The sequence below is a fragment of the Arachis ipaensis genome, chromosome B9 (genome assembly GCF_059453495.1).
Source record: "Arachis ipaensis isolate K30076 ecotype BB chromosome B9, ASM5945349v1, whole genome shotgun sequence".
Taxonomy (NCBI): Eukaryota; Viridiplantae; Streptophyta; class Magnoliopsida; order Fabales; family Fabaceae; genus Arachis; species Arachis ipaensis.
This window is the reverse complement of record NC_142444.1, coordinates 58,559,004-58,631,092: the sequence shown is the minus strand read 5'-3', so window position 1 is coordinate 58,631,092 and position 72,089 is coordinate 58,559,004. Positions and strand designations below refer to the sequence as shown.

General features: G+C 39.4%; 2 protein-coding genes and 2 non-coding genes across 4 annotated transcripts; 1 reads left to right on the top strand and 3 right to left on the bottom strand.

The window, feature by feature from the left end:
* Positions 1–18,348: 18,348 nt before the first annotated feature.
* On the bottom strand, positions 18,349–18,456 carry LOC148544781 (small nucleolar RNA R71). Its single transcript, XR_015901762.1, has one exon. It is a non-coding gene; the product is annotated as a small nucleolar RNA R71 (small nucleolar RNA).
* Positions 18,457–27,963: 9,507 nt separating this feature from the next.
* On the bottom strand, positions 27,964–28,755 carry LOC107615430 (uncharacterized). The gene is made up of 5 exons (XM_016317493.1): positions 28,735–28,755; positions 28,555–28,628; positions 28,359–28,468; positions 28,161–28,260; positions 27,964–28,063 (listed from the first exon to the last, which is right to left on the bottom strand). The coding sequence occupies exons 1-5, from the start codon at positions 28,753–28,755 to the stop codon at positions 27,964–27,966; spliced, it is 405 nt and encodes a 134-aa protein (XP_016172979.1).
* An 8,221-nt stretch (positions 28,756–36,976) lies between these two features.
* Positions 36,977–37,084, top strand: LOC148544780 (small nucleolar RNA R71). Its single transcript, XR_015901154.1, has one exon. It is a non-coding gene; the product is annotated as a small nucleolar RNA R71 (small nucleolar RNA).
* A 20,651-nt stretch (positions 37,085–57,735) lies between these two features.
* LOC148544779 (uncharacterized) lies at positions 57,736–59,955 on the bottom strand. Its single transcript, XM_088498983.1, has 3 exons — positions 58,915–59,955; positions 57,892–58,443; positions 57,736–57,762 (listed from the first exon to the last, which is right to left on the bottom strand). Exons 1-3 carry the CDS (start codon positions 59,953–59,955, stop codon positions 57,736–57,738), a joined length of 1,620 nt encoding a protein of 539 aa, XP_088355109.1.
* Between the last annotated feature and the right edge of the window lie 12,134 nt (positions 59,956–72,089).

Below are 72,089 nucleotides of genomic sequence, written 5' to 3'. Positions count from 1 at the left end.
ATTACATTTATAACCCATCACTAGTATATATCTATATCCAACGTAACAAGCTCCTTAAGGAGTTTTATGTGGTTAATCTAGATATTACATAATCAAATTAAATGAATCATGGGACTGCGAGGCAGATTAGAGCATGAAAGGGAAATCTGAGGAAGCTGTTATTATTGAAGTTCCATTTTGTATGTGGTACCACAATTTCTTTAATTTGTTTCAACTTTCAAGTGCAGCTTTTTATTCATTTGTCCACCCCCTATTCAATGTTCTACACTCTTCACCCTCCCATCCTCCATTTCTTAATCCTTCTTCATTGCTTCTCGGTGCGCTTCTTCTTTCCACCCTGACACACACCATTTTCTTCCCATTGTCCACTAGTTATATATGTAAGCCCAAATTGTCATATAAATTCACTCCATACTAATTAGTAATTTCCGGAGATTAATATTTAATAGTTTCTTACGCCATCAATATTAATATAATTAATTAAATTGAAATATTTAAATTATTATAAATTAAATATTTCAATTTAAATATTATATAGTTTCGTATGATTGTACTTTTAGATTTGCATTTACCAATCAGTGAGCATAGTTTAGTTTCTGTTGCTTTATTGTTCTTGATATTTTGCTGCAGGCTAGTATTGGAATGGATAACTTGAACGCTTAATGCACAAAGTGGAGCAGTTTTAGGTTGATTCTAATTTTTTACCAAGTATTTAGGCTGATGAGCATCTCTATTAGTGTAATTTGATATATTATGAGCAGTTCTAACTTGTATTGTTTCTGTATTTTTCTTCGGTTTTTAGTTTTGGAATTTGAACTCGAGATTTATTTTGTATTTGAATATTAGTTTTTTAATGTATAAAACAATTATAGTAAATTATATATGTCACTAATTATTGTTTGATATGTCTTGTAATAAAAATTGCATACTATATTTGTAGGTTTGGTAATAAAAAAGGATTGAAAATTTATATTGTGTAGCAATGAAGATCAAGCAAGGAAAAGAATTTTTTTTTTAATTTAACAAGGCATTCGCCACGCTTTTAAAGCGTGGCAGTATATCTTACTATGGCCACGCTTTAAAAGCGTGGCCGTATCTCTTCCTATTGTCACGTTTTAAAAGCATGGCCATACCTCTCCTTTTGCCACGCTTTAAAAGCGTGGCCAGATTTGCCCTATCGCCACGCTTTAAAAGCGTGGCCAGATCTGCCCTATCGCCACACTTTAAAAGCGTGGCCATATCTCCCACCTACAGCCACGCTTTTAAAAGTGCCAATTTGTAAAAAAGCGTGGCAAAAAAAAAGCGTGGCGATAGACTGAAAAAAGCGTGGCGATAGAGCGACCGCCACCCTTTCATAGGTCACCCTTTCAAAAGCGTGGCGGTAGCTCAAAAAGCGTGGCGAAAAGCTATAGCCATGCTTTTTGCCACGCTTTAAAAGCGTGGCAATAGACCTATTTTCTTGTAGTGCTATAATCAATGCACATGCGCCCGGTCACTGTTCTTGTAGGTATCAGCTCATTCTTCTCATTTGGTACAATTGTGACCCCTCCATTCTTAGGGACTACTTGTACTAGACTTACCCAAGGGCTGTCTGAGATTGGGTAGATCACCCCAACTTGCCACAACTTCAACACCTCATTTTGGACTACTTCATTCATGGTTGGGTTTAGCCTTCTTTGTTGCTGTGTTGAGGGCTTGGCACCTTCTTCAAGTAGGATTTTGTGCATACACATTGAAGGACTAATTTCCTTCAAGTCTGCAAGTGTCCATCCTATAGCATCCTTGTGTTGCTTCATCACATGGATAAGCTCCTCTTCTTGTCCCTCACTCAAGCTGGAATTAATTATTACTGGGTAAGTGTTATTGTCACCCAAGTAAGCATACTTCAAACTTGGAGGTAGGGTCTTCAGTTCTAGTTTTGGTGCTTTCACTTCCTTGTTGTCCATGTGGTTCAACATGATCGAATTCTCCATGATTCCTTGTGGTAATTCTCCACCTGATGCTTGTTGTTCCAGCTCCATAGTTTCTTCACATTGTTCTTCTTCCAAAACCCCTTGAACTATCTTTTCTATGGTATCTACCATTATGCACTCTCCTATGGATTTCTTGGGGTAACTCATTTACTTTGAAGACATTGAAGACCATCTTCTCTTCATGTAACCTCAAGACTAGCCCCCCCCCCCTTTTTGAACATCAATAATGGCTCCAGCAGTAGCTAGGAATGGCCTTCCTAGGATGATTGATGTGTTGGCCTCTTCTTCCATATCCACACAACAAAGTCAGCTGGAAAAATAAATTCTCCTACTTTCACCAACAAATCTTCCACTACCCCATGAGGAAACTTGAATGTTCTGTCAACCAATTGGAGTGTTATTCTTGTTGGTTTGGCTTCCTCAATCCTCATCCTTCTCATCATAACCAAGGACATGAGATTGATGCTAGTCCCTAGATCGCACAATGCTTTCTCAATGGTGATGTCTCCTATGATGCAGGAAATTTGGAAGCTCCCATGATCTTTCTTCTTTTGAGGAAGCTTCTTTTGTATGATGGCACTACACTCCTCAATGAGCACTATGGTTTCCTTTTCACCCCAATTCCTTTTTCTTGTCATGAGCTCCTTTAAAAATTTGGCATAGAGTGGCATTTGCTCTAATGCCTCAGCAAAGGGTATGTTGCTCTGGAGCTTCTTAAAAATTTCTAGGAACCTAGAGAACTCGTTTTCTTTCCCATCCTTCCTCAGCCTTTGTGGATATGGTGCCTGTGGCACATAAGGCTTTATGACTTTCTTTGATGAGGATGGTGCAGGGGTTTCTTCTTTTTTTTTTCTTGGTTTCAGGCTCCTTTGTAGCTTCTTTTTCTTGGTTGCTTTGACTTAGGGATGCTTTTTCTACAACTTTTCTACTTCTTAGTGTGATGGCCTTGCATTTCCCTATTGGGTTGGCCATGGTATCACTAGAAAATGTATGTGTGGGTATTGGTATTTGTTTAGAAAAGCTCCCTAATTGTGCTTCCAATTTTGAGATTGCCGCACCTTGATTTCTTATGTTTGATCTAAACTCTTCTTAGTTTGCATCTATCTTTCTTTCAGCCTATAGTTGTCTTTCTAGAATAGTAGAAATAGTTCATGTCATATGTGATGACAATTGTGCTATTGCAGCCTCCAATTTTGCAAAATTGCTCTTGATTTCGCATGGTTGCATGGTTGAGGCAGAGGAATCTTGATGGTGGTTGTTGTGTGTCTGTTGGGTGGAGTGATATGATGTATTTTGTGAGTTGTGGTAGGGTTTGTTGTTGCCTGATTGATGCTTGGGGTTGTGGTTATTGTATTGGTTGGATTGGTATGGTTTGTTATGATCTTGTTGTGGCCTTGTTGGTTTCCCCACCTAAAGTTTGGGTGGTTCTTCCAACCTGAATTATATGTTTTGAAGTTTGGATCATATGGTGGTCTAGAGGAATTGTTCACATAATTTGCCTGCTCCCATTCGCATTCAGCTTCTGGTGCATCTTCTTCTTGTGGTGGTGCTTGAGCTTGGACAGCTGAAACTTGGCTAGTCTCCATCTTCTTTGTTAGGGTTGCTAGTTGTGCTGCAATCATCTTATTCTATGCCAACAAGGCATCCATAGAATTGAGCTCCAGCACTCCTTTCTTTTAAGCTCTTTCTGAAGCATAGAAGTACTCATTTTCAGCTACAGTCTCTATAACATCTATGGCTTCTTCAATGGTTTTCTTCTTGTTGAGTGAACCCCCTGAAGAGTGGTCTATAGCTTTCTTTGCTTCATATGATAGCCCTTCATAAAAGATGTGTAGTTGAACCCATTCGTTGAACATATCTGGAAGGCACTTCCTTGTCAAGTCTTTGAACCTCTCCCAAGCCTCATAAAGTGTTTCACCATCTTGCTGTCTAAAGGTCTGCACCTCAGCTCTCAGTCTATTGACTCTCTGTAGAGGGTAGAATCTTGCTAGAAATTTATTCACAACCTCATCCCAAGTGATGAGCGGATATTTTATACGCTTTTTGGGGTTAATTTCATATAATTTTTAGTATGTTTTAGTTAGTTTTTAGTTTATTTCCATTAGTTTTTAGGAAAAATTCATATTTATAGACTTTACTATGAGTGTGTGTTTTCTTGTAATTTCAGGTATTTTTCTGGCTGAAATTGAGGGAGCTAAGCAAAAATCTGATTCAGGCTGAAAAAGGACTGCTGATGCTGTTGGATTCTGACCTCCCTGCACTCAAAGTGGATTTTCTGGAGCTACAGAACTCGAAATGGTGCGCTTCCAATTGCGTTGAAAAGTAGACATCCAGGGCTTTCCAGAAATATATAATAGTTCATACTTTGCTCAAGGATAGATGACGTAAACTGACGTTCAACGCCAGTTCTCTGCCCAATTCTGGCGTCCAGCGCCAGAAAAGGATCAAAGTTGGAGTTCAACGCCAGAAATGGATCCAAACTTGGCGTTGAACGCCCAAAACAGCCTTATGCACGTGAATTGCTTAAGTCTCAGCCCCAGCACACACCAAGTGGGCCCCAGAAGTGGATCTCTACACCATCTATCATAGTTTACTCATTTTCTGTAAACCTAGGCTACTAGTTTAGTATTTAAACAACTTTTAGAGACTTATTTTGTATCTCATGACATTTTAGATCTGAACTTGGTACTCTGTGGCGGCATGAGTCTCTAAACTCCATTGTTGGGGGGTGAGGAGCTCTGTTGTGTCTCGATGAATTAATGCAAGTATTTCTGTTTTCCATTCAAACATGCTTGTTCCTATCTAAGATGTTCATTCGCGCTTAACTGTGATGAAGGTGATGCTCTGTGACACTCATGACCATTCTCAATCCATGAATGTGTGCCTGACAACCACCTCTGTTCTATATCAGATTGAATGAGTATCTCTTAGATCTCTTAATCAGAATCTTCGTGGTATAAGCTAGAATTGATGGCGGCATTCATGAGAATCCGAAAAGTCTAAACCTTGTCTGTGGTACTCCGAGTAGGATTCGATGATCGAATGACTGTGACGAGCTTCAAGCTCATGAAGGCTGGGCGTTAGTGACAGACGCAAAAGAATCAAGGGATTCTATTCCAACCGGATCGAGAACCAACCGGTGATTAGCCGTGCTGTGACAGAGCGCGTGAGCGTAGTTTTCACTGGAAGGATGGATGGTAGCCATTGACAACGGTGATCCACCAACACACAGCTTGCCATAGGAGGACGTGCGTGCGTGAATCAGAAGACAGAGGAAAGCAGAGATTCAGAAGACAAAGCATCTCCAAAACTCCAACATATTCTCCATTACTGCATAACAAGTAACCTTTAATCCATGCTCTCTTGTTTATTCGCAATTCAACTGATCAACACAATTGACTTCCTAACTAAGATTTACAAGATAACCATAGATTGCTTCAAACCAACAATCTCCGTGGGATTCGACCCTTACTCACGTAAGGTATTACTTGGACGACCCAGTGCACTTGCTGGTTAGTGGTACGAGTTGTGAAAAGTGTGATTCACAATTCGTGCACCAAGTTTTTGGCGCCGTTGCCGGGGATTGTTCGTGTTTGAACAACTGACGGTTTATTTTGTTGCTTAGATTAGGAAAAATTTTTCTTTTTGGTTTAGAGTCTCTTATTATTGTTTTGGGTTAAAATTTTAGAATCCTTATTTTCTCTTTCAAAAATTTTTTTTCGAAAATTATATATTGAATTTTTCTTGTTTGATCTTTGATTTTTCTTGTTTTGTTTCTTTTCTTGTTTTTCTTGTGCTTTTTCAAAACATTAGTTTTTAAAAAATTTCATTCTTAGTTATTAAAAATACTTCTTCAAAACAAGTGTTACATTTACTGCCCCGTTGGCTAGAGCGTTGGTCTATGTTCTTGGTAATTGGGTATCTTCTTTTTAAAATCTTTTTCAAAAATAATTTTTCTTTGAATAAATCTTGTGCCAAACTTTAAGTTTGGTGTTTTCTTGTTGATTTTTCTTAAATTTTCGAAAATTTCTTGTGGTCTTCTAAAAATTTTAAGTTTGGTGTTCTTTCTTCATGTTCTTGTGTTCTTGTGAGTCTTCAAAGTGTTCTTGAGTTTTCCTTGTGTCTTGATCTTAAAATTTTTAAGTTTGGTGTTCCTTAGTGTTTTCCCTCCAAATTTTCGAAAACAAGGAGTACTAGATCTAAAAATTTTAAATCTTGTGCTATCTTATTGTTTTTCTCTTTCCTCTTAAAATTCAAAAATATCTTTTCTCTCTATTTTAAAGCATTTTTTTTTCGAAATCTATTTCTAAAATTCAGATTTTTATTTCAAAAATTTAAAACCTTTTTCAAAAATCATCATATCCTTTTCAAAACTTCCTAACCACTTTCTCTCTCCTCAGTTTTTTTCGAAAATCTTCACCCATTTTTATTTATTTTATTTTAATTTATTTTATTTTTGAAATAAATAAATAATTAAAATAAATAAAAATATTTTTTCTATTTTACATCATCTCCCTTTCTCCATCATGGACCTAAGTGGAAATGAACAGTCCAGGAGGACTCTAGGGTCATATGCTAACCCCTCTACTGCTTCATATGGGAGTAGTATCTGCATACCCTCCATTGGAGTCAGTAGCTTTGAGTTGAATCCTCAGCTCATTATCATGGTGCAGCAAAGTTGCCAGTATTCCGGTCTTCCACAGGAAGAACCTACAGAGTTTCTGGCACAGTTTTTACAGATTGCTGACACAGTACATGATAAGGAAGTAGATCAGGATGTCTACAGATTATTACTGTTTCCATTTGCTATAAAAGACCAAGCTAAGAGGTGGTTAAATAACCAACCTAAGGCCAGCATAAGGACATGGAGACAGCTGACAGAAAAATTCCTGAATCAATACTTTCCTCGAAAACGGATGACACAGCTAAGGCTGGACATCCAAGGCTTTAAACAAGGAGATAATGAATCTCTTTATGATGCCTGGGAGAGATACAGAGAGATGCTACGAAAATGCCCCTCTAAAATGTTTTCAGAGTGGGTTCAGTTAGACATCTTCTATTATGGGCTTACAGAAAGAGCTCAAATCTCTCTAGACTACTCAGCTGGTGGATCTATCCACATGAGAAAGACAATTGAAGAAGCTCAAGAGCTCATTGATACAGTTACCAGAAATCAGCATCTGTACCTAAGCAGTGACCCTTCCATGAAAGAAGAGGTTAAAACAGTAACTGCTGAGTTTAGTCCTGCTGAACAAGCTGCTGAATTCAATCAGCAATTGGACTTTCTAACACAGGAGTTAGCCGAACTTAAAGACAGACTACAAGAGACAAGGATGGCTAATATAAATATGGAAGAACAATTGAAGCAAACAAAGAAGCAGCTGTTAAAATAAATAACAGAAGAATGCCAAGCAGTTCAATTAAGAAGTGGAAAAACATTAAATATCCCACCTCAAGGCAGCAGGAAGCCAAGAAATGAGCAAACCACCCAAAATCCATCTGAGGATAGTAAGAGCCCGTGGAAAAATAATTATGGCGTTAAAACGCCAGAATTTGGGTGGAAGGCTGGCACTGAACGCCTAGACCATGCTCAGAACTCGCGTTCAACGCCAAAAACAAGGCAGGACTGGCGTTCAACGCCAGAAACGGGCAAGGATCTGGCGTTGAACGCCCAAAATGGGCAGGATCTGGCGTTGAACGCCCAAAATAGGCACAGTTCTGGCGTTCAGACGCCAGGAACAGACCAGGAGTTGGCATCTAACGTCACTCCAGTTTCTAACTCTGGCACTCAATTGCCAGTGAGGGATCAGACACACACAAATGCTGATAACAACCCCTCTAAAAAGGCTTCTTCAACCACTTCTGTAGGCAATAAACCTGCAGCAACTAAGGTTGAGGAATATAAAGCCAAGATACCTTATCCTCAAAAACTTCAGAAAGAGGAGCAGGATAAGCAATTTGCTCGCTTTGCAGATTATCTCAGGACTCTTAAAATAAAGATTCCGTTTGCAGAGGCACTTGAGCAAATACCCTCTTATGCCAAGTTCATGAAAGATATCTTGAGTCATAAGAAGGATTGGAGAGAAACTGAAAGAGTTCTCCTCACTGAAGAATGCAGTGCAGTCATTCTGAAAAGCTTCCCAGAAAAGCTTAAAGATCCCGGGAGCTTTATGATACCATGCATATTAGAGGGTAACTGCACCAAGACAGCTCTATGTGATCTTGGGGCAAGCATCAACCTAATCCCTGCATCCACTATCAGAAAGCTTGGCTTGACTGAAGAGGTCAAACCAACCCGGATCTGTCTTCAACTTGCTGATGGCTCCATTAAATACCCATCAGGCATAATTGAGGACATGATTGTCAAGGTTGGGCCATTTGCCTTCCCTACTGACTTTGTAGTGCTGGAAATGGAGGAGCACAAGAGTGCAACCCTCATTCTAGGAAGACCATTCCTAGCAACTGGACGAACCCTAATTGACGTCCAAAAAGGGGAGATAACCCTGAGAGTCAATGAGGATGAGTTTAAGTTGAATGTTGTCAAAGCTATGCAACATCCAGACACATCAGACGACTGCCTGGGTGTTGACATTATTGACTCCCTGGTGGAAGAGGTCCATATGACTGAGAGTCTCGAATCAGAGCTAGAGGACATTTTTAAAGATGTTCAGCCTGATCTGGAGGAACTAGAAGAAATAAAAGAACTTCTGAAAACTCCTCAGGAAGAGGAGAAACCTCCTAAACCCGAGCTCAAACCACTACCACCATCCCTGAAATATGCATTTCTGGGAGAAGGTGACACTTTTCCTGTAATCATAAGCTCTGCTTTAGGGCCACAGGAAGAGAAAGCACTAATTCAGGTGCTAAGGACACACAAGACAGCTCTTGGGTGGTCCATAAGTGATCTTAAGGGCATTAGCCCAGCCAGATGCATGCACAAGATCCTATTAGAGGATGATGCTAAGCCAGTGGTTCAACGACAGAGGCGGCTAAATCCCGCCATGAAGGAGGTGGTGCAGAAAGAGGTTACTAAGTTACTAGAGGCTGGGATTATCTATCCTATTTCTGATAGCCCCTGGGTGAGCCCTATCCATGTTGTCCCTAAGAAGGGAGGAATGACAGTGGTTCATAATAAAAAGAATGAACTGGTTCCTACAAGAACAGTTACAGGGTGGCGTATGTGTATTGACTATAGAAGGCTCAATACAGCCACCAGGAAGGATCATTTTCCTTTACCATTCATCGACCAGATGCTAGAGAGGCTAGCAGGTCATGAATATTACTGCTTTTTGGATGGCTATTCAGGTTACAACCAAATTGCAGTGGATCCTTAGGACCAAGAGAAAACAGCATTCACATGTCCTTCTGGAGTGTTTGCCTACAGAAGGATGCCTTTTGGTCTGTGTAATGCACCTGCAACCTTTCAGAGGTGCATGCTCTCTATCTTCTCTGATATGGTAGAGAAGTTTCTGGAAGTCTTCATGGATGACTTTTCAGTATTTGGAGACTCATTCGGCTCCTGCCTTAACCATTTAGCACTTGTTCTGAAAAGATGCCAAGAGACCAACCTAGTTTTAAACTGGGAAAAATGTCACTTTATGGTGACTGAAGGGATTGTCCTTGGGCATAAAATTTCAAACAAGGGAATAGTGGTAGATCAAGCTAAAGTTGAAGTAATTGAAGAATTACCACCACCTGCCAATGTTAAGGCAATCAGAAGCTTTCTGGGGCATGCAGGATTCTATAGGAGGTTTATAAAGGATTTTTCAAAAATTGCAAAACCTTTGAGCAATCTGCTAGCTGCTGAAACGCCATTTGTGTTTGACACAAAGTGTCTGCAGGCGTTTGAGACCCTGAAAGCTAAGCTAGTTACAGTACCAGTTATTTCTGCACCAGACTGGACATCACCATTCGAACTAATGTGTGATGCCAGTGCCCATACCATTGGTGTGGTACTAGGACAGAGGCATAACAAGCTTCTGGATGTCATTTATTATGCTAGCAGTGTTTTAAATGATGCCCAGAAAAATTACACAACCACAGAAAAAGAATTACTTGCAGTGGTTTATGCCATTGACAAGTTTAGATCCTACTTAGTAGGATCAAAAGTGATTGTGTACACTGACCATGCTGCTCTTAAATATCTACTCACAAAGCAGGATTCAAAGCCCAGGCTCATAAGATGGGTGTTGCTTCTGCAAGAGTTTGATATAGAAATAAGAGACAGAAAAGGGACAGAGAATCAAGTAGCTGATCACCTGTCCCGGATAGAACCAGTAGCAGGAGCATCCCTCCCTCCTACTGAGATCTCTGAAACCTTTCCGGATGAGCAATTGTTTGCTATTCAGGAAGCTCTGTGGTTTGAAGACATTGCAAACCATAAGACACAAGGTTCTCCTTCTGTAACCATGGAGAGGAAGCATGAAAAGCTTCTCTCACTGCAGAGTCAACCAAAGCCCCCACAGTCAAACTCTAAGTTTGGTGTTGGGAGGCCACAGCCAAACTCTAAGTTTGGTGTTGGGAGGTCCCAACATTGCTCTGATTATCTGTGAGCCTCCATGAGAGCTCACTGTCAATCTATTGACATTAAAGAAGCGCTTGTTGGGAGGCAACCCAATGTTATTTAATTACATCTATTTATTTTCCATTGCTATTTTATGTTTTCTTTAGGTTGATGATCATGTGAAGTCACAAAAACAAATGGAAAATCAAAAATAGAATGAAAAACAGCACACCCTGGAGGAAGATCATTCTGGCGTTTAGGCGCCAGAAACAAGCATCTGTCTGGTGTTTAACGCCAGAAACAAGCACCAAGCTGGTGTTTAACGCCAGAAAAAAGCATCAGTCTGGCGTTGAACGCCAGAAACAGGCTACATTTGGGCGTTTAACGCCAGAAATAGGCAGCAGTCTGGCGTTAAACGCCAGGATTGCACAGTAAGTGCATTTTGTACGCCTAATTGGAGCAGGGATGCTAAATCCTTGACCCCACTGGATCTGTGGACCCCACAGGATCCCCACCTACCTCACCATTCAAATTCAAACCATCTCCCTCCCAAACCCACCTATTCACACACTTCCATCTCCTCCATCTTCTCCACTTCTTTCTTCTTTTGCTCGAGGACGCGCAAACCTTTTAAGTTTGGTGTGGTAAAAGCATTGCTTTTGTTTTTCCATAATTCAGTGGTAGAGCAATTGACTGCAGATCAAAGAGCTATGAGGAAGAGATATAGAGGAGATCAAGAGCACCATTGGTTCTTCAAGAAGAGGAAGATGCCACCCTCATTAAGGTGGACCCATTCCTTAATCTCCTTGTTCTTATCTTCCTGTTTTTCGTTTACTACACTTCAAGTTTAATTATGTTTGTGCCTTTACTATATGATCACTAGTATCTATTTTGATTTTATCTCCAATTAAGTTATAGTCTATTTTTCTCATCATCAGCAAACATGAATAAAATAGTAGATCTTTTGAATAAGAGGCAATAAATTTCGAGTTTTTAATAAGAAAAATTCTAATTAGTTACATGTGGTGGCAATGCTTTCTGTCTTCTGAATGAATGCTTGAACAGTGCATATGTCTTTTGAATTTGTTGTTTAAGACTGTTAAATATGTTGGCTCTTGAAAGAATGATGAACATGATACATGTTATTGATAATCTGAAAAATCATAAAAATAATTCTTGAAGCAAGAAAAAGCAGCAAAGAACAAAGCTTGCAGAAAAAAAAAAAAAAGAAAGCAAGCATAAAAAGCCAAAGCTCTTAAAACCAAAAAGGCAAGAGCAAAAAGCCAGTAGCCCTTAAAACCAAAAGGCAAGGGTAATAAAAAGGATCCCAAGGCTTTGAGAATCAGTGGATAGGAGGGCCTAAGGGAATAAAATCCTGGCCTAAGCGGCTAAACCAAGCTGTCCCTAACCATGTGCTTGTGGCGTGAAGGTGTCAAGTAAAAACTTGAGACTGAGCGGTTAAAGTCAAGGTCCAAAGCAAAAAGAAGAGTGTGCTTAAGAACTCTGGACACCTCTAATTGGGTACTTTAGCAAAGCTGAGTCACAATCTAAAAGGTTCACCCAACTATGTGTCTGTGGCATTTATGTATCCGGTGGTAATACTGGAAAACAAAGTGCTTAGGGCCACGGCCAAGACTCATGAAATAGCTGTGTTCAAGGATCATCATACTGAAATAGGAGAATCAATAACATTATCTGAATTCTAAGTTCCTATAGATGCCAATCACTCTGAGCTTCAATGGATAAAGTGAGATGCCAAAACTGTTCGGAAGCAAAAAGCTACTAGTCCCGCTCATCTAATTAGAATCTGAGCTTCACTCAAAAACTCTGAGATATTATTGCTTTTCAACCTATTAGTCTTCTATTTTATTTGTCTAGTTGCTTGAGGACAAGCAACAGTTTAAGTTTGGTGTTGTGATGAGCGGATATTTTATACGCTTTTTGGGGTTAATTTCATATAATTTTTAGTATGTTTTAGTTAGTTTTTAGTTTATTTCCATTAGTTTTTAGGAAAAATTCATATTTATGGACTTTACTATGAGTGTGTGTTTTTCTGTAATTTCAGGTATTTTTCTGGCTGAAATTGAGGGAGCTAAGCAAAAATCTGATTCAGGCTGAAAAAGGACTGCTGATGCTGTTGGATTCTGACCTCCCTGCACTCAAAGTGGATTTTCTGGAGCTACAGAACTCGAAATGGCGCGCTTCCAATTGCGTTGGAAAGTAGACATCCAGGTCTTTCCAGCAATATATAATCGTCCATACTTTGATCAAGGATAGATGACGTAAACTGGCGTTCAACGCCAGTTCTCTGCCCAATTCTGGCGTCCAGCGCCAAAAAAGGATCAAAAGTTGGAGTTCAACGCCAGAAATGGATCCAAACCTGGCGTTGAATGCCCAAAACAGCCTTATCACGTGAATTGCTTAAGTCTCAGCCCCAGCACACACCAAGTGGGCCCCAGAAGTGGATCTCTACACCATCTATCATAGTTTACTCATTTTCTGTAAACCTAGGCTACTAGTTTAGTATTTAAACAACTTTTAGAGACTTATTTTGTATCTCATGACATTTTAGATCTGAACTTGGTACTCTGTGGTGGCATGAGTCTCTAAACTCCATTGTTGGGGGGTGAGGAGCTCTGTTGTGTCTCGATGAATTAATGCAAGTATTTCTGTTTTCCATTCAAACACGCTTGTTCCTATCTAAGATGTTCATTCGCGCTTAACTGTGATGAAGGTGATGCTCCATGACACTCATCACCATTCTCAACCCATGAACGTGTGCCTGACAACCACCTCCGTTCTATATCAGATTGAATGAGTATCTCTTAGATCTCTTAATCAGAATCTTCGTGGTATAAGCTAGAATTGATGGCGGCATTCATGAGAATCCGAAAAGTCTAAACCTTGTCTGTGGTATTCCGAGTAGGATTCGATGATCGAATGACTGTGACGAGCTTCAAACTCATGAAGGCTGGGCGTTAGTGACAGACGCAAAAGAATCAAGGGATTCTATTCCAACCGGATCGAGAACCAACCGGTGATTAGCCGTGCTGTGACAGAGCGTGTGAGCGTAGTTTTCACTGGAAGGATAGATGGTAGCCATTGACAACGGTGATCCACCAACACACAGCTTGCCATAGGAGGACGTGTGTGCGTGAATCAGAAGACAGAGAAAAGCAGAGATTCAGAAGACAAAGCATCTCCAAAACTCCAACATATTCTCCATTACTGCATAACAAGTAACCTTTAATCCATGCTCTCTTGTTTATTCGCAATTCAACTAATCAACACAATTGACTTCCTAACTAAGATTTACAAGATAACCATAGATTGCTTCAAACCAACAATCTCCGTGGGATTCGACCCTTACTCACGTAAGGTATTACTTGGACGACCCAGTGCACTTGCTGGTTAGTGGTACGAGTTGTGAAAAGTGTGATTCACAATTCGTGCACCACCAAGTTGTTAAGCTCTCCTTGGAAAATTCTTCCAACCATTTTGATGCCTTATCTCTAAGAGAAAAAGGGAACAAAAGTAGTTTGTACGTGTCAGGGTGTACGCCATTGGACTTTACAGTGTCACAAATCCTCAAGAATGTAGTGAGATGTTGGTTTGGGTCCTCTTGGGCACGTCCACCATATGAACAATTATTCTGGACAAGTGTGATGAGTTGAGGTTTCAACTCAAAATTGTTAGCATGGATTGTTGGCTTTAGAATGCTGTTGCCGCAGTTTCCTGAATTTGGGTTGATGTATGATGAGCGGATAATTTATACGCTTTTTGGCATTGTTTTTAGTATGTTTTTAGTAGGATCTAGTTACTTTTAGGGATGTTTTCATTAGTTTTTATGTTAAATTCACATTTCTAGACTTTACTATGAGTTTGTGTATTTTTCTGTGATTTCAGGTATTTTCTGGCTGAAATTGAGGGACTTGAGCAAAAATCAGATTCAGAGGTTGAAGAAGGACTGCTGATGTTGTTGGATTCTGATCTCCCTGCACTCAAAATGGATTTTCTGGAGCTACAAAACTCAAAATGGCGCGCTTCCAATTGCGTTGGAAAGTAGACATCTAGGGATTTCCAGAAATGTATAATAGTCCATACTTTGGCTGAGTTTAGATGACTTAAAAGGGCGTTGAACACCAGTTCTACGCTGCTGTCTGGAGTTAAACGCCAGAAACAAGTCACAACCCAGAGTTGAACGCCAGAAATACGTTACAACCTGGCGTTCAACTCCAGAAAGAGCCTCTGCACGTGTAACATTCAAGCTCAGCCCAAGCACACACCAAGTGGACCCCGGAAGTGGATTTATGCATCAATTACTTACTTCTGTAAACCCTAGTAGCTAGTTTATTATAAATAGGACTTTTTACTATTGTATTCGACATCCTGAGTTTTATCTTTGAATCCTGGATTGTATTCTGATCCTGTGATCACGTTTTAGGGGGCTGGCCATTCAGCCATGCCTGGACCTTTCACTTATGTATTTTTAACGGTAGAGTTTCTACACTCCATAGATTAAGGTGTGGAGCTCTGCTGTTCCTCAAAGATTAATGCAAAGTACTATTGTTTTCTATTCAATTCATCTTATTTCACTTCTAAGATATTCATTCGCACTTCAACCTAAATGTGATAAATGTGACAATCATCATCATTCCTTATGAACGCGTGCCTGACAACCACTTCCATTCTACCTTAGATTGAATGAGTGTCTCTTAGATCTCTTAATCGGAATCTTCGTGGTGTAAGCTAGAATGATGGTGGCATTCAAGAGAATCCGGAAAGTCTAAACCTTGTCTGTGGTATTCCGAGTAGAATTCAATGATTGAATGACTGTGACGAGCTTCAAACTCACGAGTGCTGGGCGTAGTGACAGACGCAAAAGGCGGGTGAATCCTATTCCAGCATGATCGGGAACCTCAGATGATTAGCCGTGCCGTGACAGGGCATCTTGGACCATTTTCACAAGAGGAGGGGATGTAGCCACTGACAACGGTGATGCCCTTGCATAAAGCCAGCCATAGAAAGGAGTAAGACTGATTGGATGAAGACAGCAGGAAAGCGGAGGTTCAGAGGAACGATTGCATCTCCATACGCTTATCTGAAATTCTCACCAATGATTTACATAAGTATTTCTATCCTTCTTTTATTATTAAATTTCGAAAACTATATAACTATTTTATATCCGCCTGACTGAGATTTACAAGGTGACCATAGCTTGCTTCATACCAACAATCTCCGTGGGATTCGACCCTTACTCACGTAAGGTATTACTTGGACGACCCAGTGCACTTGCTGGTTAGTTATGCGAAGTTGTGAAGATATGTTTAGACCATGGTTCTGTGCATCCGTTTTTGGTGCCATTGCCAGGGAATCAATTTCGAATAATAATTCACAACCTGAGTAACAATTTCGCATACCAAGTTTTTGGCGCCGTTGCCGGGATTGTTCGAGTTTTCGGCAAGCTTTTGGTCCGGTAACATCAGTGCCAAGTTTGATCCGGCAACAACACCAAGTTTTTGGCGCCGTTGCCGGGGATTGTTCGAGTTTGGACAACTAACGGTTAATCTTGTTGCTCAGATTAGGTAATTTTCTTTTTGTTTTCTTTTCAAAAAATTTTCAAAAATCTTTCAAAATTTTCTCCTTTGTTTTCGAAAAAATTTTTAAAAAAAAATGTGTTTTCAAAAATTTTATAATTTTATTCAAAATTTTTAAGAATGAATTCTAGTGTTTCATGAAGCATGCGAAGCCTGGCTGGCTGTAAAGCCATGTCTAAATTCCTTTGGACTGAGGCTTCCAAATTGTTATCAAGAGCAAGCTAGTTGGTGCTAATCCACCTACTGCTATTCATGATCTACCTGTTACATGCTAAAGCTTGGTTGGCTATTATGCCATGCCTGACCCTTTGATTGGAGCTTTAGACTAAAAGAGCATAAGATTCCTGGAATTCATATTAAAAATTTTGGAATCCTTTTTTTTTTTCAAATAATTTTTGAAAAAAAAAATAATAATACAAAAAAATTAGAAAATCATAAAAATCAAAAATATTTTTTGTGTTTCTTGTTTGAGTCTTGAGTCATGTTATAAGTTTGGTGTCAATTGCATACTCATCTTGCATTTTTCAAAAATTCATGCATTCATAGTGTTCTTCATGATCTTCAAGTTGTTCTTGGTAAGTCTTCTTGTTTGATCTTTGCATTTGCATGTTTTGTGTCTTTTCTTGTTTTTCATATGCATTCTTGAAATCTTAGTGTCTAAGCATGAAAGATTTCTAAGTTTGGTGTCTTGCATGTTTTCTTTGCATTAAAAATTTTTCAAAAATATGTTCTTGGTGTTCATCATGACATTCAAAGTATTATTGGTGTTCATCTTGACATTCATAGCATTCTTGCATGCATTCATTGTTTTGATCTAAAAATTTTCATGCATTGCATCATTTTCATGTTTTTCTCTCTCATCATTAAAAATTCAAAAATCAAAAAAATATATCTTTCCCTCTTTTCTCTCATAAATTTCGAAAATTAGATTTGACTTTTTCAAAAAAATTTAAAAATCAAGTTGTTTCTTATGAGTCAAATCAAATTTTCAATTTAAAAATCTTATCTTTTTCAAAAATCAAATCTTTTTCATTTTTCTTAGTTATTTTTGAAAACTCTAAAAATATTTTTCAAAAAATCTTTTTTTTTTAATTTTAACTCAAATTTTCAAAAATAACAATAACAATTAATGTTTTGATTCAAAAATTTCAAGTTTGTTACTTGCTTGTTAAGAAAGATTCAAACTTTAAGTTCTAGAATCATATCTTGTGATTTCTTGCGAATCAAGTCATTAATTGTGATTTTAAAAATCAAATCTTTTTCAAAATTAATTTCAATCATATCTTTTCAAAAATATCTTCTTATCTTATCTTTTTCAAAAAAAAAAATTTTTTTGATTTTAAAATATCTTTTCTAACTTCTTATCTCCTTATCTTTTCAAAATTGATTTTCAAAATTTGTTTCAACTAACTAGCTAACTTTTTGTTTGTTTCCTATCTTTTTCAAAACTACCTAACTAACTCTCTCTCTCTAATTTTCGAAAATATCTTCCCCTCTTTTTCAAAATTTCTTTTTAATTAACAAATTATTTTAATTTTTTATTTTAATTTTCGAAAAAAAAAATTACTAACCTTTTTCAAAAACTATTTTCGAAAATCACTAACTCTTTTTCAAAAATATTTTTCGAAAATTCTTCTCCCTCACCCCTATTCTTTTTTCTTCTACTACTAACAATAAGGAACCTCTTTACTATGACATAGAGGATTCCTCTTCTTTTCTTGTTCTCTTCTCTTTCTTATGAGCAGGAACAAAGAAAAAGGCATTCTTGTTGAAGCTGATCCAGAACCTGAAAGGACTCTGAAGAGGAAACTAAGAGAAGCTAAATTACAATAATCCAGAGACAACCTTATTGAAAATTTCGAACAAGTAAAGGAGATGGCAGCCGAACCCAACAACAATAATGCAAGGAGGATGCTTGGTGACTTTACTGCACCTAATTCCAATTTACATGGAAGAAGCATCTCCATACCTGCCATTGGAGCAAACAACTTTGAGCTGAAATCTCAGCTAGTTTCTCTGATGCAGCAGAACTGCAAGTTTTATGGACTTCCATCTGAAGATCCTTTTCAGTTCTTAACTGAATTCTTGCAGATATGTGATACTGTTAAGACTAATGGAGTAGATCCTGAAGTCTACAGGCTCATGCTTTTCCCTTTTTGCTGTAAGAGACAGAGCTAGAATATGGTTGGACTCTCAACCCAAAGACAGCCTGAACTCTTGGGATAAGCTGGTCACGGCTTTCTTAGCCAAGTTCTTTCCTCCTCAAAAGCTGAGCAAGCTTAGAGCTGATGTTCAAACCTTCAAACAAAAAGAAGATGAATCCCTCTATGAAGCTTGGGAAAGATACAAACAGCTGACCAAAAAGTGTCCTTCTGACATGCTTTCAGAATGGACCATCCTAGATATATTCTATGATGGTTTATCTGAGCTATCAAAGATGTCATTGGATACTTCCGCAGGTGGATCCATTCACCTAAAGAAAACGCCTGCAGAAGCTCAAGAACTCATTGACATGGTTGCTAATAACCAGTTCATGTACACTTCTGAGAGGAATCCTGTGAGTAATGGGACGCCTCAGAAGAAGGGAGTTCTTGAAGTTGATACTCTGAATGCCATATTAGCTCAGAACAAAATATTGACTCAACAAGTCAATATGATTTCTCAGAGTCTGAATGGAATGCAAGCTGCATCCAACAGTACTCAAGAGGCTTCTCATGAAGAAGAAGCTTATGATCCTGAGAACCCTGCAATAGCAGAGGTAAATTACATGGGTGAACCATATGGAAACACCTATAATCCATCATGGAGAAATCATCCAAATCTCTCATGGAAGGATCAAAGGCCTCAACAAGGCTTTAATAATGGTGGAAGAAACAGGTTTAACAATAATAAACCTTTTCCATCATCCACTCAGCAACAGACAGAGAACTCTGAACAAAATACCTCTAATTTAGCAAACTTAGTCTCTGATCTATCCAAGGCCACTGTAAGTTTCATGAATGAAACAAGGTCTTCCATTAGAAATTTGGAAGCACAAGTGGGCCAGCTGAGTAAAAGGATCACTGAAATCCCTCCTAGTACTCTCCCAAGCAATACAGAAGAGAATCCAAAAGGAGAGTGCAAGGCCATTGACATAAGCACCATGGCCGAACCTGTAAGGGAAGGAGAGGACGTGAATCCCAAGGAGAAAGACCTCCTGGGATGTCCAGTGATCAATAAGGAGCTTCCCTCTGAGGAACCAAAGGACTCTGAGGCTCATCTAGAGACCATAGAGATTCCATTGAACCTCCTTATGCCATTCATGAGCTCTGATGAGTATTCCTTTTCTGAAGAGAATGAGGATGTTACTGAAGAGCAAGCTGCCAAGTTCCTTGGTGCAATCATGAAGCTAAATGCCAAATTATTTGGCATTGATACTTGGGAAGATGAACCTCCCTTGTTCACCAATGAACTAAGTAATCTGGATCAACTGACATTGCCTCAGAAGAGACAGGATCCTGGAAAGTTCATAATACCTTGTACTATAGGCACCATGATCTTTAAGGCTCTGTGTGACTTTGGTTCAGGGATAAACCTCATGCCCCTCTCTGTAATAGAGAAACTGGGAATCTATGGGGTACAAGCTGCTAAAATCTCATTAGAGATGACAGACAATTCAAGAAAATAGGCTTATGGACAAGTAGAGGATGTGTTAGTAAAGGTTGAAGGCCTTTACATCCCTGCTGATTTCATAGTCCTGGATACTGGAAAAGAAGAGGATGAATCCATCATCCTAGGAAGACCTTTCCTAGCCACAGCAAGAGCTGTGATTGATGTGGACAGAGGAGAATTGATCCTTCAATTAAATGAGGACAACCTTGTGTTTACAACTCAAGGATCTCTCTCTGCATCCATGGAGAGGAAGCATAAAAAGCTTCTCTCAAAGCAGAGTCAAACAAAGCCCCCACAGTCAAACTCTAAGTTTGGTGTTGGGAGGCCACAACCAAACTCTAAGTTTGGTGTCAAACCCCCATATCCAAACTCTAAGTTTGGTGTTGGGAGGTCTCAACAGAACTCTGCACATCTGTGAGGCTCCATGAGAGCCCACTGTCAAGCTATTGACATTAAAGAAGCGCTTGTTGGGAGGCAACCCAATGTTTAATTATCTAATTTTATTTTTGTTTTTCATGTTTTATTAGGTTCATGATCATGTGGAGTCACAAAATAAATATAAAAATTGAAAACGGAATCAAAAACAACAGAAGAAAAATCACACCCTGGAGAAAGACCTTACTGGCGTTTAAACGCCAGTAAGAAGCATGTTTTGGGTGTTCAATGCCAGAATAGAGCATGGTTCTGGCGCTGAACGCCAGAAATGCACCCTGGAGGAGAGCTGGCGCTAAACGCCCAGAACAAGCATGGTTCTGGCGTTCAACGCCAGAAATAGGCTACAAATGGGCGTTCAACGCCCAGAACAAGCACCAACCTAGCGCTGAACACCCAGAGTTGTGTGCATGGGCATTTTACATGCCTAATTTGGTACAAGGTTGTAAATCCTTGAACACCTCAGGATCTGTTGATCCCACAGGATCCCCACCTACCTCCACTCACTTCTTCTCACCCCTCTTTCACACAATCCCATAAACACTCTTCCCCAAAACCCTTCACCAATCACCTCAATCTCTCTTCCCCATCACCTCTTCACCACTCACATCCATCCACTCTTCCCCATAAACCTACCTCATAAACTCCACCTACCTTCAAAATTTAAAATCAATTTCCCACCCAAACCCACCCTAAATGGCCGAACCTTAACCCCCCCTCCCTTCCCTATATAAAGCCTTCCATTCTTTCTCATTTTCACACAACACAACCCTCTCTTCTCTTCTTGGCCGAAACACACCTCCCCCCTCTTCTCCATCTTTTCTTCTTCTTCTTCTTCATCTTTTCTTTCTTCTCTTGCTCGAGGGCGAGCAAAATTCTAAGTTTGGTGTGGTAAAAGCATAAGCTTTTTGTTTTTCCATTACCATTGATGGCACCTAAGACCGGAGAATCCTCTAGAAAAGGGAAAAGGAAGACAAAAGAAATGAGTATCCGGAGATCCGACATGAAATTCAAAGAAGAGGTTGGGAAGTTCTAACAAACCCCATCCAACAAGTCGGCATCCTAATGGTTCAAGAGTTCTATGCTAATGCATGGATCACTAGGAACCATGATCAAAGTAAGAACCCGAACCCAAAGAATTATCTCACCATGGTTCGGGGGAAATACTTAGATTTTAGTCCGGAAAATGTGAGGTTGGCGTTCAACTTGCCAAACATGGAAGAGAACGCACGCCCCTACACAAGGAGAGTCAACTTTGATCAAAGGTTGGACCAAGTCCTGATGGACATATGTGTAGAAGGAGCTCAATGGAAGATTGACTCAAAAGGCAAACCGGTTCAACTAAGAAGACTGGACCTTAAGCCTGTAGCTAGAGGATGGTTGGAGTTCATTCAATGCTCAATCATTCCCACTAGCAACCGGTCTGAAGTTACTATAGACCGGGCCATCATGATCCATAGCATCATGATTGGAGAAGAGGTGGAAGTTCATGAGATTATACCTCAAGAACTCTACAAGGTGGCTGACAAGTCCTCCACTATGGCAAGGTTAGCCTTTTCTCACCTCATTTGCCACCTATGCAATTCGGCTGGGATTGACATAGAGGGAGATATCCTCATTAAAGAGGACAAGCCCATCACTAAGAAAAAGATGGAGCAAGCAAGAGAGCCCATTCATGGAGCTCAAGAGGCGCATGAAGCTCATCACCATGAGATCCCGGAGATGCCTCAAATGCATTTTCCTCCACAAAATTATTGGGAGCAAATCAACACCTCCCTAGGAGAACTATGCTCCAACATGGGACAATTAAGGGTGGAACATCAAGAGCACTCCACAATCCTTCATGAAATAAGAGAAGATCAAAAAGCAATGAGGGAAGAGCAACAAAGACAAGGAAGAGACATAGAAGAGCTCAAGGACATCATTGGTTCCTCAAGAAGGAAACGCCACCATCACTAAGGTGGATTCATTCCTTGTTCTTATTTCTTCTGTTTTTCGTTTTTCTCTATGTTAAGTGCTTATCTATGTTTGAGTCTTCATTACATGATCATTAGTAGTAAGTAACTATGTCTTAAAGTTATGAATGTCCTATGAATCCATCACCTCTCTTAAAAAAATTGTTTTAATTCAAAAGAACAAGAAGTACATGAGTTTTGAATTTATCCTTGAACTTAGTTTAATTATTTTGATGTGGTGACAATGCTTCTTGTTTTCTGAATGTATGCTTGAACAGTGCATATATCTTTTGAAGTTGTTGTTTAAGAATGTTAAATATGTTGGCTCTTGAAAGAATGATGACTAGGAAACATGTTATTTGATAATCTAAAAAATCATAAAAATGATTCTTGAAGCAAGAAAAAGAAGCAAAGAACAAAGCTTGCAGAAAAAAAAAAGAAAAAAAATAGGCGAAAAAAATAGAAAGAAAGAGAAAAAGCAAGCAGAAAAAGCCAAAAGCTCTTAAAACCAAGAGGCAAGAGCAAAAAGCGAATAACCCTTAAAACCAAAAGGCAAGGGCAAATAAAGAGGATCCCAAGGCTTTGAGCATCAGTGGATAGGAGGGACTAAAGGAATAAAATCCTGGTCTAAGCGGCTAAACCGAGCTGTCCCTAACCATGTGCTTGTGGCGTGTAGGTGTCAAGTGAAAACTTGAGACTGAGCGGTTAAAGTCAAGGTCCAAAGCAAAAAAAGAGTGTGCTTAAGAACCCTGGACACCTCTAATTGGGGACTTTAGCAAAGCTGAGTCACAATCTGAAAAGGTTCACCCAATTATGTGTCTGTGGCATTTATGTATCCGGTGGTAATACTGGAAAACAAACTGCTTAGGGCCACGGCCAAGACTCATAAAATAGCTGTGTTCAAGAATCATCATACTGAACTAGGAGAGTCAATAACACTATCTAAACTCTGACTTCCTATAGAAGCCAATCATTCTGAACCTCAATGGATAAAGTGAGATGCCAGAACTATTCAAGAGGCAAAAAACTATAAGTCCCGCTCATTCGATTGGAGCTATGTTTCATTGATAGTTTGGAATTTATAGTATATTCTCTTCTTTTTATCCTATTTGATTTTCAGTTGCTTGGGGACAAGCAACAATTTAAGTTTGGTGTTGTGATGAACGGATAATTTATACGCTATTTGGCATTGTTTTTAGTATATTTTTAGTAGGATCTAGTTACTTTTAGGGATGTTTTCATTAGTTTTTATGTTAAATTCACATTTCTAGACTTTACTATGAGTTTGTGTATTTTTCTGTGATTTCAGGTATTTTCTGGCTGAAATTGAGGGACTCGAGCAAAAATCAGATTCAGAGGTTGAAGAAGGACTGCTGATGTTGTTGGATTCTGATCTCCCTGCACTCAAAATGGATTTTCTGGAGCTACAAAACTTAAAATGGCGCGCTTCTAATTGCGTTGGAAAGTAGACATCCAGGGCTTTCCAACAATGTATAATAGTCTATACTTTGGCTGAGTTTAGATGACGTAAAAGGGCGTTGAACGCCAGTTCTATGCTGCTGTCTGGAGTTAAACGCCAGAAACAAGTCACAAACCAGAGTTGAACGCCAGAAATACGTTACCACCTGGCGTTCAACTCCAGAAAGAGCCTCTGCACGTGTAACATTCAAGCTCAGCCCAAGCACACACCAAGTGGACCCCGGAAGTGGATTTATGCATCAATTACTTACTTCTGTAAACCCTAGTAGCTAGTTTATTATAAATAGGACTTTTTACTATTGTATTAGACATCCTGAGTTTTATCTTTGAATCCTGGATTGTATTCTGATCCTGTGATCACATTTTAGGGGGCTGGCCATTCGGCCATGCCTGGACCTTTCACTTATGTATTTTTAACGGTAGAGTTTCTACACTCCATAGATTAAGGTGTGGAGCTCTGCTGTTCCTCAAAGATTAATGCAAAGTACTACTTTTTTCTATTCAATTCATCTTATTTCGCTTCTAAGATATTCATTCGCACTTCAACCTGAATGTGATGAACGTGACAATCATCATGATTCCTTATGAACGCGTGCCTGACAACCACTTCCGTTCTACCTTAGATTGAATGAGTGTCTCTTAGATCTCTTAATCGGAATCTTCGTGGTGTAAGCTAGAATGATGGCGGCATTCAAGAGAATCCGGAAAGTCTAAACCTTGTCTGTGGTATTCCGAGTAGGATTCAATGATTGAATGACTGTGACGAGCTTCAAACTCGCGAGTGCTGGGCGTAGTGACAGATGCAAAAGGAGGGTGAATCCTATTCCAGCATGATCGGGAACCTCAGATGATTAGCCGTGCCGTGACAGGGCATCTTGGACCATTTTCACAAGAGGAGGGGATGTAGCCACTGACAACGGTGATGCCCTTGCATAAAGCCAGCCATAGAAAGGAGTAAGACTGATTGGATGAAGACAGCAGGAAAGCGGAGGTTCAGAGGAACGATTGCATCTCCATACGCTTATCTGAAATTCTCACCAATGATTTACATAAGTATTTCTATCCTTCTTTTATTATTAAATTTCGAAAACTATATAACTATTTTATATCCGCCTGACTGAGATTTACAAGGTGACCATAGCTTGCTTCATAACAACAATCTCCATGGGATTCGACCCTTACTCACGTAAGGTATTACTTGGACGACCCAGTGCACTTGCTGGTTAGTTATGCGAAGTTGTGAAGATATGTTTAGACCATGGTTCTGTGCATCCATTTTTGGTGCCATTACCAGGGAATCAATTTCGAATAATAATTCACAACCTGAGTAACAATTTCGCATACCAATGTAGGAGCCTAAGACTCTCCTTTCTTGCCCAATATGATTGCCAGCATCTACTCCAACATGGTTTTGCACCTCTTCCTCCATAGTAGCTCCCAGATCTTCCTCCACTACTTCCTCTCGGACTATTCCTTTGCCTCTTGCTTTCCTCCTTAATCACAGAAAGGTCCTCTCAGGTTTACTATCAAAAGAGGATGAGGTTTCTCCTCTCCTACCTGTCATACATTCAATAAACAGCAGACAGAGGACAAGTGAAGAAATCACTCCTTGTTAAGACTGGTAGCTAGTTTGGTTGGTCCAATTAATCAAACAGTTAATAAAGCAGTAAGAAAAATGGAAGTATGAACAATGAATAGCAAAAATGATCAAAGTAAAAGTAAAATAAAATAGAAACAAAGAAAATTAAAGAACTGAAAAAGAATTAACAAGGTAATTAAAGTGCTTAATCTAGCTACCCATCAATTTAATCATTGTCAAATTCAAACCAATCCCCGTCAACGGTGCCATAAAACTTGATGACCGAAATTCACTCCCCGTATGAAATTAATGAATCCGTTCTTTTGGCAAGCGCACCAAAAATATTGTCAAGTAATAACCCACTAGGAGCGGGATCGTATCCACAGAGATTGGTAGATTTGAGCAATTTTAATCAATGGGTGAATTAGTCAAGTGGAGCAAAATAGATGGTGATTGCAGAATTGTAAATGGTCAGAAATATAAATGACTCAAAAGTAAAGATAAGCAATAAAGTGCAGGAAAGGAAATGGCAATAATGTAAAGTGCAGAAACATAAATGACTTAATTGTGAATGGGAATGGGGAATAACAAAATGTAAAGAAAGCTACAAAGAATGTGGAAGATAAGAATAAGGGGAATTCATTGAGATCAGGAGATATTGTTCTTTTTGGATTAAATCTAACTCATCTCATCTTCAATCATGCAACTCATTGACCTCTTGGCAATCATGATTGATTGAACCCCAATCCCTTGGTGATTCAATCTCTCAGATCTTGATCAATAGCCAATTCCTTGGTCTAATTGCTCATGAAGAGAGATATGCTTGATCCCTGATTATACCACACATCCTCATAGATCCAAGTAGAGGGTGGATTATATGTCACCATATCCAATCACCAAAACCCAGATTCTACTCAAGTGTGAGAAGGGATTTCTAGCATGGTTTCATGTTTCCTTTTCCAAGGTTCCTATGAAACCCATTTTGCATTCAACTCTTTCCCAAGATGATTGAACACTAACATTAAAATGAAATTCCTTCTAGCAAATCAAAGAAAAGATGAAGAGAAGAAGAAATTCACTATCATTAATCCATCAAGTACAACAGAGCTCCATCTCTCAATGAGAGGGAATTTAGCTACTCATAGTTCAAGAGAAAAGTACAAGAGATGAAAGAAGATGATGTGAAAAGTAAATCTAACTATATGTTAACAAAACTATTACTCAACAACCCCTTCTCAGTACTTTCAGCGGTTATTTATACTACTCCTAGCACTAGAATAAAGAAAATACAAAAGAGAAAAGAAAAATACAATTTGGAGGGAAAAGAAAACTCAATAAACGTGACCTTCCCGCATGGCGTGTGACTGGCGTTTAAGTGACGTGCCACACCCAGCCTTTCAATTTGGCTTGGCGCGCCACGCCCAGCTTTTCAAGTGGCACGCCTCATGTTTTGGTGCCCCTGGCGTGCCACGCCTTCGAACCCAAGTGGCACGCCCAGGGTCTTTTTAAGCCTTGGTTAGCCTGGCGTGCCACACCTTCGAGCCTAAGTGGCACGTCCAAGCCTCTTCCTTCTTCTTCTCCTCTCTGGAAAGTTGAACTAGCATGGCACACCCAGGGTCTGGCGCGCCACGCCCATTTTGTGTGCTTGGTTCATCTTTCTAGACAATTGAACTAGCGTGGCACGTACAGGGTCTGGCGTGCCACGCCTTCGACACCAAGTGGCACGCCCAAGTACTTAGACCTTTAACTTCTCTGAAAATTTGTACTGGCATGCCACACTTTGATGCTCAAGTGGCACGCCCACCTTAAGGTGGCTCCTTTAAGCTTGGCGTACCACGTCTGGGTCTTCAGGTGGCACGCCCAAGTGATGGTTTGGAGATGGCATGCCACGCCTTCGATACCAAGTGGCACGCCCAAGTGATTGTCCCTTCTGGATTGATGAAATGGCAAGCCACGCCCAATGGTTCAAGTGGCACACCCATAGTGTGTGATGGACTTGGCGTGCCATGCCCAGTTTGGGGTGACACGCCCAGCTTGGCGTGCCACGCCCCTCTTGTGGCCTTCAGCATTGCTCTCTGAAAAACTATACTAGCATGCCACGCCCAGCTCCTGGCATGCCACGCCCATGTAAAAGCTTTGAGGATCCTTTTTGGAAAACATAACTTGCGTGCCACGCCCATATACTTTCATGGCGTTTGTTCTAAGTGGCATGCCAGTTTCACACGCCCAGCTGTATTTTATTGTTTTCTTCCCTTTTTGTTGCTCTTTTCACCTAAAATTCAGTACAAACCCATTTCAAAGCAATGTACCATAATATTCATCAATTAGTTCATGAATTGCAATGATTGAATGAGATTATGCTCTTTTATGGTCTTTTTTGGATAAGAAAAAAGGGTAAATGATGCAAGTCATCAAACAGCAAATAGGTTCATAATTACAATAATTTTAACAATAAAAACATCAAATTACCTCGACAGACTTCAAAACTTCTTCGATCGTTTTCACAACAGTCGTGCCATTGTTGAGCTCATCAGTCCCAGCCCATGAACTTTGCGTCGACTAATGGCTAATCCTCACTGAAGTTAACTCAGAACCGCTGAGTAGGCTGCAACTCACGTGTTAATGGTTAGACAACACTGTTATATGACCACAAAACATTCAACTTCTTTTCAAAATGTACTCAACATTTTCTAAAGGACATAACTTCTTTTAGTTCTGGGTTGACATGGACCTTGGACAGTTCAAAGTGGCTCTGCATTGAATTTTTTCCATTCCATCTGGTTGCTTTAAAATATTAGAGTACCACAATAAGCGGTTCAAGTCGATCATCATCAAGGTGGGGGAGTATCTGGTCAACCGTTTCGCCAAAGAGAGTACAACTTATCCTGTTCTTCCTGTTATCAGCCCCAGCAATTCAATCTTACTATATAAATAAGAAAATTGAATAAACAACAGATATCTCTTAATAAAAACACATAAATAAACACTTACTCCAAGTCTTCCACAATAATAACCAAGCGCTTAGTCTCTATTCCCTTGCTAGTTACTAATTCTCTTGGATCTTCCTTTCTAAAAACTTCTCCAATTATATCTACAAAACAATAAGAAACACACTTTTAGGTATGGCTTTCCAAGTGGTTATAAATTTTCTGAACATCTATATATCATTACACATAGTCTTAGACTCACCAAACAGTTCAAGATCCTCTACTTTCTCGACTGTATGCACCTCTGCAAGGTTCCAAAATCGAAATGCTTCCAAAGGAAAAGTTGGATTCTCTATATGTTCAACCCTTGTTCTATATGAAAGCACAAGTACCCAGCTACTAAAACCATTTTTTCCTTGGTCATGTTGTCAACAACTATGAAGTTACTCATAGTATACATGTGGAACTCAAGAATAACACTAATGTATTTCTTTGCCAGTGATCTTGGTATGGTTGGATAAATCCTGCCACCCTATGACAATGAAGTGAATACTTAAAGAGTGAGTATATCCTTAACATGTTTAAGTCATAACAATGACATATAAAGCACAATTATATTTTGTAAAAAATGCTCCTACCTGTTTATCTTGAAGAACCATTTCAATGGAGCCAATCTTGTTGACATTTAACTTGTTCGGAGTTGTTGGTGTGGGAAATCGTGTTTCACACTTTTCACAACTTCACACAACTAACCAGCAAGTGCACTAGGTCGTCCAAGTAATACCTTACGTGAGTAAAAGTCGATCCCACGGAGATTGTTGGCTTGAAGCAAGCTATGGTCATCTTGTAAATCTCAGTCAGGCAGATTCAAATGGTTATGAGGTTTTGATAATTAAAAGATAAATAAAACATAAAATAAGATAAAGATACTTATGTGATTCATTGGTGGGAATTTCAGATAAGCGTTTGGAGATGCTTTGTTGCTTCTGAGCCTCTGCTTTCCTACTGCCTTCCTCCAATCATGCGTGCTCCCTTCCATGGCAAGCTGTAAGATCCTCTCAGTTAAAATGGTCCTCTACGATTTTTGCACGGCTAATCAACTGTCGGATTTCTCGTCTCGGATGAAAAATACCAGGCACAGCTACCGCATGGCTAATCATCTGTCGGATCCCACTAGCATCGGAATAGGATCCATTGATCTTTTTGCACACTTTCACTGCGCCCAACATTCGCAGGTTTGAAGCTCATCACAGTCATCCCTTCCCGGATCCTACTCGGAATACCACAGACAAGGTTTAGACTTTCCGGATCCCAGAAATGCTGCCAATGATTCTAGCCTATACCACGAAGATACTAATCTCGCAGACTCGGTCCGTGTATTAGATATCTAAGAGAATATACTTCAGCTGTCATCCAATGACTACGTTGAACATCATGTAGACCGCTTTATGGTTGTCAGGCACGCAGATCTTGGCTAAGCGAGTAACAAATATTGGGTGATTGTCACGGGACACCATTTCATTCTGACTTAACTGAATTAAGTACGAGAGTATATCTTGGAGAAGAAGTAGGCATGAATTGAAAGAAAAACAATAGTACTTGTATTAATTCATGAAGAACAACAGAGCTCCACACCTTAATCTATAGGGTGTAGAAACTCCACCATTAAAAATACGTAAGTGAAAAAGGTCTAGGCATGGCCGAATGACCAGCCTCCCCAAATGTGAACAGTGGTCAAAAGATGATAAAGTTTGTAAAGAATTCATATCAAATAAATCTCTAAAAGTAGTTTTTATACTAAACTAGTAACTTCGGTTTACAGAAAAAATGAGTAACTAAGTGCAGATAGTGCAGAAATTCACTTCCAGGGGCCTATTTGGTGTGTGCTTTGGCTGAGCATTGAAGCTTTCACGTGCATAGGCTGTTCCTGGAGTTAAACGCCAGCTTGGGTGCCAGTTTGGGCGTTTAACTCCAATTCTGGTGCCAGTTTGGGCGTTTTACGCCAGGAACTTTTAGGCTGGTTTTGGACGCCAGTTTGGGCCATCAAATCTCGAGAAAAGTATAGACTATTATATATTGCTGGAAAGCCCAAGATGTCTACTTTCCAAGGCAATTGAGAGCACGCCAATTGAGCTTCTGTAATTCCAGAAAATCCACTTCGAGTGCATGAGGGTCAGAATCCAACAGCATCTGTAGTCCTTTTTCAGCCTCTGAATCAGATTTTTGCCAGGTCCCTCAATTTCAGCCAGAAAATACCTGAAATTACAAAAAACACACAAACTCATAGTAAAGTCCAGAAATGTGATTTTTGAATAAAAACTAATAAAGATATAATAAAAAGTAACTAAAACATACTAAAAACTATGTAAAAATAATGCCAAAAAGGGTATAAATTATCCGCTCATCACAACACCAAACTTAAATTGTTGCTTGTCCCCAAGCAACTAAAAATAAAATAGGATAAAAAGAAGAGAAAATACAATAAATCTCAAAAATATCAATGAATATTAGCTTCAATTAGATGAGCGGGACTTGTAGCCTTTTTGCTTCTGAACAGTTTTGGCATCTCACTTTATCCTTTGAAGTTCAGAATGATTGGCATCCATAGGAACTCAGAATTCAGATAGTGTTATTGATTCTCCTAGTTCAGTATGTTGATTCTTGAACACAGCTACTTTATGAGTCTTGGCCGTGACCCTAAGCATTTTGTTTTTCAGTATTACCACCAGATACATAAATGCCACAGACACATAACTGGGTGAACCTTTTCAGATTGTGACTCAGCTTTGCTAGAGTCCCAGTTAGAGGTGCCCAGAGCTCTTAAGCACACTCTTTTTGCTTTGGACCACGACTTTAACCGGTCAGTCTCAAGCTTTTCACTTGACACCTTCACGCCACAAGCACATGGTTAGGGATAGCTTGATTTAGCCGCTTAGGCCATGATTTTATTCCTTTGGGCCCTCCTATCCATTAATGCTCAGCCTTGGATCCTTTTTACCCTTGCCTTTTGGTTTAAAGGGCTACTGGCTTTTTCTGCTTGCTTTTTCTTTTTCTTTCTTTTTTTCTTATTTTTTTCGCATATATTTTTTTTTCGCAAGCTTTGCGTTTTTCACTGCTTTTTCTTGCTTCAAGAATCAATTTTATGATTTTTTAGATTATCAATAACATTTCTCCTTTTTCTTTATTCTTTCAAGAGCCAACAATTTTAACATTCATAAACAACAATATAAAAAATATGCACTGTTCAAGCATTCATTCAGAAAACAAAAAGTATTGCCACCACATCAAAATAATTAAACTAATTTCAAGATAGAATTCAAAATCCATGTACCTCTTATTCTTTTGCAAATAAAAGCATTTTTCATTTAAGAAAGGTGATGGATTCATAGGACATTCATAACTTTAAGACATAGACACTAGACACTAATGATAATGTAATAAAGACAAAAACATAGACAAAACAATAAGCATAGAATTCGAAAAACAGAAAAATAAGAACAAGAAAATTAAATAACGGGTCCACCTTAGTGATGGCGGCTAGTTCTTTCTCTTGAAGGTCTTATGGAGTGCTTGAGCTCCTCTATGTCTCTTCCTTGCCTTTGTTGCTCCTCCCTCATGGCCTTTTGGTCCTCTCTGATTTCATTGAGAATAATGGAGTGCTCTTGGTGCTCCATCCTTAGTTGCCCCATGCTGGAACTCAATTCTCCTAAGGAGGTGTTGGTTTGCTCCCAATAGTTTTGTGGAGGAAAGTGTATCCCTTGAGGAATCTCAGGGATTTCTTGATGAGGAATTTCCTCATGCTCTTGTTGAGGTCCATGAGTGGGCTCTCTTGTTTACTAAATCGTCTTCTTAGTGACGGGCTTGTCCTCATCAATGAGGATGTCTTCCTCTATGACAATTCCAACTGAATTGCATAGGTTATAGATGAGATGAAGGAAGGCTAATCTTGCCAAAGTAGAGGGCTTGTCCGCCACCTTGTAGAGTTCTAGAGGTATGATCTCATGAACTTCTACTTCTTCTCCATTCATGAAGCTATGGATCATGATAGCCCGATCTATTGTAACTTCAGACCGAATGCTAGTAGGAATGATAGAGCGTTGAATAAACTCCAACCATCCCCTAGCCACGGGTTTGAGGTCAAGCCTTCTTTGTTGAACCGGCTTGCCTCTTGAGTCTCTCTTCCATTAAGCTCCTTCTACACAGATGTCCATGAGGACTTAGTCCAACCTTTGATCAAATTTGACCCTTCTAGTGAAAGGATGAAGATCTCCTCTCATCATTGGCAAGTTAAATGCCAACCTCACATTTTTTGGACTGAAATCCAAGTAATTCCCCCGAACCATTGTGAGCCAATTCTTTGGGTTCGGGTTCATACTTTGATCATGGTTGTTAGTGATCCATGCATTGGCATAGAACTCTTGAACCATTAAGATTCTGACTTGTTGGATTGGGTTGGTAAGAGTTTCCCAACCTCTTCTTCGAATCTCACGTCAGATCTCCAGATATTCACTCTTCTTGAGCATGAAGGGGACCTCGGGGATCACCTTTTTCTTGGCCACAACTTTATAGAAGTGGTCTTGATGGACCTTTGAGATGAATCTCTCCATCTCTCATGACTTGGAGGTAGAAGCAATTGCCTTCCCTTTCCTCTTTCTAGAGGTTTCTCCGGCCTTAGGTTCCATTGATGGTTATGGAAAAACAAAAAGAAGAGCTTTCCCACACCAAACTTAGAAGTTTTGCTCGTCTTCGAGAAAAAGAAGAAAGAAAGGAGTAGAAGAAGAAGAAATGGAGGAGATGGAGGGTAGTGTTGGTTTCGGCCAAGGGGGGAAAGAATTATTTGTGATGTGTGAAAGTGAAGGTAGTGAGGAGGGGTATTTATAGGGTAGGAGAGAGAGAGAGAGAGAGAGAGAGAGAGAGAGAGAGAGAGAGAGAGAGAAAGGGAATTCGGTCATGAAGGGGTGGGTTTGGGAGGAAAATGGTTTGAATTTGAATGATGAGGTAGGTGGGATTTTATGATGGATGGATGTGAGTGGTGAAGAGAATATGGGGAAGAGGGTACAATTTGATAGGTGAAGGGTATTTGGGGAAGAGTGTTATAGAAAGGTGTGAAGAGGAGAGAAGAAGAGGTGGGGTAGGTGGGGATCCTGTGGGATCCACAGATCTTGAGGTGTCAAGGAATTCTGCTCCCTGCACCATTCTGGCGTTTAAACGCCCTCTGTGTGCCAATTATGGCGTTAAACGCCAACTCTGCTACCTTTCCTGGTGTTAAACGCCAGTCTGCTGCCCCTTTCTGGCGTTTAACGCCAGCCAGACACCCTTTTCTGGCGTTAAATGCCAGTCTGTCTGCCGTTTCTGGCATTTAACTTCAGCCAGACGCCAGACACCCTTTTCTGATGTTAAGCGCCTAGAGTGCTGCCCATTCTGGTGTTTAACACCCAGAATGCTGCCAGGCCGGGCGTTAAACGCCCATTCTGATATCCTTACTGGCGTTTAAACACCAGTAAGCCTGTCCTCTAGGGTGTGCTATTTTTTATTTTGCTTTAATTCTGCAGTTGTTTTTATGACTTCACATGATCATCAACCTAAAGAAAACATAAAATGACAATGGAATATAAATAAATTTAATTAAATAACATTGGGTTGCCTCCCAACAAGCGCTTCTTTAATGTCAATAGCTTGACAGTGAGCTCTTAGAGAGCTTCACAGAGATTCAGAGCTTGATGGTGGCCTTCCAACACCAAACTTAGAAGTTGAGTGTGGGGGCTCTGCTTGACTCTATATTGAGAGAAACCTTTCATGCTTCCTCTCCATGGTTACAGAAGAAGATCCTTGAGCCTGAAACACAAGGTAGTCCTCATTCAATTTAAGGACTAACTCTCCTCTGTCCACATCAATCACAGCTCATGCTGTGGCTAGGAAGGGTCTTTCAAGGATGATGGATTCATCCTCTTCCTTTCCAGTGTCTAGGATTATGAAATCAGCAGGGATGTAAAAGCCTTCAACCTTCACTAAGACATCCTCTACAAGTCCATAAGCCTGTTTCCTTGAATTATCTGCCATCTCTAGTGAGATTCTTACAGCTTGTACCTCAAAGATCCCTAGTTTCTCCATTACAGAGAGTGGCATGAGGTTTATACTTGAACCAAGATCACACAGAGCCTTTTTAAAGATCATGGTGCCTATAATGTAAGGTATTAAGAACTTTTCAGGATCCGGTTTCTTCTGAGGTAATTTCCGTTGAACCAAGGTATTCAGTTTATTGATGAGCAATGGAGGTTCATCCTCCCAAGTCTCATTACCAAATAACATGGCATTCAGTTTCATGATTACTCCTAGATATTGAGCAACTTGCTCTTCAATAATATCTTCATCCTCTTCAGAGGAAGAATACTCATCAGAGCTCATGAATGGCAACAATAAGTTTAATGGAATCTCTATGGTCTCTATATGAGCCTCAGATTCCTTTGGTTCCTCAATGGGGAACTCCTTAGGGGTCAGTGGACGTCTATTGAGGTCTTCCTCATTGGAAATCAATGCCTTTCCCTCCTCTATAGGTTCAGCCATGTTGGTTATATTGATGGCCTTGCACTCTTTTTTTGGATTCTCTTCTGTATTGCTTGGGAGAGTACTAGGAGGGATTTCAGTAACTCTTTTACTCAGTTGACCCACTTGTGCCTCCAAATTTTTAATAGAGGACCTTGTTTCAGTCATGAAATTGAGAGTGGTCTTAGATAGATCAGAGACTATGGTTGCTAAGTCAGAGAGGCTCTGCTTAGAATTCTCTGTCTGTTGCTCAGAAGATGATGGAAAAGGCTTGCTATTGCCAAACCCATTTCTCCCACCATTATTATTATTGAAGCCTTCATTAGGCTTTTTGATAAACCCATATTTTATGATATATTTTGTGCTTAGTTTGAGTGATTTATTCAATCCTTCACCCACTTATTCATATTAATTGCATAGTTTTACTTTCCCTTCCTCATTATGTGATGTATGTGAAAAACATGTTTCCTATGCTTTAAAACTAATTATTTTAATTACCTTTAATTCCATTCGATGACGTGACTAGTGTGTTGAGTAGTTTCAGATCTTCTAAGGCAGAAATGACTTAAAGGATGGAAAAGAAACATACAAAAATGGAAGGAAAGCACAAAACGGAGTTTCTAAAGAAACTGGCATCCACGCGATCGCATGGGCGACGCAGACGCATGCGAAGCGCGAATCAACAGCGACGCGGCTGCATGACTGACACGACCGCGCACCTTAAGCAAGACAGATATGACGCGGCCGCATGACTGACACGACCGCGTGACAAGAAAAGCTCCGAATGACGCGACCGCGTGACCCACGCGGACGCGTGACAGAGGCCACGCACCAGAAATTGTAGAAAACGCTCCCAGCGATTTCTGAAGCCCTTTTTGGCCCAAATCCAAGTCCAGAAGGCATAGACCAGAGGTTATAAAATGAGGGAATGCATCCATTCAGAGAGAGACAACTTTAGTTTTAGTTTTCATGAGTTAGATTTAGTTTGGAGAGAGGTTCTCTCCTCTCTCTTAGGATTAGGATTTAGGATTTCTCTGAATTCAGAAGTAACTCTCGATCCCAGGTTTAATGTTCCTTTACTTCAAGCTTCTCTTTTACTTTTATTCACTACTTTAGTTGATTATTTACTTTTGCAATTTAATTTATGAATTCTTCCATGTTACAGATTATTATTTTGGATTAATGTTATTTGAGGTATTTCAGTTAATATTGCTTTCTTTTATTTATTAGTTACAATTATTCCCAATCTGAAGACATTCTTATTCCAGTAGATTTACTTTTCTCCTTTTGGTTTTGGTTAAGAAATCAGTAACTCAGGAGTTATCAAACTCAAACATGGTTGATAATTGTTATCTTTGTTAATTGAATTGAGCTTCAAGAATTCCAATCTTTTCTTAGAAAATAAAATAGGATCCGAAGATCAATCCAATTAATCCCTTGACCTTCCTTTATCTTAGTAAAGGCTAACAAAGCGGAATTAAGATTCAATTCTCATCATCATTGATAAGGATAGCCAGGATAGGACCTCTAGTTTCTCATACCTTGCCAAAAGTTTATTTACATTCATTTATTTATTTTACTTGCCATTTAAATTGCTTGTTCTTCATTTACTTTATTCGCTAATTAAACTATTCACTCCTCATTCTCAAAACCCCAATTTACAATCTCCATAACTAATAATAAGAACATACTTCCCTGCAGTTCCTTGAGAAGACGACCCAAGGTTTGAATACTTCGGTTATCAATTTATTTAGGGGTTTGTTACTTGTGAAAACCAAAATGTTTGTATGAAAGGACTTTTGAAGGTTTAGAAACTATACTTGCAACGAGGATTTATCCGTAAATTTCTAGACCACGCAAAAGTTCCTCTCATCACTTTTGCTGATCCTTCCATGAGAAATTAGGATGATTCCTCCATGAAGGATTATAGGTGTTTCCATAGGATTCTCCCATGTAATTCACCTCTTCCATTGCAGAATTCTCAGGGTCATAAGCTTCTTCTTCAGAGGAAGCTTCTTTAGTACTGCTGGATGCAGCTTGCATTCCAGTCAGACTGTGAGAAATTATATTGACTTGCTGAGTCAATATTTTATTCTGAGCCAATATGGCATTCAGAGTATCAATCTCAAGAACTCCTTTCTTCTGAGTCATCCCATTATTCACAGGATTTCTTTCAGAAGTGTACATGAACTGGTTATTTGCAACCATCTCAATGAGTTCCTGGGCTTCTGTAGGCGTTTTCTTCAGATGAGGGGATCCACCAGCAGAGTGGTCCAATGACATCTTGGACAATTCAGACAGACCATCATAGAATATACACAGGATGCTCCATTCTGAAAGCATGTCAGAAGGACACCTTCTGATCAATTGCTTGTATCTTTCCCAAGCTTCATAGAGGGATTCACCTTCCTTCTGTCTGAAGGTTTGGACTTCCACTCTAAGCTTGCTCAACTTTTGAGGTGGAAAGAATTTTGCCAAGAATGCATTGACCAAATTTTCCCAAGAGTTCAGGATTTCTTTAGGTTGTGAGTCCAAACATATCCTAGCTCTGTCTCTTACAGCTAAAGGGAAAAGCATAAGTCTGTAGACCTCATGATTAACCCCAATGGTCTTGATAGTGTCACAGATTTGCAAGAATTCAGCTAAGAACTGATGAGAATCTTCCAATGGAAGTCCATGAAACTTGCAATTCTGCTGCATTAGAGAAACTAATTGAGGCTTAAGCTCAAAGTTGTTTGCTCCAATTGCAGGAATTGAGATGCTTCTTCCATAGAAGTCAGAAGTGGGTGCAGTAAAGTCACCAAGCATCTTCCTTGCATCTTCACCATTGTTGTTATTTTTGGCTGCCATAACTTCTTCTTTTTCGAAAATTTCTGTAAGGTCCTCTCCAGAGTGTTGTGCTTTAGCTTCTCTTAGCTTCCTCTTCAGAGTCCTTTCAGGTTCAGGATCAGCTTCAACAAGAATGTTCTTATCCTTGTTCCTGCTCATATGAAAAAGAAGAGAACAGAAAAGAAGAGGAATCTTGTATGTCACAGTATAGAGATTCCTTTATGTGAGTAGAAGGATGGAAGAATAGAAGAATGAGGAAGAGAGAAAATAAAGAGAATTCGAACACAGAGAGAGGGACAGGGTTCGAATTTTAAGAAGAAGAGAAGTGTTAGTAAATAAATAAAATAAATAGAAAGAGATGAGAGGGAGAGAGAGAGTATTCGAATATTAATTAAAATAAAAGAAAAATATTTTTGTTTTTATTTTAATTATTAGTTAGAATTCGAAATTTAAGAAAAAAATAAAATAAAATTAAAATTAAAATTTAAAACAATTAGTTAATTAAAAAGAATTTTGAAAAAAGGGTTAGTAATTTTCAAAAATTAGAGAGAGAGAAAAGTAGTTAGGTGGTTTTGAAAAAGATAAGAAATAGTAAACTTTTAAAATCAAACAAAAAGTCAAGTAGTTAATTGAAAAAGATTTGAAAATCAATTTTGAAAAGATAAGAGGTTAGAAAAAGATTTTGAAATTAAGTTTTGAAAAAGATATGATTGAAATCTATTTTGAAAAAGATTTGAAAAGGAAATTAAAAAGATTTGATTTTTGAAATTAAAGTTGATTACTTGACTAACAAGAAACTAAAAGATATGATTCTAGAATTTAAAGATTGATCCTTTCTTAATAGGTAAGTAACAACTTAAAATTTTTTAATCAGAACATTAAATGTTAGCAATAATTTCGAAAATTATGAAATAAAATTAAGAAAAAGATTTTGAAAATCAATTTTAAAGTTTTTGAAAATATTAAGAAAAATGAAAAAGATTTTATTTTTGAAAAAGATTTCAACAGATAGAATTTTTAAATTGAAATTTTGACTTGACTAACAAGAAACAACTAAATTTAAACATTTTTGACTAAGTCAACCCAAAATTTCGAAATTTATGAGCAAAATAGGGAAAAGATATTATTTTTTATTTTTGAATTTTTAATGAGGAGAGAGAAAAATAACAAAATGACACAAGATATTAGAAATTGAAATCAAAACAACTAATGCATGCAAGAAACCTTTGAATGTCAAAATGAACACCAAGAACACTTTGAAGATCATGATGAACATCAAGAACATATTTTTGAAAATTTTTAAGAAAAGAAAAACATGCAAGACACCAAACTTAAAAATTTTTAAACTTTAGACACTAATAATTCGAAAATGCATATGAAAAACAAGAAAAGACATAAAGCAAGAAAATGTAAAGATCAGACAAAGAAAATTATCAAGAACAACTTGAAGATCAAGAAAGAACACATGATGAATTTTCGAAAATTTAAGAATAAAAACATGCAATTGACACTAAACTTAAAATTTGACACAAGATTCAAACAAGAAACACAAAATTTTTTTTTGGTTTTTATGATTTATTAATTTTTTTGTATTTTTCAAAAATTATTTTGGAAAAAAGAAAATAAAGAGATACAAAATTTTTAATAAGAATTCCAAGATTCGTACAATGTTAGTCTAAAGCTTCGGTCCAAAAGAATTAGACATGGCTAAATGGCCAGCCAAGCTTCAGCATAACAATTACAGACATGTCCTTTCTCCAATGGAAAGTGGAAACCTCGGTCCAAAAGATTAGACATGGCTTCACAGCCAGCCAGGCTTTAACATATCTCATGAAACTCTAGAATTCATTCTTAAAAATTCTGAAGAACACAATTTTTTTTTCGAAAATAAAAATAAAAAGCTTAAACACAAAATAAAATTACCTAATCTAAGCAACAAGATGAACCGTCAGTTGTCCAAACTTGAACAATCCCTGGCAACGGCGCCAAAAACATGGTGTGGGAAATCGTGATTCACACTTTTCATAACTCCGCACAACTAACCAGCAAGTGCACTGGGTCGTCTAAGTAATACCTTACGTGAGTAAGGGTAGATCCCACGAAGATTGTTGGCTTCAAGCAAGCTATGGTCATCTTGTAAATCTCAGTCAAGCGGATTCAAATGGTTATGAGGTTTTGATAATTAAAAGATAAATAAAACATAAAATAAGATAAATAAGATAAAGATACTTATGTGATTCATTGGTGGAAATTTTAGATAAGCGTTTGGAGATACTTTGTTGCTTCTGAACCTCTGCTTTCCTACTGCCTTCTTCCAATCATGTGTGCTCCCTTCCATGGCAAGCTGTAAGATCCTCTCAGTGAAAATGGTCCTCTACGGTTTCTGCACGGCTAATCAACTGTCGGATTTCTCGTCTCGGATGAAAAATACCAGGCACAGCTACCGCATGGCTAATCATCTGTCGGTTCCCACTAGCGTCGGAATAGGATCCATTGATCCTTTTGCACACTGTCACTGCGCCCAACATTCACATGTTTGAAGCTCGTCACAGTCATCCCTTCCCGGATCCTACTCGGAATACCACAGACAAGGTTTAGACTTTCCGAATCCTAGGAATGCTGCCAATGATTCTAGCCTATACCACGAAGATACTAATCTCACGGACTCGGTCTGTGTATTAGATATCCAAGAGAATATACTCCGGCTGTCGTCCAATGACTACGTTGAACATAATGTAGACAGCTTTGTGGTTGTCAGGCACGCGGATCTTGGCTAAGCGAGTAACGAAGATTGGGTGATTGTCACGGGTCACCCTTTCATTCTGACTTAACTGAATTAAGTACGAGAGTATATCTTGGAGAAGAAGTAGGCGTGAATTGAAAGAAAAACAATAGTACTTGCATTAATTCATGAAGAACAACAGAGCTCCACACCTTAATCTATGGGGTGTAGAAACTCCACCGTTGAAAATACATAAGTAAAAAAGGTCTAGGCCTGGCCGAATGGCCAGCCTCCCCAAATGTGAACAATGGTCAAAAGATGATAAAGTCTGTAAAGGATTCGTATCAAATAAATCTCAAAAAGTAGTTTTTATAGTAAACTAGTAACTTCGGTTTACAGAAAATGAATAACTAAGTGCAGAAATCCACTTCCGGGGCCCACTTGGTGCGTGATTGGGCTAAGCATTGAAGCTTTCACATCCATAGGCTGCTTCTGGAGTTAAACACCAGCTTGGGTGCCAGTTTGGGCGTTTAACTCCAATTCTGGTGCCAGTTTGGGCGTTTTACGCCAAGAAGTTTTAGGCTGGTTTTGGATGCCAGTTTGGGCCATCAAATCTCGAACAAAGTATAGACTATTATATATTGCTGGAAAGCCTAGGATGTCTACTTTCCAACGCAATTAAGAGCGTGCCAATTGGGTATCTGTAGCTCCAGAAAATCCACTTCGAGTACATGAGGGTCAGAATCCAACAGCATTTGTAGTCCTTTTTCAGCCTCTGAATCAGATTTTTGCTCAGGTCCCTCAATTTCAGCCAGAAAATACCTGAAATTATAGAAAAATACACAAACTCATAGTAAAGTCCAGAAATGTGTTTTTGAATAAAAAGTAATAAAAATATAATAAAAAGTAACTAAAACATACTAAAAACTATGTAAAAACAATGCCAAAAAGGGTATAAATTATCCGCTCATCAGTTGTCCACACCCTTACAACAAATAATTTGAAATTACACACAAGTTTTTTGGTGTTCACATCTGATACTAAATCAAAATGTTCATCCGTTGCGTTTCAAGTCTCCCACCAGGTTGAGAAGTAGTGACTGGAATGTGAATAATGTTTTGGAGCGTTTCAGGTCTCCCGCCAGGATTGTTTAATGACAAAAAATGGATATTTAAATTATATATATGAGTGGTTTACTTCATGTGCATTATAATTTCAGATTTACCCATTGTATGTTGCTTAATGTTCCTACTAACCCTGCATGCCACTTGTCATTCAAGAAACTGTTACACGTGTCGAGCATAGAACCCATTACTTGTTTCCTATTATATATTAATAGATTTAAATATCACACAATTTAATATTATGTATATCAATTAATTGAATATAGTTGTTAGAGTATAATTAGGATCAATTAGATCAATTAGCATGATTCAACATATCTGAATATTTATTATAGGATATTACTTCTTTATTATTTCAATTCTCTTATCACCTGTAAATATCCTTCTATATTGTATCATTCTACAACTCTTGAATACTCATAAATCTTTTTCCTATTGCTCCCTCTCCCCTTTCTAACATGGTATCAGAGCCAGAATATCCTCCTTGAGAGAGGATAACTTGATTTTTTTCTGTAAGAACTGTATTTAATTAGCCGCTTCATTAAAATAATTTAATTGCCCAAAATAAGTTCAAAAATTTAGAATATTAATTAGAAATTTTAAATATGATATTTAGACTCAGTAGATTTTTTGAGTTGGAAAATATAATTTTCTGTGGAAAATTGCGTAAAAATGCGTACCGGTAAATTAGCCGGCAGTACCAGCTTAAATCTGTCCAGTACTATGTGAGAGCAGTAAAAACTGTAGAAAAACATAGAAAAATAATTAAAATTAAAAATCAGGCACTAATTTTAAAAGTTTGGCCCAAAGTTAGGCCAAACCAACTAAAAATACTAACGGGGTTGGACCGGGCCCAAATTGGGCTCAAGCCCAACATACATAACCCACATTAATGAACCCATTCAGCACAACATAACCTAAAAACACAAAGTTGCAGCTGCACAAGTGATAAGAGAGGGAGGAGAGACTGTCACTATTCATTTTTCACTTCCGGTGGCCATAACTCGAGCTACGATGCTCCAATTCGCGTGCCGTCAGTGGCTATGCAAAGCTCTCGCTGAACCCGTTAGTTCTAAAAAAACTTTTGCTGGTAAGGTTTTGAATTTCCCTCCCTATTATACAGCTCTATGAATTTCAAAATTTAAGATTTTGGTCTTGAGTAGATTTTGTGTTTTCAATTGATTAGGTGGTATCTAAGGTTGGACTATTGGTGGTTTGTGCCCCGAACACTCTCGCAGTTTAATTTAAAGATAAATTGTGATATACATAATACTAAATTATGGCATGCTTCTGAGAGTGTTTCTTAGTTTATTTCTTTTAACTCATTAAATACAATTCATATTACGATGGCTTAATTATACCAACTAATTGATTTGATTAGATATTTAAGTATCACACAATTTAATATTATGTATATCAATTAATTGAATATAATTTTTAGAGTATAATTAAGATCAATTAGATCAATTAGCATTATTCAACATATCTGAATATTTATTATAAGATATTACGTCTTTATTATTTCGATTCTCTTATCACCTATAAATACCCTTCCATATTGTATCATTCTACACGACTTGAATACTCACAAACATTTTTCCTATTGCTCCCTCTCCCCTTTCTAACATGGTATCAGAGTCAGATAAACCACTATTTTATGGTTGATCTTGTACTAATTTGAGTGGTTTTTATCAAGTCTTTGCTCACTTATTCATATGATCTGCATGGTTTTACAAATCCTTCCTTATTCTGTGATATAGTTGAAAACATGTTTCCTAGACCTTTAAACTGTTAATTTTGAATACCCTTTATTACCATTCGATTCTGTGATCTGTATGTTGAGTGCTTTCAGGCTTTATAGGGCAGGAATGGTTTAGAGGATGGAAAGGAAACATGCAAAAGTGGAAGGAACACGAAAAATAAAGTTTTGAAAAGCTGGCATCGACGCGCACGCATGGACGACGCGCACGTGTGCCTAGCGCAGAAGACGAGCGACGCGTACGCGTGACTAACGCGTACACGTGAAAAGGAATTTCACCAAATGACGCGCACGCGTGACCTACGCCTACGCGTGACATGCGCCACATGCAGAAAGTTACAGAAAGCGCTGGGGGCGATTTCTGCGCTCCTTTTTGGCCCAATTCCAAGCCAGAGAACACAGAATAGAGGCTGGAGAATGGGGGAATCATTCATCATTCATTCATTATTCACAATTTAGGTTTGAGATGTAGTTTCTAGAGAGAGAGAGGCTCTCTCCTCTCTCTAGGTTTTATGATTTAGGATTTCTCTTAGTTTTAGGATTACTTCTTCTCAATTCCAGGTTCAATGTTCCTTTAATTTAATTTCTCTTCTACTTTTATTTGTTCTAGCTTTCTAGTTTATTTATTTTCCCTTGTGGATTACTTTATGTTGACAATTTGGTTTATGAACTCCATGTTAGAATTGATTTTCTTATTTAATGCAATTTGAGGTATTTCATATTTAAGATTTTAATTCAGCTTTTTATATTCTTAGCTTGAATTGATTAATTGGAGACACTTGAGTTATCAAACTCCTTCGTTGATTGATAATTGGAATTTGCTGGTTGGTTTTGATTCCTCTAAAGCTAGTCTTTCCTTAGGAGTTGACTAGGACTTGAGAAATCAGATTGATTAGCCCACTTGACTTTCCTTTATTTAGTAAGGGTTAACTAAGTGGGAGTAATGAACAATTCTCATCACAATTGATAAGGGTAACTAGGATAGGACGTCCAGTTTTCATACCTTGCTAAGAGCTTTATTAGTTATTAATTTAATTCTTGCAATTTACTTTTTCTTGTTTCTATTTCAAAAACCCCAAAAAAGATACCTTTCCATAACCAATAATAAATCATACTTCCCTACAATTCCTTGAGAGACGACCCGAGATTTAAATACTTCGGTTATTAATTTTATTGGGTTTGCTTTAGTGACAAACAAGTTTTTGTACGAAAGGATTCTTTGTTGATTTAGAAACTATACTTTCAACGAGAATTTATTTATGAATTTCTTTATTGGCAAAAGTCCGTTCGTCAAAATAGCGCCGTTGCCGGGGAGTTGCAAACGTGTGCCTTATTATTGGTTATTTTAAATATTTATTTTTTGCTTATTTGTTAGTTTTTGTTAGTTTTAGGATTTAATCGCTTATTTTTGTTAGCTTTTGTTTTTATTTTATTTAGATACTATGAACTCTCAATGCTATTGTAGTTTGGTTCCAATGCTATTGTAGGGAATGGAAGCTATAATGGGAACATGCATCAAGTTTGGAACAATCAAAGATGGGATGAGCCACAAGGATTTGATCAACCCTCCTGGCAACAACCCCCTCCAATGCACTATAACCAACAACCATCCTATGATGCATACCAAGACAATAGTTATGGTGGACCCTTTCGTGACAACCAACCTCCATCAAATTACTATAGTCAAGAGCCATTCCAGGGTGCGTACCAAGATGATGAATATGGTGGACCCCCTTGTAGTTACCAACAAGCCCCACCATATGCTTATGAACCACCTCCTCAACATAATTTTGAACCACCATACTCACAAGCACCTCAACACCAAACACCCCCATATGAACTTAATCCTTACCCACCATACCAAGAGCCTTATGAGCCATACTTAGAGCCACCCCCATTCCAACACAATTACTCCCAAGAACCACCACCTCAATATACACCATCTCCTTATCCTTATCAAGAAGAACCACCTTCCTATCATGAACCATTCTTCCCATGCGATGAACCCTTCCAATCACCACAATCTCTAATGAATGAATCCCTTGGTGTATTTCTTCAAGGGCAAGAAAGGATGGAGAAGAAGGTACTAGAACTCACGGCTGCCTTGACCGAGGTAGTAAATCGATTAGCCTCCCAACAGTTGGACACTCAAGGAACTCCCATAGCTACATGTGGAGACTCTAATGAAGAATGTAACATGAAAGAGACACTAGAAACTCCAGTGGACAATGGAGAATGTGACTTTGTATTGGAACAAGTGGAGGAAGCCGTAATAGCTGAAGAGGAAGAAGTGGTTGAAGACTTAGGAGACGCTGAACCTCCATGGGAATCTAGAGTTGTAGAGTATTCCTCCAAAAAGCTTGAAATTGATGTTAAGGAGGATAGTGTACAACCTCCAAGGCATATCCTGGTTGAAGACTTTGAGGAGGTTGATCAAGAGATGGATTCAATCATTGATGAATCCTTATCTGCAATTGAATCCTCTCACATTAGACTTGACATGGAGATTAAAGAAGAAAAAGCACAACCTCCCATGCCCTTGGTGAGCAATGAATAAGAGATTGAATTGGAAAGAAGCTACCAAGAGGAAGCGGTTGAACTTGAAGAAGCTTACAAAGAGGTGGAAGTTGTCAAGGAAGAGCACAAGGGAGTGGAGCTTGAAATCACCTTGCCAAAGTTGTTGGAGACCTCTCCCCCTAAGTCACCATCATCCTTCACAAAATTCAAGTGGGTAAAATTCATATCTCTTAGCTTTCTCATTCCACTTGAATATGGTTTACTTGAGACAGATGGTCAACTTCGAGCTCTTTGTGGATTTACGAGTAAGAGGGAGATGGCTAGCGGTAGGAGTTGTCATGCAAGATTCAATATGGTGGAAAGCTAAAAGTTTAAATGTAAAGGTTGGTGTAAAGCTCGACTGAATGGGTCTAGGAAGTTGTTTGGCCGTGATAAACCCCTATTTTATGGTTTATCTTGTGCCCAATTGATTGGTTTTTATCAACTCTTTACCCACTTATTCATACTATTTGCATGGTTTTATGTTTTCCTTCCTGATTTTGTGCTATGATTGAAAACATGTTTCTTTGATCTTAATTTAGCTAATTTTAATCCTCTCTTATTACCATTCGATGTTTTGATATGTGTGTTAAGTGTTTTCAGAGATTACATGGCTGGGATGGCTTAGAGGATGGAAAGGAAGCATACAAAAGTGGAAGGAATGCAAGAAGCTAAAGGAACTGCAAAGCTATCCAGCCTGACCCTCTCGCACTAAATGGATCATAACTTGAGCTACAGAGGTTCAAATGACGCGGTTCCAGTTGCGTTGGAAAGCTAACCTCTGGGGCTTCAATTTGGATATATAATTTGCCATAGTGGCCATACCGCTAGGCGACGCGAACGCGTGCTCCACCTGGATGCGTCACAATGACGAAAATCAGCGTGACAGATTTCGCCTCCAGTAATTTCTGGGCTGTTTCTGGCCCAGTTTTCGGTCCAGAAAACACAGATTAAAGGCTATAAAGTGGGGGAATCCATTCATTCATGGGAGGACCTGGATATTCACACAACTTTAGGTTTTTAGATGTAGTTCTCTAGAGAGAGAGGCTCTCTCCTCTCTCTTAGGTTTTAGGATTAGGATCTCTTTTACTTTATGGTTTTTACTTCAATGCCAGGTTCAATGTTCTTTTAATTTATATTTCTATTCTACCTTTATTTACTTTAATCAAGGTTGCAAGAACCGGACCGGTCAATAAACCGGTGAAGTCACTGGTTCAATGGTTCACTAGTTCGACCGGGGTTCAACCAGGGTTCAACCGGTTTAATTAAATATTAAATAAAATTATTAAAAAACTTAAAATAATCTTAAGTATATAAATTCAATAATTTCTAACTTAATAAAATTTAATATTTCACATAATAAATTATCCATTACTTAATATTAGAGGTTCACAAACAACTTCAAACATCAAAGTTTATAACTAAACAAAAAATAAAACGTACATAATGACAAACCCATAATGTTATACATTCAAAAGATACAATTACTAGCAAGTTCTACATTCAAAACCATGAAAATAATGAAACAGCAAGCATATTCAGAAACAGCAAAAAATATTCATCATGAAGTAACAAACAGAAGCAGCAAAATATATTCAAAATCAAAAACAGCAATGATGAAAATAATGAAACAGCAAACATATTAGAAGCAGCAAAAAATATTCATCATGATTCATGAAGCAGCTAACAGAAGCAGCAAAACATATTCAAAATCAAAAACAGCAATCATGAAAATAATGAAACAGCAATCAAAATAAGAAGCAGCAAAAAATATTCATCATCATTCATGAAGCAGCAAAAAGAAGCAGCAAAACATATTCAAAATAAAAAACATCAATCATGAAAATAATGAAATAGCAATCAAAATAACCTCAGAAAATCAAAAACATAAATCAAGCAGGCAGCATAGAACAGGCGAGCTCACAGAACCTTAGAAAATCAAAATCAAGAAGCATAGAACTCATAAATCATAATCAGAATTCAAAAGGAAGCAAGTTCAAAATCAAGAAGACAAGAACAGAGTCTTACCGGCGAATGAGGAGGCGGGCTCGTCCAGTGGTGGTTGCAGCTGCTGTGGATGGTTGTGGGTGGTGAATGAGGAGGCAGGCTAGGTGACGTTCGGCGACGAAGAGGCGGGCTCGGCCGGTGGTGGTCGCGGCTATTGTGGATGGTTGTGGGTGGCGAATGAGGAGGCGGGCTAGGTGACGTTCGGCGACGAGGAGGCGGGCCCGCCCGTGGTGGTCGCGGCTGCTGTGGATGGCTGTGGGTGGCAATCGTGGCCTTGGTGGGTGAATGGAGGCTGGCGCTGAATGCACTTGGAAAGGGGAAGAAAGGGGAGATTACTCAGATTAGGGTTAGTGCTGTGGCATAGTGGGTTTGGTCAGGAGCTTAGGACTTTCGCGTACGCCTTTCTTTTTTCTTTTTTTTTAAAAAAAAAAAAAGCTAAAACGACGTCGTTTGGCATGTGAAGTTGCAAACCACTAAACCGCCAAAAAACCGGACGGTTCTTTCGGTTCGCCGGTTAACCACCGGTTCGACCGGTTTTTCCACCGGTTTTTTGCCAGGTGGTTTTCGACATTACCCGGACCAGCTAGGTAACCGGTTCCCGATTTTTCCAGTTGAACCGGCCGGTCCGGTCCGGTTTTCAGAACCATGACTTTAATACTTTTACTTGTATCTGACTTATGTTGCCCAAATTGCTTATGAACCTTTCCATGTTAGATTTGAATATTTTATTTAATATAATTGAGGTATTTCAGATTCTAGATTTCTTTCTTTTATTTATGTTATTGTTGCTTCCAATCTGAAGGTATTTTTATTCGAGTAGATTTACTTTTCTCCTTTTGGCTTTGGTTAAGTAATTGGTAACACTTGAGTTATCAAACTCAGCTGTTGGTTGAAATTGGAATTGCTGATTGATTTGGATCACTCTAAAGCTAGTCTTTCCACAGGAGTTGGCTAGGACTTGAGGATCAAATTAATTGGTCTACATGACTTTCCTTTATTTAGTAAGGGTTAAATAAGTGAGAGCAATAACAATTCTCATCACACCTGATAAGGATAACTGGGATAGGATTTCCGGTTCTTATACATTGCAAGATATTTTTATAATTATTAATTTATTTTTCTTGTCATTTAAATTACTTGTTCCTTATTTTAAAAAAACCCAAAAACATATCTTTTTACATAACCAATAATAAATCATACCTCCCTGCAATTCCTTGAGAATACGACTCGAGGTTTAAATACTTCGGTTATAAATTTTATTGGATTTTGTTACTTGTGACAACAAACTTTTGTACGAAAGGATTCTCTGTTGGGTTAGAAGCTATACTTACAACGCGATAATATTTCTATAAAATTCTTTACCGGCATAAATCCAGCTCGTCAGGCCGCTCCAGTGAGAATTCAGATTGCTTGCCACCCCGGTTGGAATAATGGCGATCAACACAAAGACGGGTGCATAATCAAGGTTTGGGACCCCGGAATTCATTCCAACAATCAACACTCCCGGAGCCATGTCACTTGATTGAACTTGCTCAAAGGCTTTATGTGCCTAGTTTGGGATCCCGGAGGCTATTGGAATTGCAAACACTGGTGGAGATTCTTGGATGAGTTCAAGCACAAGCCACCATGACAAGGAGCTCACCAAATGTCCAACTTAAGGACTTTAACTAAAAGTGCTAGGTGGGAGACAACCTACCATGGTATGATCGTCCCTTTTATTCCTAGTTTTATTCTATTTTATTTTATTTTATTTTTCACAAGTTTTTCATTTATAATTTCTGCATATCCATCTGCATGCTGCATTTTATGCATAAAAAAGGGGAATCGACGCGCAAACGTCCATGACGCGCGCGCGTCTTTTGCGTATGCGCACCTTAACAGAGAGTTGCGCGAGAGACGCGCGGGAAGGGTGCATGGCGCACAAGCCATTCCACGCATACGCGTACCTCACGTGTACGCGTCCCCTGTAAAAAAGTTCAACCCATGCGTACGCGTCGCTACGCGTACGCATGAGTATGAAAATCGGCGTCAATATGCTGAACAGAGAGTTGTGCTGCCCCCACGCTGGACTTGTGCTACAGGCATAAATTTACCCACGCGTACGCGTCCCTGACGCGTGCGCGTCATTTTCAATATGTGGTGATCCACGCGTGCGCGTGCCTGACGCGTATGCGTCGCTTGCGACACACAATTCAATTAGCACACCACCAGATTTCAAATCTCCCCTCCCCCAATCCTAATTCTTTTTCATTCCTACTTCTTTTCTACTCCTCCTCTACTCTTCTCTTCTTTTAATTTACTACATTTATTTATTCTTCTTCCTTTTCAATTTTTCTTTCAGCTTAGTTATTTATGGTTTCTTTTTCATTCCTTTTTCATGCATTTTTTTATGATTGGTGTTGGAACTTTATTTGGATCTTATATTATTATACTTGAGCTTGTGGATATCATCAAGAGTGATTTGACAATTAATATTAATTTTTGGATTGCATGCATGTTGGAGTTCCTACCTTCCTTAACATATTTTACATGCATACCAAGTGTTTGTGAAAAGCCCGTATGGCATTGTGAATTCTTTATTATTCTATTCCTCTACTCTAATGCCTGTTTTTCACAAAACCCTTGCAATCTTTTATTAATTGAATATAATTGTCAACACAAACGTGGTTGTTAGTTTGTTACATTTGATAATCAAATTGAGCTATTAATGCTTGATCTATGCTACTCATGCCTTTGCCGGCATGCTGATAAACATCTTGCATCTAATTGCCTTAATATGTCATGCTATATTTCCATTGATGTCCTAGTTACATGGAGTCACGACCATGTGTTTACGACATTCTTCATTACCTTGGCATTGATTATCACTTGTATTTTCCTCACCTCCCAATAGTTTATAATCTCTTCGCACTTTGTCACTTTTCAATAGTTTTCTGGCAGTTCGCCATCTTTTTAGCAATTTTTTGGCAGTTGGCCACTCTTGCGGCAGTTCTGTCTGTGTTCTCTTTCGACAGTTCCATCTGCGTTTCCTTCCGGTAGTTTCGTCTACACTTCCTTCTGGCAGTTCCGTCTGGATTTCTTTGTGGTAGTTCCGTCTGTGCTTCTTTCAAACAGTTCTGTCTGCGCTTTCTTCAGGCAGTTCTGTCTACAGTCTTTCTATCATTTTATGCATTTTTTTATTTAGTTGTTTCAAATAAGTTTCAAACTCAAGTTGTCACTTGAGTTTGAGGAGGGATGTTAAAGTATAATTAGGATCTATTAGATCAATTAGCATTATTTAACATATCTGAATATTTATTATAGGATTTTACGTCTTTATTATTTCGATTCTCTTAGCACCTATAAATTTCCTTTTATACTGTATTATTCTACACAACTTGAATACACACAAACATTTTCTCTACTGCTCTCTCTCTTACTCTTTCTAATAATAATAAATATAATTTAATTTAGTTAGAAGTTCATTATTTTATAGTCTTCTATATATATATAAACATGACAGAATAAAATTGTAAAAATAATCTTTTTATCACTTTGGATATTTTAACTCTTTTTTCTCTTTACGTATAATTTTGTTTTGCATTAACTTTGTTTATTTAACAATGAAATATACTCATGTTAATCCTATCATATAATAGTTTGTTTTTCTCCTATGTATTTTGATTTGTATAGTTACTATTGATCTTGCGGTTTTTGTTTTCTTGAATTATTCTTTGTTTTTTTATGACTTGATAATTTAAATAGAAAAGGCAAAGAAAGGAAAAAATGATGGCCAAAGGCGGAGGCTAGAAGTTTAAACCAGCAACATCATTCCTCAGCATTATTATTATTATTATTAATACAAATTTTGTTATTTCTTTTATAACATTCTTTAATATGAGCTTCATTTTTTTTCTTTATTATTATACCTTTATCATTTTCTTCTCTAATTATAAATCTCCTTATAATAATTATTTGATAGAATATTTTTTTGGTCTAATAGATTTTTTTTCCTATTTTTTGTCAAAAATAATTTATATTAGAAAAAAAGAAGAGATATACTAATTAAATTTTAAAATTCAAATTTAAATAAGATGTGTAAAGGATAACTATTGAATTCATTTGGTAGATTTAAACTCTTTGTATTATCGACATTGAAAATTTCAAATACTATTATAAAATTCAAGATATTTTTTATCTTATTGTTCTTGAATTATACATTATATCGTGTATTTGAAGAGTTTCATCTTTTTTTAAATAAGCGTGACATTATATACTTTTTTGGATACTAAGGAATAATGAAGTAGAAGTAAGTAACAAAATTGATTATATAATAAGATACAAATTTTTAGAATTTTTAGTACAATTGACAAATTTTTAGTTTCAAAATAAATTTTTACTCTATTTTTTATCTTTTATTTGATTTTTTATAATTTTTTCTTGAGTTTCTTAATTAATTATGATTGTAATAATTCATCGCAAATTTGTGTTTTGTAAAGAAAATTTATCAATCATAAAATACATAAGACTTAACCAAAAAGTTTAAAAAATGTTGATTAATCACAAAATAAAAAAGTATGAATTGTGCTTTAATAATGTTGTTAAATACAAATTGGAACTATTTAAAATTATATTTTTATCATTAATGTTAACTTAAATTATAATAAAGTAAAAAGTAAAAATTATATATAAAATTAATACTACTTAAATTATAATATAATAAAAAGTAAAAAGTAAAAATTATATTTAATTATTTATACTACTAAAATTATTTTTTATTATATACCATTTATTTTTATTCATTAGTGATTTTTAATTGTCTATTTTAAATAAAAATTTGAATGGATTGAATTGATTTTTTAAAATTAATAATATAATTATTGTAACAGTTGCTTTGTTCAATAATATTTTTTAATTTATTTAATCTGATTAATCATATCTTTCTTATTTTATACTAACTTAACTAATTAAAGTTAATAAATTTCAGTTATTTTAATTCTTACAACTTTTTATTTTAATAATGTATTTCAATTAATGCATTAATTCAATTTTAATATTTATATGTCATTAATAATAATAATCTCATTTTAAAATGATATTTTATTCCCAATATATATATATATATATATATATATATATATATATATATAGAAAATCTACTATTTCTTTATACGATTAGATTAGATATATTTATATTCAATTTATTTGATTACTTAATTAGAATTAATTATATTAAAAGATTAGATTAAGATTATAGTAGACTACTTATATTATATTAATTAATTATATTAAAAGATTACGATTATGATTATGATAGATTATCATTATTTTATTACTTTTTATTTTGATATTAATTCATATATTTAATTTCTTTTTATTATTATTTTTATTCTCTTATTCTATGTGTTTATTCTCATAAATCTTGCTAAATTAAATTAGGTACTGTATATCTTCTTTTTATTCCTTTTTTATATACACATAAAATTTATTAAATTATTTCTCTTCCGTCTAATAATTTTGTTTCTCTTCTATTTATATTTCTTTTTTTCAATATTTTATTGGTTCTTATTTTTCTAAATTTTACTTTAATTTATGTATTTGTTCTTATTACACCTAACATTTTTTATTTATGTGTAATATATATTCTTATATATGTTATAGAAATATGATTTGATTCCATTAACTTGCCAAAAAATATATTTATATATTTTACTTTTTTAACTAAAAAATGTAATATTTTTTGCCATATTTGTTGAAATACTAAGTTAAATATGAATATTGATTTTTGAAATAGAATAAATATATTTTAAATTTTTTGCATCTAAAAATAATATTGATAGATAAGTAATAGTGAATATAGAATTGTTTAGGATGGATAGAATTAGAATCTTTTTATTGAAAATAAATTTAAAAATATATTCAATTCTTAATAGTCAACCTCTCCTTAAACCATTGTATGTTCAAAAGATTTTTGAAGAAATGAAATAATTTTAGGTATATTATTGTTTGTAAAAAATTAATTAATTCAAGATATTTATTGTCGTCGATTAAAAAATTAAATTAAAATGATAATTTAATATTTTTATATTCTTAAAATATTATTTATTTATTTTTCTAGCATTATTTATCATCCAACGATCATATTAATATAATTTAATTCAATAAAATTATTTATCATCATTTGATTGAATAAAAATTCTATTTTATCTAAAAATTTTAGGATTTCTCAACCTGAAGATCATCCATGTTAAATCATTAAAAAATATAACTGAGAATGCAGAAGCGTCCCTTCATTCGAGAGCATGATTGAGATCAGAGAGCTTGACTCTTATAGTTCTTTGATCTTCGTTGTAACAGCCTAGACCACCCGCTAGCACGATATTGTACGCTTTGGCACACAAGGCCTCACGGTTTTGCCTTTGATGATAGGGATGATAGTCGAAGCCCCTCACACTCACTCGTCGAAACGCGTCATGCTAGGGAGAGATATCGACACCCTTATAAGGCATGCTTCGTTCTCCTCCCTAACCAATGTGGGAGCTTACAAATGGAGCATCAATACGTGGTTAGACTTGACAGCAGTACTCAAATACGTGGGTACCCGACCCGTCCATACCCGGTTGGGGAGGGTAATAACTTGACCCGAGTCGGAGCATATTTTGCTTAGGATAGAACATGGTCAGATTTAGGGTGTACCTGCCCCGGATATATACATGTTGTTCGGTAGGTCGGGTACCAGACTGATCGAGTGAATATCCTGATCAACAAAAGGGGAGGTCGTCCGGTCGTACGTCTCCGGGTTGGAGTAGGCGAGGTCCCGAGCTCTTCAGATGTGAAAGGGGGGTGTCACCTGCAAAGACACTCCGACGCGCAAGTCAATGAAGTGTGCAGGCGAAAAAGGGGGTAAAGTCATGTAACGTACCTTGGGGGAAGGGTAAAAACCTTCCCCTTATATACTGTGTCAGAGGTGGGCCCTGCAAGGACAGGCCCACTTTCTCTGAGGCATTCTCCTCACAGCTGTAGGTGAGTTGTCGGGGACACGCGTCCGGGTCGGCTGTGGAGCGCCTTACCCCTGACTGTTAGGGTCGGGTGGCGCTTGGGTCGGGCCAACCCATAGAGGGTTTGGGCCAGGCCGCAACAGTGCCCCTCAGACGCCAGTAATAGTCGTGAGAGCTATCAGTGGCATGTTATTTCTTGTTCCATGCGTCGTCGTCAGGTCGGCCGCCCGTGGGAGGGACGTTCCCCCTGCGCGCGTGTCTCTTGGCTGTTGGGGCAACCATTCGTCGCTTCGTTCTTCGCGCTGAGCATTAAATTCTCATAATGGGTTGCAAAACCCTGTACACAAAGACTATTTTGCCCCCAAGTCTTTTGCGCTTCCTGGGTGGCAGTTTTAAATAGTTTGTTTCAATTTTTCCTTTTTCCACTCTCGCTCCTACCATCTCATTCTTCTTCACCCAGAAAAGTCCAGAGCATCCCAGAGCTTCATCCTAGCATCTCCGTGCATTTTTCCTTCTTCCCTCTCCGTTTTCACAACCGTTTCAGGTAACCTTTGGTCCTCTCTCTTTTCTGCTTCGTTGTTGTACGCTTGTTGTTTGTATTTGCTTTGCGTTCTTGCTGTCTTGTTTGATTTTCGTTGCTAGATGACTTTTTAGTGCTAAGTAGATGTGTTAGGGGAGGGGTACCATTCCAGGGTAGGTTTTTAGGTGGCTTGTGTGATAGGTATAGCTTTAGCCATGCTTGATCTTAACTGTTGAATAGGATGGACATAGTTTCTGGGTTTTTCCCAGACTCCTGACTTCATAGACTAATGGAGTGGTACCCCCACTGTAGGTATGCCTCACGTCGTCTCCCGGGCTTCTGTTTCCGCCGCGAACTATGACCCCTACGCTTGGGTGACCTCAGATGTGAAGGACTCGCCGAATCAGATGGATCTGGAGGAGTTGACAGAGTTTCAGCAAGCCGGGTATCTGTGCGGGGGGACAGACGAGGAGGCTAATTATGAGACCTTCGTTCCTGCCCCCAATGAGCGGTTGTATGAGATTAATTTTTGCTCTCCCCGGGTTGCCGACTGGATTTGGTTTTACAAAGCCATGTTCACCCAGGTTGGTGTTCGCATACTGTTTTCCGATTTTCAGATGTCGCTTCTTAATCGGATATCCGTGTCGCCGTCGTAGCTCCATCCGAACAGCTGGGCTTCTATCCGCTGTTTCGAGATGGTTTGTGAATATCTCGAGCTGCCGGTATCGGTGGATGTCTTCCTCTTCTTCTTCAACCTTACCAACCCCTCCAGACAAGGGAAGGCGAGGAAAGGGTTCCTGTCCTTCCGGTCTGCCCAAGGTCGGAGGGTATTTGGCCTGTTTGAGGACTCCTATCATGAGTTCAAAGACAAATTCTTCAAAGTTCGTCCCGTTAAAGGTCGCCATCCCTTTTAGTTGTCGTTAGAGGCGGAACGCCTCATCCCGACGTATTGGAGCTTCGGGGCGGGGTCTAATTCTTTCATTAAGGTGACCTACAAGGGAATGTCCCCTGTAAATAAGAGGATTGCCGATGTGTTGTTTACTCTTTTTGGAAAGAACCCCGTGAACCCCCACCTCCTTATGGGTGAACGGGAGTCCACCAGGAGTTATATTTGTGAGCTGTTTTGTCTTGTACTTTTGCATTGTTTATTATTTAATTTGCTCTTCCCGACTTTACGACTAACGTATTTATTTCTTTGTTGTAGTGGAGATGTCTGCTTCGGTAACCGGGCTCGAAAATTTAGTCAAGACCTTCTTGGAGGATAGCGATGAGGAGAAGGCTGACGAGAAGGATGCCAGGAAGCCGGAAGGCCCTACGGGGAGAAGGAAAATCAAGCTGTACCTTCCCCCCGGGACGTCGAGATGTCCGACAAGAATTCTGCCGGGAGGTAGGCTTCTCCCATTCCCGATGAGACGGCCGGTATTGGGCAGTCGTCCTCTACTCATCGGGAGTATGACGATTTTAAGCTTGTCCCTACTCCCAAGAGACAAAGGGCATCCTCCAGCCCGGAAGGAGCTCTCACCGTGATGGAGAGGAACTTCATTGCTGGGGCCTTTATTGATAATCAGTTGATTCTCGGTACAGAGGATCACTTCCTTAGTACCGAGCTCGCGGGGCAGGCAAGGTGGATGTACCGCACCCTTCTCCGCAGAGTGGTGATAGCCCGGAAGGCTGAGTTCGAGCTGTCGGGCATGCAGGCGTTGTGAAGGAAGCTTGATACTGGTGCCCAGGCCAACAACGAATTCAAGGTCCAGGTTGAAAGGCTTCAGGAACAACTGGCCGCGGCGGAGAGGGGGCGCAAGGATGCCGAGGAGAAGGCTGCGTCCTTTGAGGAAAAAATGAATGCCTCCGACGCCACCGTCTCCCGTCTAACCGAGCGGGAGATGACTTTAGAGAGCCAGCTTAACACCGCGCAAGGTCGGGTGGTCGCTGTGGAGAAGGAGCGTGACGTGGCCGTCTCGTCGGCTGAGGCTGCACGAGCCGAGGCGGAAGAGTTGAAAAGGAAATATAAGGCGGTCAGGGAGCAGGAAAAGAACGCGATCTTTATGACCGAAGAGGCTCTCAAGGTCCAAGTGAAGATCGTGGTCCCAGAATTTGATACGTCTGCTATTGGAGTCTTCAAAACAATCCAGGATGGCAAGATTGTCGACATGCCCTGGAAGTGAACTCTTGTAACTCGCGCTTTTTATGTTTCCTTGTAGAATACTTGTTGAAACCGTTAACTTTTATACTTTAGTGGTTGCCTGGTCGGCTTTATGATTATCGCCTTTATCTTGTTTGGTAGCATTTTATTTTGTTACCATTTTTTCGGCGTGGACTTATCGCTTGTGTCTGTTTTGCCGTTTGTGTTGGTAACTTGGTTGAAACCGTCTTGGTCTTATTATCGCGGCCGTTTGTTATGGCTATGATTCGGTTGGCTCCCGGGGTGATCAGTCCCGGGTTGCCGTTGAAGAACACGATGGTGTGGGATACATATTGGGGAATAATAGATAGGAGAATTTAGACAAGTAAAAAGTAGTCGTTAGCTAGACAGTTCTATGAACACGTTAGGCGTTTAATGAAAGTAAATCATTGGAAATTAACATTTGATAAAATTAAACACCTATGCCGCTTGGCTAGTGTGCCCAAGCTACAAGTAGAATCTTCTTAGGTTACCTGTATTCCATGTTCTCGGGATTTCTTTGCCGTCGAGTCTTTCCAGCTTGTAGGTGCCTTTGCCAAGCACTTCTTTGACTCTGTAGGGGCCTTCCCAGTTTGCCGCCAGCTTTCCTTCTCCTGGGGAAGGTGGTCCGATGTCGTTTCGTCGCAGGACGAGGTCTCTTTCCTCAAATTCCCTTCTAAGGACCTTGGTGTTGTATCGCAGGGCTATCCTCTGTTTCAGCGCTACCTCTGATAAGTGGGCCATCTCTCTGACCTCGTCTACCAGGTCTTTGTCCACTGCTTCTTCTACTCCTGCAAGGAGTAGCCGCGGACTTGGCTCTCCGATCTCCACAGGTATCACTACTTCGACCCCGTATGTTAAGCAGAAGGGGGTTTTCCCGGTGGAGCTTTGCTCGGTTGTTCGATAGGACCAGAGAACTGAGGCAAGCTCGTCAGCCCACGCGCCTTTTTTGCTATCTAAACGCTTTTTAAGACCCAGTAAGATGATCTTATTTGCAGATTTCACTTGCCCATTTGTTTGGGGGTATTCAATTGAGGAGAACTTCTGTTTTATCCCCAAGCCGGTGAGAAACTCTGCGAACTTCTTGTCAGTGAATTGCGTCCCGTTATCTGAGATGACGATCTCCGGGATGCCGAAACGGGTTATCACCTGCCTCCACATGAACTTCCTACAATTGGATGAGGATATGCTGGCGAGCGGTTCAGCCTCTATCCATTTGGTGTAGTAGTTGATGGCAACTATGAGGTATTTGACCTGCCCCGGGCCAACTGGGAAGGGTCCCAAGAGGTCGACTCCCCACTGTGCGAAAGGTCGAGTGGACGTTAGTAAACTCAGCTCGGAGGTTGGCGCTCTGTGGAAGTTGGCGTTTTGTTGACACTTCGCGCATTTCCTTACGAACTCCTTGGAGTCATTCATCATTGTCGGCCAGTAGTATCCAGCTCGGATGAGCTTCCTTGCTAGGGCCTTGCCCTCGATATGGTGGCCGCAGCACCCCTCATGGACTTCTCTGAGAACGTAGTCCGTATGGTCGGGGTGCAGACACTTCAACAAAGGTTAGCTGAGTCCCTTTTTGAAAAGCTGATCCTGTATGATCATATATTTGGCGGCCTCCCTTCTTACTGCTTTGGCTTCCTTTTCGTCCTGGGGGAGTTTGCCGTTTTGCAAGAAGTTAGCGATGGAGTCCATCCAAGAAGGGGCTAATTTGGTCAGGTGGAGGGCAACTGCTGGCTCTTTCTTGATGCCTTGGATGAGGGAGCGGTTGCCGGTTCCGGGTTTTGTGCTCGCCAGCTTGGATAGGAGGTCTGCCCGTGTGTTCCTCTCCTTTGGGACGTGTTGGTCCGTGACCTCTTCAAATTGTTTCCTCAGCTCTTTGACCCTCTCTAAGTATTTCTGTAGTAATGAGTCTCTAGCTTGGTAGCTTCCATTCACTTGCGAAGTGACGACTTGCGAATCACTGCATACTTCTAGCCTCTTGGCCCCGACTTCCTGAGCTAGAACCAAACCCCCTAGGAGGGCTTCGTATTCTGCTTGGTTGTTCAATACATGAAACTCAAACTTAACTAATTGTTCATAGATGACTCCGTCCAGACTTTCTAAAATGATCCCGGCGCCCCCGGACGTCTGGTTGGAGGCTCCGTCTACATGGAGCTTCCACCGTGTGTCCGTGTCCTCGGTTGGATTCCCAGTTACTTCCACCAGGAAGTCTGCCATTGCTTGCGCCTTAATTGCGTGTCGGGGCTCGTAGCCTAGGTCGTATTGGGATAGTTCGATGGCCCAGGTCATCATTCTTCCCGCTAGATCAGGCTTTTGGAGCACCTGACGAATCCCCTGGTCCGTTCTCACGACCACCTGGTGACTCTGGAAGTATTGTCGCAATCGGTGGGAGGAGACCAGAAGTGCCAGTGCCAGCTTCTCCAGCTTGCTGTATCTGAGTTTTGCCCCTTGCAGTGATCTACTCACAAAGTAGATCAGTTGCTGGGCCTTCCCTTCTTTCCGTACCAACACCGCTGCGAGCGCCCCCTCTGTGATGGCTAGGTATAGATAGAGTGGCTCTCCGACTTTCGGCTTCCCGAGCACTGGGGGTGCTGCTAGAATGTCTTTGAAGTGGTTGAAGGCTTCTTTGCACGCAGGGGTCCACTCAAATGCTATTCCCTTCTTCATCAAAGCGAAAAAGGGTAGGGCCTTGATGACATGTCACCATGTCATGTTTTTCTATGCTTTTTCATACAAGAAATTGATGATTTGTGCTTAAATATTGAATGCTTTTGTACTTAATTGGTATATTTCTTTGATCTTTTAATTTTATAAATCTTGTAGGAAATAAGAAGAAAAAGAAGCAAAAAAGAGCACAAAATAAGCTAAAAAGAAGAAAAGAGGAATTTTGGGCACACTTTGAAGTTGGAGCACATTTTAGAGGCTTAGGCCACACTTTTAAAAGCGTGGCCCATGACCAAATCAAGGAAGAGAAGCATGGCACAAAGGAAGAAAAGCGTGGCTCAAAACAAGGAGCAAGAGCACAAAGCTCTTGCCGAGAGCTTTAGAGCTCTTGTGGAGAGCTTTACTTCAAATAATCAAAAGCCAAGCTCTTGCCAAGAGCTTAAAAGCTCTTGCCCAAGAGCTTTTTCGGGCTTGCTTCAAGGAAAATGAGCATTGGAAGCAAAATTTTCTCTAAGTTAAAATCTGGGCGCTCACAGCATGACCATGCCTCCTTCAAAGGGCTATAACTTGAGCTACAAAAGTCCGATTGATGTGCTTCCAGTTGCGTTGGAAAGCTGACATTAAGAGCTTTCCAACGATGTATGGCAATCCATATTTGGCATAGAATTAAGGCACGAGTGAAAGACATCTTTAAGGGCTAAAAACAAGCAAAAATGAATCAAAGTGCTTCCACCAGGATTCGAAGAGGGATACCAAGGGAAAACACTAGGCGCTACTCTTGTGCCAAGGAAAATGGCCAGCAAATGCTTCACCCAAGACTTGAACCATGGACCTCAAGGACAAGTAAAGCTCTTGGGCAAGAGCTTTTAAGCTCTTGCAAATAGCTTTGTTCTCTTGTCACAAGGAAGGAACGTGCGCACACTTTGGCAAGGAAGGGAACCAAAGCTCTTGGCCAAAGCTCTTGCCAAGAGCCGAGCTTTCCCCTGGGAGGTGGACCATGGGCCAAAATTCAACCAAAATTCCAATTAAATTCAATTCTTCACCAAATTGAATTGAGGCCAACCAAACACATTTCTCTTCAAATCCAAAGCAAGCAAAGCCCACATCATCACTCAAAGGCACAAGAACAAGCTAGAATTAGGATTTTCATTTAATTTGTTTTTCATTTCAATGTCATTTTATTCTGTAAAAAGCCTATATAAAGGCATCACTCTCATTTTCAAAAGAGAGCTCGATTAGAAAGGAGGCTAGCTCCAATAGGGAGTTGTGCACTCTTTAGTTTTTATTTTGCTTTCTTTCTTAGTTTTCTTCTCTGTTTTGAATTTTTGTATTGAGATTGGAAGGAATTCTATTTTCATTCGCCATCTGCAACTTCTCTTGTTCCTCTTCTGCAATTTACTCTTCCATTTTCATTTTGCAATTGTTCTTGTTGGATCAAGGAAGGATTTGAGATCTAGACTTGTTTTCTAGTCTCTTCCACTCCTGAGATCTTGAACCACTTTTAAATTGCTGCAAATTAAGCACTGCTTTCTGTTTTGATCCTTCACTAAAATTTTCCCTTTCTGTTTAGATTTGCTGCAACTCTCAATTTACTTTCCTGCATATTTACCTTTACTGTAATTGTTCTGAATTTGATCTGTTGCTGTCTTTAAATATTCTGCACCCAACCCCCTTTACTTTTCATGCAATTTACATTTCTTCTCATTTAAGATTCTTGCAATTTACATTTCTTGCTCTTTAAGTTTCTGTCCAGTTTACTTTCTGCACTTTAATTCCTCTTGTCATTTACTTTCTGTTGTTTTAACTGTCACTCAAATCACTCAATGTTAGCTTGACTAAACTAATCACCCACTAAAGTTGCTTGATCCATCAATCCCTGTGGGATCGACCTCACTCTAAGTGAGTTTTACTACTTGATACGACCCGGTACACTTGCCGGTGAGTTTTTGGTGTTTTGGAAATTCATTTTTCCACAAAAATACCATCAAGTTTTTGGCACCGTTTCCGGGGATTAATTTAGATCAACAATGATTAAGTGGGTGAGAAGTCTAGATCAAGCATTTTCTTTATTTTTGTTTTCTATTTTAGATTGAAACCAAGGTGTTTGAGTTTTTGCCTCACTAAGAAATTCTCATCTCTGATATGAGTAATTTCAATTTTCCTTGGTGTTGTGTGTTCCAAAATTCAAATGGAGTTTAACTCATCTTATGATCAAATAAATTTTATGGGATATTACCCACCACCACCAATCTCTAATGGTGGCTGGGAATATCACCAAGAAAATACAAAGTCTGAGCACTCCAATCCATGGAGATTTATTTCAGAAACACAAGATGAGCAAGAGAATCATATGGGATATCTTCCTCCACCACAAAATGATGCAAGCTGCTATTCTAATGGTGGCTGGGAGGAGCAAAACCAGAAAACATTTGAGAGCCCATATTCCACTTATCAAGAGCCATCTTCACTTGAACGTGCCTTCAATTCACTTATACAAAATTGTCCAGCCTCACCTTCCAGTTTTTCATCTGAAAATTCTTCATCACTTGACTATGCCTCAACACAAAAACCATCCCAAGACTCACAACCAACACAAACTTCCACGAGCCAAAGATTCTCAATGTTTGAGTCCAGGTTCAACAGACTTGTGGAGAAACAACAAAAATTCTGGAGAGAACTAGAAATCATTTCTCAGGAGACGGATGAGCAATTGGAGGACACGGAGAAACACTTAGAACTACGAAGCAAGGAAAATGAAGACCAATTGATGGATGTGAAGGATAAAGTGGAAGAGCAAGATGAGGAGGCTACTGCATCAAGTGAACTTTCTATGAAGAATGAGGTGGTTGAAAATGAAACTGCACTTGAGGTGATAGAGGAACATGAAACTTCCCTCCCAAAGGAATTAATGGGAAATCATGAAGAAGAAATGGAGGAAGATACTCAAAAGAATTCACACTCAAGTGAAGTAGAGAAGTGCACAAAGGAAGAGCTCAGGGAACCACCAATACAAGAGGCTCTTGATGAAAAGAAGACTCCAACAATCACACAACTACCAAGACTTGGATTCAAGGAAGTGAAGGCAATTAACAAAAGCACCAAGAAGAGGATTGTGACCAAGCTACCAAGGACAACATTCAAGAGGAGGTCAACCACAAGCAATCCAACCCCTGGACCAATGGCAAGCAAGCTCAATCAAGCCATGTATAAAAGAAAGCTTGCTGAGAGGAAACCAAGACAGGGGGCAATAGCTGAATCTTCTCCTCCCTTGAGGTCATTCCTCTTAACAAACTGGAAGAAGAGGAAGAAAGTAAAGAACAACATGCCAACAGTAGGTAACGTTTCTCTTCTATGCTTTGTTCTCTTTCTTTACTTTGTTTAAATTCAATAAAATGGCATATGGTTACATTCTAAGTTTGGTGTTGCCTTGCAACAAATTGTTTTCAATCTTTTTGGATGATTGCATCAAATCAAAAAAATGAAAGTGACACACCAAGATTCTAAGTTTGGTGTGCCACTTATTTTTTCTATGCAAATCATTCAGCAACACCACTTGTTTGCATAATCATAATGTTCTTTGCACTATTATTTTTCTTTTAGTTAGACAATTTTAGTTTTCTCTTTGTTTTTAGTCATTTCTTTGTTTTAAATGCTTTCTTTTATTTACTGTGTTTGTTAATACACTACCAAGAGAGCTTTATTCATGATAGATTCTTGGCTTGGTGATTGTATTTAACATATAACAGTTTCTTTCATTTAGTTTTATTTCAAATAAATTGACATGTGGTTGCATTCTAAGTTTGGTGTTGCTATGCAACAAAATTTGGTTCTAATCCTTACAAGATACTTGCATCAATTCCAAGTGAAAGTGTCACACTAAGTTTGGTGTGCCACTTATTCTTTATGCAAAGTATTATGCTCACCTTCTTAAGTTTGCAATCACAATGTCTCTGTCTCTTGTGCCTTGATTATTATCTTTAATTTTGCTTGCTTAGAACACATGTACTACTAACTTTTCATTGTGTAAGACATTCATGATCCATCTTAGCCCCATAGCCATTGTTCTAATTGTTGCTTGAGGATGAGCAAGCATTCTGAGTTTGGCAAGGGAAGGAGGAAGAATAGAGGAAAAAGGACAACAATAATGAAGATGAACTACAAGGTTGTAGAGTTCTTTTTCTCCTCATTTGTTTCCAACACTTAAAATGCATGATTGTCTTTATATTCTCTGTATGCATGTGTGGTATGAATAAGCATAGCTTGAATATTGATTTGTAACATGTTGCCATGCCATTATGACTACCAACTTGAGTTTTATAAAGCTTAAAGCAGTAAAGTATCATGATCATAAACAAACAAGGAATTAAAGAAGAAATTAGCATGTGCATAAAAGTATTGGAAAGCTAGTATGACTACTTGTTGCTCAATTTCATTGGATTTTATTTAATTAAAGTTTTTATCTAGTACATTTTGTGAAATCTTTTGAAAATCATGAAAACCTTGAAGAAGCAAATAAAATTAAGGCAAAAAAAAAAGAAAAAGGGAAAGAATGAGAAAGCTGAAGGCTTTGAGTACCAATGACAATATGTTAAGTACTTGTGGTGTTTATGTATCAAGCCAAATGCTTGAAAACAAAACACTTAGAAGTCAAGGCTAGGCTCAAGTGCAAAAGCACTCCCTCAAAGCTCAAGGTTCTGAGCATCAATGATTAGAGAGTCAAGAAAAGAAAAGAAAAATGAGCTTAATGAAGTCCTCTAATTCAAATGCTTGTGGTGCTTATGTATCAAGTGGTAATACTTGAAAACAAAGCATTTAGAATCGTAGCTTTGTTATTAACTCATGGGGCAAAGCACCCAAAAGGAGAAGCTAATAAGAAAATCAAAAGCTTGTTTCAAGGAAGAAAAATAAGGAAAAGATTTCATAAATTGAGCTAGATAGAAGCATCAATCATTTACATCTCTTTTGTGATTGTAGCACGCTTAGAAAACTAGCTAACCATGAACATTGAGTTGCTATTCTTCTTACCTTGGATTGTCAATCTTAATTGCATGATTCTTTTCTTGCTTGGGGACAAGCAAGGTTTAAGTTTGGTGTTGTGATGACATGTCACCATGTCATGTTTTTCTATGCTTTTTCATACAAGAAATTAATGATTTGTGCTTAAATATTGAATGCTTTTGTACTTAGTTGGTATATTTCCTTGATCTTTTAATTTTATAAATCTTGTAGGAAATAAGAAGAAAAAGAAGCAAAAAAGAGCACAAAATAAGCTAAAAAGAAGAAAAGAGGAATTTTGGGCACACTTTGAAGTTGGAGCACATTTTAGAGGCTTAGGCCACACTTTTAAAAGCGTAGCCCATGACCAAATCAAGGAAGAGAAGCATGGCCCAAAGGAAGAAAAGCGTGGCTCAAAACAAGGAGTAAGAGCACAAAGCTCTTGCCGAGAGCTTTAGAGCTCTTGTGGAGAGCTTTACTTCAAATAATCAAAAGCCAAGCTCTTGCCAAGAGCTTAAAAGCTCTTGCCCAAGAGCTTTTTCGGGCTTGCTTCAAGGAAAATGAGCATTGGAAGCAAAATTTTCTCTAAGTTAAAATCTGGGCGCTCACAGCATGACCATGCCTCCTTCAAAGGGCTATAACTTGAGCTACAAAAGTCCGATTGATGTGCTTCCAGTTGCGTTGGAAAGCTGACATTTAGAGCTTTCCAACGATGTATGGCAATCCATATTTGGCATAGAATTGAGGCACGAGTGAAAGGAATCTTTAAGGGCTAAAAACAAGCAAAAATGAATCAAAGTGCTTCCACCAGGATTCGAAGAGGGATACCAAGGGAAGACACTAAGCGCTACTCTTGTGCCAAGGAAAATGGCCAGCAAATGCTTCACCCAAGACTTGAACCATGGACCTCAAGGACAAGTAAAGCTCTTGGGCAAGAGCTTTTAAGCTCTTGCAAAGAGCTTTGTTCTCTTGTCACACGGAAGGAACGTGCGCACACTTTGGCAAGGAAGGGAACCAAAGCTCTTGGCCAAAGCTCTTGCCAAGAGTCGAGCTTTCCCCTGGGAGGTGGACCATGGGCCAAAATTCAACCAAAATTCCAATTAAATTCAATTCTTCACCAAATTGAATTGAGGCCAACCAAACCCATTTCTCTTCAAATCCAAAGCAAGCAAAGCCCACATCATCACTCAAAGGCACAAGAATAAGCTAGAATTAGGATTTTCATTTAATTTGTTTTTCATTTCAATGTCATTTTATTCTGTAAAAAGCCTATATAAAGGCATCACTCTCATTTTCAAAAGAGAGCTCGATTAGAAAGGAGGCTAGCTCCAATAGGGAGTTGTGCACTCTTTAGTTTTTATTTTGCTTTCTTTCTTAGTTTTCTTCTCTGTTTTGAATTTTTGGATTGAGATTGGAAGGAATTCTGTTTTCATTCTCCATCTGCAACTTCTCTTGTTCCTCTTCTGCAATTTACTCTTCCATTTTCATTTTGCAATTGTTCTTGTTGGATCAAGGAAGGATTTGAGATCTAGACTTGTTTTCTAGTCTCTTCCACTCCTGAGATCTTGAACCACTTTTAAATTGCTACAAATTAAGCACTGCTTTTTTGTTTTGATCCTTCACTAAAATTTTCCCTTTCTGTTTAGATTTGCTGCAACTCTCAATTTACTTTCCTGCATATTTACCTTTACTGTAATTGTTCTGAATTTGATTTGTTGCTGTCTTTAAATATTCTGCACCCAACCCCCTTTACTTTTCATGCAATTTACATTTCTTGTCATTTAAGATTCTTGCAATTTACATTTCTTGCTCTTTAAGTTTCTGTCCAGTTTACTTTTTGCACTTTAATTCCTCTTGTCATTTACTTTCTGTTGTTTCAACTGTCACTCAAATCACTCAATGTTAGCTTGACTAAACTAATCACCCACTAAAGTTGCTTGATCCATCAATCCCTGTGGGATCGACCTCACTCTAAGTGAGTTTTACTACTTGATACGACCCGGTACACTTGCCGGTGAGTTTTTGGTGTTTTGAAAATTCATTTTTCCATAAAAATACCATCAGGCCTTTGCTGTCGACGCACCAAGGAATCGGGACAACGCTATGAGCCTTCCCGTCAGCCGCTGAACGTCTTTGATGCAACTCGGACTCCTCATCTGGAGTATTGCTTGGCACTTTTCAGGGTTGGCTTCCACTCCCCTCTGGGTTATCATGAATCCCAGGAACTTTCCGGCCTCCATGGCAAAGGTGCACTTAAGCGGGTTGAGCCTCATGCCGTGTTGTCGGAGGGACGCGAACACGTTCTCCAGGTCGCTTATGAGATCGTCAGGGCAGATGGTTTTTGCGAGGATATCATCCATGTAAACTTCCACCGTCTTGCCGATGAGGTTGCTGAATATTTTGTTCATCAGTCTCTGGTACGTTGCCCCCGCGTTCTTTAGGCCTAACGGCATTACTCTGTAGCAGTAGGTCCCCCCTGGCGTTATGAACGCCGTTTTATCCTCGTATGGCCGATGCATCGGTATCTGATTGTAGCCGGAGTAGGCATCCATGAAACTCAGATACCGGTATCCCGCAGCCGTGTCGACGAGTGCGTCGATGTTGGGAAGGGGGTAGCAGTCCTTAGAGCATGCTTTATTGAGATCGGAGTAGTCCACACACATTCTCCATTTCCCATTGTGCTTTTTTACCAGGACCACGTTTGATAGCCAGGTCGAGTAGTCCAGCTCCCGGATGAACCCCGCTTCGAGGAGGCTGGCCGTCTATCTGGCCACTTCCTCTGTTCTTTCCTGAGACATTTTTCTCCTTCTTTGGGCCACTGGTTTCGCTTCCGGTCTGACGGCTAGGTGGTGCGACATGAGACTGGAGTTTATGCCCGGCATGTAGGCGGGTGTCCAGGCAAACAAATCGCCATTAGCTCTGATCATTTCCATCAAAGGTTCTTTTAACTCATGGGGGAGGTTCCTATTCACGAACGTGAATTTTTCCTCTGAGTTCCCGACCCTAAACTTCTCCAGGTCCCCTTCGGGTTCGGGTCTCGGTTTGTCATCAACTCTAGCGTCCAGGTCGGCGAGAAATATTCCTGATGCCTCTTTAGACTTTTTCCTTAACGAGAGACTGACGTTGTCGCAAGCGACTGCCGTTTCCAGGTCTCCTCTCACAGATCCTACTGACCCTTCTTCAGCTATGAACTTCATTACTAACATCCTCGTGCTGATGACTCCTCCTAGGTCGTTGATTGTCTTTCTCCCCAAGATGATGTTGTAGGCGGTAAAGTCCCGTAGGATCACAAATTTGGCCATTACCGTTCTCCTCCCCTGTCCTTGTCCCAGTGAGATCGGCAGGGTGATTATGCCATCTGGCTTGATGAAATGGTCACCAAGCCCTACGACACAGTGTTGGTGCGTCTGTAAGTCGGCGTCCCTTAGGCCCAAAGCATCGAACACATTGCGGAACATGATGTTCGAGTCCGCCCCCGTATCTACAAGGATTTGTTTGACGAGATCGGTTCCTACTCTGGCCGTTATGACCATGGGAGGACTCTCTCCGATCTCGTCGAACCACTAATCTTCCAGGCTAAACGAAATGGGTGGGAGCTTCCTAGTGCTTCGCGTAGAGGATGAGGAGACCGCCAGGACTTTGGCGTCTTTCTTGTGTGCCGACTTTAACCTAGGTGCTGCATTCCTAGCTATTACCACGTTCACTATGGTGAGGCCCTGGTCTTCGTCCTTCGGTTCTTGGCGTCGCTTCAGTGCCTGAGTCCTATCCTCACCGTCGTGGTCGCGATTCCGTCGCCTCGGCTCCCTTATGAGGTGGGAAAATACGGCTAGCTTTCCATCCCTGATGGCCTGCTCCAGTGCGTCCTTTAGATCGAAGCAGTCTTGGGTTTTATGCCCATAGCCCTTGTGATAGTCATAATAGAGGCTTCGGTTTCCCCCTGTTCGTTCCTTCAGTGGTCGGGGCTTCGACAAGATCCCCTTTTCGGCAATTTGTTGATAAACTTCCATGATCGGCGCGGTGAGGGGGGTGTAGTTGGTGAACTTTCTGACATGAGGAAATGGTCTGGGAGCCTTGCTCGGGCCGCCGTCTCTGGCGTGTTCCTTTTTTCCTTCTCCGCTTCCGCGGTGCCGGTCTTGGTTGTGAGAGGGCTTCCGTTTGTTGGCAGCCACGACTCGACTCACTTCTTCGTCGTTGATGTACTCCTTGGCCACACATTGGATTTCCTGCATACTCCACACTGGTTTCGTGGTAAGGTGCTTTCTGAAGTCCTCGTTCAGGAGTCCGTTCGTCAGGCACAAACTCGCGACTGAGTTCGTCAGTCCGTCGATTTCCAGGCACTCATCGTTGAATCTGTCTAGGTATTTCCTAGTCGACTTGTCGGGTCGCTGGGTCACCCTGAGCAGGTTGATTAGGTGCTTCGCCTTTGCAATCCTGGTCGTGAATTGGGCTAAGAAGGCATAGCTGATGTCTGCGAAGCTGGTCACCGAGCCCTACGGGAGGTTATTGAACCACCGTATTGCAGGCCCCGCCAGGGTGACTGGGAAGGCGCGGCACCATACCTCGTCTCCCACTCCCTCAAGGTTCATTCTGGCCTCAAAGGCCGTGAGGTGTTCCAGCGGGTCTTGCATTCCGTCGTACCTCATGTCCGTTGGCTTGTCAAAGTATTTTGACAGCCGGACCTCGAGTATAGAACGATGAAATGGGGTCGCCCCCATTATCACGGGTCCCCGTGTTCTCCTCGTTCTTCCTTCGTCGTCCTCCCGACGAGCGTCTTCGGTTCCCCGACCTGTAGTGTGCCGCCCTTCTTGTCTGGCATAGATGACAGGGTCATGGCGTCTTCTAGTGCGTCCTCTTTCCCCAGCGTTCTCGGATTCAGCCTGGGGGCTAGGGATGCGTCTGGAGTGGCTCCTAGAGTGAGAGCGGGAGTGGCTTTGTTCTGGGGTGTGCTGGTCGTGTTCCCTGTCTCCCAGCCGGCGTTCCAGGTCTTGCATCCTGTGGCGCAGTTCTTGCATTATTCTTGTGTGGTTGTCGCCAGTTCCCCCGAAGGGGCGTCCTTCGCGAGATTGTGTTGGGTGTCTTGGAGGGGATCTTGTGCGCTGCTTGGAAGTAGTCGCGGCAGCGTCTTCTCCGGGCTCGGCCTCGCGGCCTGTTCCACTTTGGACCAGTACGAAGTCCATAGACCCTTCCCCACAGACGGCGCCAATGTTCGGTAGGTTGGATACCGGACTGATCGGGTGAATATCCTGATCAACAAAAGGGGAGGTCGTCTGGTCGTACGTCTTCGGGTTGGAGTAGGCGAGGTCCCGAGCTCTTCAGATGTGAAAGGGGGGTGTCACCTGCAAAGACACTCCGACGCGCAAGTCAATGAAGTGTGCAGGCAAAAAAGGGGGTAGAGTCACATGTAAACAATTTTTAGGAATTAGGATTTGCCTCACATTACAGATTCAGTAATTCACAACTTCAGTTCATACTCTATAATCATGCAAGAGAAACCCAATTATCCTTACCCAAAGTCTTCTTCTCGACTTCTTCACAAAAATCTCATAGCTCCCGTCATCGTTGTTGCTGAGTCCATTGCTGCCTACCCCTTCACAGCTTCCATCTTCCTTCACAGCTCATGTTGCCATCGCTGCTTATCCCGTTACTGTCGTTGTTGATCCCGTCGCCACTTTTCTCCTGCCGAGTCCCTTTTCTCTAGGTAAATTCTCCCCCCCCCCTTTCTCTCTCTCATTGTGAGCCTGTTAAGTTCTTCTCTTCTTCTTCCACAGACTCATCACTTAGTCGCCGTCGCTATGAGCCTGGGCATTGCCGTTGCAGTTTCATTTGAGTCTGTCACCGAATAAAATAATTTTTTTATTCAAGTTAGACCAGTTGGAAATAGGCATGCATGAGATCATTTTTGCATATAATTTTTGAATTTTCTCATTCAAATTTTTGCATATATTTGATCTATGTTATCCCTATTTTTATTTGAAATTACAAATTTACCCTTAAACTTAATTTTACCTAAACCCTAATTCCCAAATTGGGAATACCCTAACCCTGAAACCCTAACCCAATTACCTGTTTCCCCATACCCACACCCAGCACACACAAACACACCCTAACAATGCAGCAGCAGCAGCTGCAAAGTGAAAGGAAGAAATGAAGAAAGAAAGGGATAGAAGTAGTGGTATTCGCGGTGTGGTTTGGTTCAGTTTTAAGGAAAAAAAGTCATCTGATCCAAACGATTAATTTATGTGCGGTGCGGTTTGGATTGGATGAAATTTTTTTGGAAATCCGATTCGATCCGATCCGATTATAAGCGGTTTGGATCGGTTTGGATTTGCAGTTTTTTAAATAAAAAAATTAAATACATATAACAAGTCTCAACATCAAATTTTAAATAATCAACAATGACATAACAAGTCTTAACAATATCTTAAAAAGCTAACGATAACATAACAATAGAAATAAAATTATAGGTTAGTTAAAATAAATTAATAAATAACATTTTGAACATAAAATATTTATTAAATAATAATAATACATGAATAATAGAAAAATGTATAACAAATTGAACATGTTATAAGTATAATTGTAAATATAATAATAAAAGAATAATATTATAGCACATTGTGCGGTTTGGATTGGATTGGATCGGTTATGAAAAGTAAATCCGAAATCCGATCCAATCCAGCGATTTGCAAAAATAGAATCCAATCAAATCCGAATTAGTACGGTTTTAATCGATTTTCGGTTTGGATCGGATTGGATGAGCGGTTTAATTTGGATCAGTTTGGATTTGAACACCCCTAGATAGAAGAGAGGGGTTACCGCGGAAGGAGAGTGAGGGAGGAGGAGGAAAGGCGGCACGGTGGGCGTCACTGCCACCGTCGCTGCCGCTGCTAACAAGGAGGTAGGTTATCTGTGAGGGCCGAGGAAGGAGAAGGAAGAGAAGGCTGCGCTGCCGCCACAGCCCCTGCTCCGCCACCGTTCGGTTCGTCTACGAGCTGCCGCCAGAACCACGCGAGGAAGAGCGTCGCCGTCCTGTGGAGCCCATGTCGTCGCCGTTCAGCCCACTGCCAGATAAAGGTCGTGCGACTCTAAGGGAGGAAGACGCGGCCAGTGATGCGAGGAGCGCGACCCACTGCACGAAGCTG

What these genes read in the sequence shown, in the direction of transcription:
- LOC148544779 (XM_088498983.1), bottom strand. Translation starts at nt 59,955, where the DNA reads ATGAAGAAGGGAATAGCATTTGAGTGGACCCCTGCGTGCAAAGAAGCC. An exon ending in ACGAAAAGGAAGCCAAAGCA is followed by an intron (nt 58,444 to 58,914) that starts GTAAGAAGGGAG and finishes ATGTGGAGGCAG; the next exon opens with GTGATAACCCGTTTCGGCAT. An exon ending in CAGGAGAAGGAAAGCTGGCG is followed by an intron (nt 57,763 to 57,891) that starts GCAAACTGGGAA and finishes TTCTACTTGTAG; the next exon opens with CTTGGGCACACTAGCCAAGC.
- LOC107615430 (XM_016317493.1), bottom strand. Translation starts at nt 28,755, where the DNA reads ATGGTTCTTCAAGATAAACAG. An exon ending in TGGTTCTTCAAGATAAACAG is followed by an intron (nt 28,629 to 28,734) that starts GTAGGAGCATTT and finishes TCATTGTCATAG; the next exon opens with GGTGGCAGGATTTATCCAAC. An exon ending in AGAGGATCTTGAACTGTTTG is followed by an intron (nt 28,261 to 28,358) that starts GTGAGTCTAAGA and finishes ATTGTTTTGTAG; the next exon opens with ATATAATTGGAGAAGTTTTT.